A 67,765-nucleotide genomic window follows, 5' to 3' on the forward strand; every position below is an offset into this window, starting at 1 on the left:
TGCAAACACGATTCATCAAATCCATGAACACGGCGGGCGCGTTAGTCAGACCAAAATGCATGACTACGAACTCGTAGTGTCCATAGCGTGTTCGAAATGCGGTTTTTGGGATATCCTCTTCGAGGACACGAAGTTGATGATAGCCAGATCGAAGATCGATCTTGGAGAAATAACTTGCACCTTGGAGTTGATCAAAGAGGCCGTCAATGCGAGGTAGTGGATATCGATTTTTGATAGTAAGCTTGTTGAGCTCTCGATAATCGATACACATTCGAAATGAACCATCTTTCTTTTTAACGAATAGAACAGGAGCACCCCAAGGAGAGGTACTGGGTCGAATGAAACCCTTGTCAAGAAGCTCCTGGAGTTGGCTGGAAAGCTCTTGCATCTCAGATGGTGCAAGGCGATAGGGAGCTCGTGCAACAGGAGTTGCACCAGGCACAAGGTCGATACGAAAGTCAACTGACCGAGGAGGAGGAGGACCACGTAAATCCTCAGGAAAAACTTCTGGGAAATCACACAGCACTGGAACATCGCTTACGCATTTTCCCTTGCCCTTTTCTTCCACTACGTGGGCTAAAAAGGCAAAGTACTTTTTACGTAAGTATCTGTTCGCTTGGGTGCATGACATTAGCTTTAGACCTTTGGAAGGTTGATCCCCATAAACATGTAGGGTATCGCCTGATGGAAGAGGCAAACGAACGTATTTTTCGAAGCAGGCAATTTCAGCATGGTTCTTTCGAAGCCAATCCATACCTACTATGATATCGAAACTACCCAACTCCATGGGTATGAGGTCAATTGAGAAGGCATGATCATTCAAAGTGAGAGTACAATTACGAAGAACAGAATCGACACGAATAGACTTGCCATTGGCAATTTCGACTGGGAATGACTTAGGTAGTTTTGAGCGTGCGCATTTTAACAATGGTTCAAATTCTACAGATACAAAACATTTATCTGCACCAGTATCAAATAAAATAGAAGCATACAAATTATTAATGAGGAACGTACCGTTCACGACCTCGTTGTCGTTGCGCGCTTGCTGAGCATTGATAACAAAAGCACGGCCTTGTGGTGCCTTCTGCTGTAGATCTTGCCTCAATTGAGGACACTGAGGTCGTAGGTGAGTTGGATCCCCACATTTGAAACATGCCCTGACCACATTTGCTGGTTTTGGATTTTGGGCTGTCACAGGGTTGTTGCGACAGTATGCTGCCAAATGTCCATAACGATTGCAGGAGGTACAATGTCTACAGGGGCTCGTAGTTGGGTGATGAAAGTGGCAAGTGGTGCACTTAGGGTTTGTTCCTATGTATTGCTTCTTTTCTGGGTTTGCTGGGTTAGGTTTTGGATTTTTCAACTGGTGTAACAGCGTTGCACACTGAGGATTGGTGAGCACGCTTCTTTCCCCTATTGTTGTGGGTGATTTGATGAGCGGGTTTGGAGGAGGATGTAGGTTTAGATGCTGCTGCGATTTGTTTATCACGAACTCGATTATTATTCAAACTTGCCGCGAGGCGATACACCTCCTCAATATTATCCAACCTAGCCGCCTCGATGGTATCACGCATCGTAGGAGGCAACCCATTAATATATTTCCGAATGGTGCGTTCTGTGGTCAACACCAAATGAGGCACGATAAAACACAACTGCTTGAACCGGGTAGTGTATGCAAGGTTTTCATCCCCAACTTGTTTGAGGGTCCAGAACTCTTCTTCTAACTTCTGCTGCTCATAAGGAGGGCAGAATTCCTCCATCATAAGCTGTCTGAGCTCTTCCCAAGACAACGCGTAAGCTAGCTCATTGGATCGAATGTTTCTCTCGTTAGTCCACCAGTCTAGTGCCCTGGCTTGGAAAACACCAGTGGTACTTCGCACCTTGAGTTCCTCTGGACATTCACTATTTATGAACGTGACTTCCATGCTGTCAAACCATTCCAACATAGCTGTCACTCCATCCTTCCCAGTGAAAGTTTTGGGGTTACAGACAGTGAAGTGTTTGTAGTTGAATGAGACTGGTTTAGGCTGAACTACGCGAGAATCACCAGAATGATTTGGAGTGCTGGAGGCTTGAATCTCAGACACTATCTTTGGCACGATTCTGGCAATCTGATTTGCCATGAACGTCAACATTTTCTTTTTGGAGTTAGCCTTGGATTTTCTGGGAGAGTGAGAGAACTGACGAGATGACGACATCTAGAAATTCAAAACAAGAAATGGATGAGACTTTAATCATAATGTTTTTGTTTAGGAAAATTGATTTCATGTATGCATCACATAGCACATTGTTTTTTTTTCACATGAATTGTCAAATAGTTTCACATAGAATAACATAGCATTGCACATAGAATAACATGATGTTACACATAGAATATCATGTATGATGAAAGCAAGATAAATTTAGTTTGTTCACGATGGAGTAATTATTAATTGTTTTAGATTGCGATAATAACGTGATTCGTGTTCCCAAACTTGAAATGAAGATAACGCTCAAATGTAAATCACATAATAATTGAGATAACATAAAAAGAGATTTATCATAAAAATATGGATTGTCACGGAACGTAACATAAGACTATTCCAAAGTGAATCGAAATCCTTTTCGAATTAAGGAGACGTGCTTTGGCCTAATAGACAAATACTCTCATCGAGGAGCGATTAACGATATTTGTCCTTCCAGTCACTACACGTCCTTAATCGATTGGGAAATTCGAAACTTTGGCGAGATCGAAAATCAAGGAATGGGACTAGTTAACAAGATGCGAGTTTCACCTCTAACTTGATAACATCGTACCCTGATGTGGTTGGTACTCATCCAAAGATAAGGGTCCACTAGAATATGAAATGGAAACTCCCATCAAGGTTTGGATGTCACTCCTAACTTGAGGGTAGGTTTCGTGCAAAAATCAAATTTAAGCTGAATGAAAATCATCACCAAATATGGGAATCACCCCTATTTTGATGACTCATTTCGATTGTGTTACATGAGTGTCTTCACAGCTTCCATGTGTGTATTGTGTTAGCCTTAGGAAAGGCTTGTATATTAGAAGTCCAAAAGAATAGAGGGAAGCAAGGAAGAGAGAAGGGAATATTGTCTTAAACAGCAAATAAATGAGAAAGCTCCTAAACTATAGACTAGGTAAAAGCATTCCTACTTTTCCTAATTCCCTATAGTTATGGCTCTGATACCAATCTATCACACCCCAACCGATGGCGGAAACATCGGGATGAGACGAACAAATTGCTCAAAACATCATAACACTACATGTGACAATATAATTAAATTTCATTTATTAAAATTGCAAAGTTTCATACATTGTCATAAAAGGAAATAACAAACATTAAACATAGTTTCTTTCAAAAGTGGGTTTCTAGGCCATCCTATTCATTTCTTCAAATCTTGACTTCCTCATCCTGCAGTATGCATTTAAAATAAAGTCAACAAAACATGTTGGCGAGTATACAAGTTTGATAATAGTATAATATGTTTGAAATAGTTTAACATGCTCAAATCCACGTGACTACATGAGTTCATATTAACAGTTATACTCGTAACGATGAAATCTATGTGTTCAAACCAAAGTTTAACGCAATTAACATAGCCTAACCCTAGAAGGGTGGTAACATGAGTAACATAGAATAAACCTAACAATACCCATAATATTATGGGAGGGGCGTTTCTCAACCTACAGCGCTGCCATTGTTAGGGGAGGCTTGCAAAGTTAATGAACACACAGTCATAAATGTTTAACAGTAGCATAACATGATTAACATGAGTCAAATAGATTCACATGAAATGTGGATTGATAGTGCAAAAATGTTTAACATAGTGTGTTTGATATAGAAATGCATACAGCACCCAAAATGTGATAAAATAGAAAATGGGTCATGTATACTCACCTTAGGTTGCGTTGCGTTTTTCTTGGAAAGGATTAAGAATCAAGGGATTGCCCAAGAGAATGTGCACAAGAGATTTACCCTATTAATTTTGAGGATTTGTTAATTATTGGGAATTTAGAGATTATTTAAATAACAAGGCATTTATAGGATAATACTAACATTTCTAAAATAATAATCATATGTCTCATTTTTATAGTTTGTATTTAACGAAATACATGTCAATTTATTTATAAATAAGTGAGTAAAAATAAATACTGATTTTTATATACTATTAAAATAATATTTCTGATTTTACCAAAGTATTATAAATATTATTACTAAAATTCTGGATTATATAAATAATAATTCCTGATTATTAAGTACTTAAAAATAATAATTCTGATATATATAAAGTAATAATTCTGATAATTATTAATATTAATAATATAGATTAATAATTCTGATTTAAAATAATAAATCTGATTATTATATATAAAATAATAATTCTAATCTAAATAAAATAGTAAATCGGTTTATTATATAATAATTCTGATTTACATATATATAAAATGATAATTCTGATTTAAATAAACTAATAAGTCTGATTATTATAAAATAATAATTCTGATTTTTATAAAATATTAAAATCTGATTTAAATAAAATAATAAATCTGATTATATAAAATAATAAATCTGAAAAAATAAAGAATAATAATTCGGATTTAAATAATAATTTAAATAATAATTCTGTTAATTAATTCTGATTTTATATAAAAATTCTGAAAATCTAAAAATAATCTGATTATTTTGTTGTAAAATTCTGATTATTAAAAAGAAATAGGAAATAAATTTCTGTTATAAAAATCTGATTTAAAAATATTTATAAATCTGATTAATAATATTAATAATATTTCTGATTAATAAGTATATAATTCTGATTTATTATAAAATAACAATTCTGATTACATAAAGTAACATTATCAAATAAATTTCTGATTTCACATATATTATAGTTAATATTACTGATTATAAATAGTAATAATATTATGATTAAATCTGATTATATGTAATAATAATAATAATAATAATAATAATAATAATAATAATGAGAATATCAATAACAGAAAAATAATAGGGTAATAACAGTAACAATGCATGGCCGGGAGTAAAAGAAAAGGTAACCGGAGAGAAAGGATTACCGGAGTGAAAGGAAAGGCGGCGGTGTTCTCCGGCGGTCGGTGTCTCCGGCAGCTGCACAGACAGCAACTTCGTCTTCTCCGGCTCCGGTGGTGGCTCCGGTGGTGGTGTATTTCTTCCGGCGAAGACGTGAACGGAGACGCGAGTCGGTTACGGTTTGCTTCGGGGATCGGGGGTGAAGGGACCAAAGGTGTTGAGGTTTGGTCGGGTTTTAAAGGGATGCAGGGTGACCAGTTACGAACATGGAAGGTCTCGGTTTTTCGGTAAGCAACTCAAAGGTCGGAGAAGACGATCAGTTTGGCGGTTTTATTTAAATTCAGCGAAGTTAAATTGCGTATAAAACCCATTTAAATCCAAGCATAACCGGATGTGGCATGCCCGGCCGAGTGGTTAGTCGTTTGATTGTTAAGCGCATGGTCCCGAGTTCGATCCTTGTTCCGCGCGGTTCAACCCCCTTTTTTTACTAACAGTTAGTCTGACTAACTGGGTTAGTCACTAACTGAGTTTTCTAACTCAGTTAGTGCTGTCCTTTGATAAAATTAACCCAGTTAGCTGATTTAACTGGGTTTTCACTAACTGAGTTAGTTTAACTAACCAAAACTAACAAAATCCTTAAAAATTCAGTTTAAAACATTTATGTATTTAATTTTAATTGTTAGTTTACTTATTTAAAATATTAATAAAATAATATAAAAATTATTTTAACCCAATTTTGATATTTTCACCGAATTAACGTATAAATTCCCGATTTTTGTACGGTTTAGGGTAATCTCTTAGCAGTGATGAATTTGAAAGCTGAGATTAAGATGTATTTTCACTGTTTTTACGTGTTTAACATAGTTTAACATGTTTTTAATTGTTTTGACAATACATAGTATCCAAGCACAAATATGAATAAAATAATGCACTTTCATTATGATTTCAAGCCTCGAGTACAATTTGGGAATAAAACCAAATACCACAAAGGTACAACTTACAAAAATAGAAAGTACAAGTAGACTTGCCAAAAATGGAAAGATTGAAAATACGAGGTGTCACACTATAACGGTCCTAAGGTAGCGAAATTCCTTGTCGAGTAATCTCACACCGGGTAAATCCTTAACCCTCCCCCCTCTTACTAAGACTACAAAATGTTCTTGTGAATTATGGCCAATATCGGGTATATAAGCAGTGATTTCAAATCCAGAGGATTGAATTACTGTTCTGAAACATCAAAGGAACTAAAACAAATGTATGAAATTAAACAAGGTGTTGTAAATTCATATATTGAAGATGTTGCTAAGCTAAAACGACAGATTGCTGATTTAGAACAGGATAACAACAAATTAAAAAGTTACCATGCGTCGTCATATGTGCTTGAACGAATTTTCAACATAAAACCGGATGGGAAAGATTCTGAGCAAAACAAGAAAGGTATTGGCTCAGAGTTTCATCAAGTTCCACCACCGGAAAAGAGCTGTTTTTTATGATGAAGAAAAGGTCGAAAAAGTTTTCAACTTGGTTAATCAATTGCCAGACAACATTGACATAACCTATTCCAAATATGATGATTCTAGTGATGCCAAATATACTGATTCCTGTGTTTCTCTAATCTGATTATTTAAATCTATCTGCAGATTTAATTTAAGAGAACGTACTCTTTTTGGCTTTTCATGATATTTCGACTTAAAGCATCAGCTACTACATTAGCCTTTCCTACATGATACTGGATATTGCAATCATAATCACTAAGAATTTCCATCCAGCGTCTTTATCTCATATTTAACTCCTTTTGGCCAAAACATATCTTAAACTCTTATGATCAGTGAAAATGGTGAACTTACTACCGTAAAGGTAATGTCTCCAAATCTTAAGGGCAAAAATTATGGCTCCTAATTCCAAATCATGGGTTGTATAATTTTCTTCATGATTCTTAAGTTGTCTAGAGGCATAGGCTATAACCTTTTGACGTTGCATTAACCCACATCCATAACCTAATTTAGAAGCGTCACAATAAACTACAAAGTCTTCAGTTCCTTCTAGTAACGCTAGTATGGGTGCATTGGTTAATATTTGCTTAAGAATTCTAAAGGTTTCTTCCTGTTTTGGTCCCCATTCAAACTTAACAGATTTACAGGTTAGTTTAGTTAAGGGAATGGCTATTCTAGAAAAATCTCTAATAAACCGTCTATAAAAACCAGCCAGTCCTAGAAAGCTTCTAACCTCCGTTGGCGACTCAGGGGTTTTCCATTTAGTGATTGCCTCGATCTTTATGGGATCCACATGAATTCCTTCATGATTAACTAAATGTCCAAGAAATTGCACTTCTTCTAACCAAAACTCACATTTCGAAAATTTAGCATAAAGCTTTTCTTTTCTCAATAAGGTAGGGAGTGCATGCAGATGCGTTGCATGTTCCTCTTTACTCTTAGAGTGAATGAGAATATCATTTATAAAGACAATTATGAATTTATCCAAATCTGGTTTACATATTCGGTTCATCATGTCTATAAATGCGGCTGGGGAATTGGTTAAACCAAATGGCATGACAGTAAATTTATAATGGCCATACCTTGTCCTAAAAACAGTCTTAGGAATGTCCTCTTCCTGTACCTTTAATTAATGATATCCTGAGCGTAAATCGATTTTAGAAAAGAATCGAGCTCCTTGCAGTTGATCAAACAGATCATCGATTCTCGATAATGGGTACCGATTTTTAATTGTAACCTTATTCAATTCTCGGTAATCAATGCACATACGCATTGACCCGTCCTTCTTTTTGACAAACAAGATTAGTGCTCCCCATGGCGATGAACTTGGCTGTATGAATCCCTTCTCCAGAAGTTCGTCCAGTTGTTTCTTTAATTCTTGCATTTCTGCTGGTGCCAAACGGTAGGGTGCCTTGGCAATTGGTGTTGTTCCTGGCAGTAGGTGAATTCTGAATTCGACTTCCCTATCTGGCGGTAGTCCTGGTAATTCTTCTGGAAAAACATCCGAGAATAGAGATACTACGGGAATATCTTTCAATTCCTTTCCTTTAGGGTTAATGATTATAGAAATTATATACACTAGTGATCCTTTTCTTGCACGACTTGTTGTTTTCATCACAAAGATGAATTTCGTGGATCTAGATGGCTTATCTCCTCTAATTGTGATCTTTTCACCTTTTGGTGAATTTACTTGTATTAACCTTTGATCACATAAAATACTGGCTTGATTGGCTATTAACCAATCCATTCCTAATACAATATCAAATCCTGCCAGATTCATTAGGTAAAGATTTGCAATAAATTTATGGTTTAAAATTTCTATTCTTGCTCCCTGCAAGATTTTAGTGATCTTAATGGATTCTCCATTTGTTGTCTCTACTAAACATTCTTGTTGAAGTTTAGTTAATGGTTGATTGAGAAGTTTGCAAAATGAAGTATTAATAAAACTTTGGTTCGCACCAGAGTTAAATAATACTTTAAACAAAAACATCATTAACTAAAAACATACCGGTAATCAGGTCCGGAATCATCTTTGCTTCTTCGGCTGTCAGAACAAATGCTCTAGCATTCTTAGTAGTCTTGTTGTTCATGGCTGGAGCTAGTTTCGGACAGTTTAGCTTGATATGTCCCTTTTCCCCACAGTTGAAGCATACTCCATTACGGGTTTCTTTCTGCAATCTTCTTCCTTGTGTCTCGGTATCTTGCAGAAATTGCAGTAGGTGGAGCATCTTCCTGAATGCTTCTTCTTACAGGCTTTACAGTAAGGTGTAGAAGTAGAACCTATATTTTTCCCACGGTTGGAATTACCGTAACGAAATTCCTGGGTAAGCCTTTGAGCCATGTTCTTCCTTTGGTTTTCTTCTTGTGTACGTACCAGTTCGTCAGTCAAGGTATTTGCTAGTTCTACAGCTTCTTCTATAGTTTGTGGTCTAGCTGCCTTGACTACGTGTCTAATTTCATTGATTAATCCCCAGATGTAATGGGAGATTAATACTGGTTCTGGTGATGCTAGGGTTGGCACTATTCTAGCACACTCAAAGAATACGGTAGTGTAACCCTTGCTGTCTACTCCAGTCATTCTAAGGTTTAAGAATTTATTAGCCATCTGTTCCTTTTCATTGGGAGGACAGAATTTCCTTTCAACCATATTCTTAAACTCATTCCATTCCATATTATAGACTCTATCACTTCCCTTAGACTGGAGAACAGTGTTCCACCATTCTAGAGCTGCATTCTTGAATAGGTTGGAAGCAAACATGATTTTATCTTCCTCTGCGCACTTGCTTATTTTTAAGACTACTTCAGTCTTTTCTATCCAGCGTAGAGCTGCAATGGCTCCTTCATTGCCAGAGAATTCTATTGGTTTACAAGACCATAATTCTTTGTAAGAACAACCATAAGACATGGTTCTTTTTCTTTTTGGAATTGGCAATTGAAGTAACGGTCCATTGTTCACGCTGTGACCGGGTTCAGTAGGTGGTCGTTTACTTCCACTATTACTTTTATTATTTTCCGCTTCCTTAACCGTTTTGATAATATATGGCATAGCGTATATAATCCCTTGTGCCACTATGTGTTGGATGACACTATTATCTACTTGGTTTCCGTTATTTTCGTTATTCGGGTTTTCTTGATTCACTTCGTTGTCCATCTGGATTATAAATATATACCACGTATTAATATTGTAAAACAATATTTAATGCAAACAATCTCACAAACACAAATAGATTGGTCAAAATCGTCGTGCATTGCGACATTTACTCTATTTTATATATATACATCTATTACAATCTGTAACTGAAATTTAAAGTACAATACTAGTATGCATCAGTAGCTATTATCTATTTTAGTGGATATATATATACATACATATATATATATATATTCAACTTACAAACATATATATATTATTATTACTATTACTGATAGGGGTTCATCCAATATTGCATGTTACGCTCGTCATACTTCCAAACGAGCCTCTCCCCTTTTGCCTGATTGTTTCACTTTCATCTAACAACTCCTCACCAAAGGTACGGAGTTCCTTCACATTCTCGATGCTCATGGGTGTTGCTGGTGCTGGTATCGGGTCAAGAAACTGGGGCATCGGTTCTTCGTGTGGGTATGGGTTCTCTAGGATCTCTCGAATATACTGGTCATTATCCCAATAAGGATCTAGAGGGTCAAGGTTGGGATAGGGTGCTACTTGGTTTTGCATGGGTTCCTCTATTGGGTAAAGTTCTTGATAATCCCTGTGGTCATCATTCCATGGGTCGTAGGCTAGAGGGTTTAGTGCTGGGACTCTAGGGATTTCATTTATGACAACCCGAACTTCCAATGTTAGTCTTGTAATTCTGATTCCTCGTTAGTTCTCTTTCACATTTTTGCTACGATTGATTTCTATACGTAAACGTGTCGGGTTATACTCGAATGTGTTTTCTGGCCATTTTCTTGTGCCAATATCATTATGATCGGGCCGCCACCATCATCAAATAATCTCGGCCCACATTGTTCCATTTATTCTCGGCCCAAGTAAAGTCTAGGTTAGGCCCAACTTCAATCTTGGAGTTTATACCCACACAACTTGAGTAATTCCTTTACTTATCTCAAAACCACTAATATATCAACAAATCCTAAATTATTATTATCTCTAAAACACAAATACCTCAAATCAGACGGCAAGCTCTTCTCCTTCATCCAGAAGCTCTCACATCGCTATTGTATTGAGTTTGGTTAGTATCACTTGTTTTGTTTGTGTGTAATATACATGATTATTGAGAATTCGTTTATTTGGTTATGTATGAATTAGAGTTGAATACATTATGTGATCGTTGGTATGGGTATACGTACATACATGGGGATGGGTTGTTTACATATATGTTATTGATTGATGTGAACTGAGAGACTTGGGTCGCATGATGATTAATGACGAATAAGTTCGTGAACGTCAACATTGAATTGATGTGTTTGAATGTGATGTGTTATATGCTTGAGCACTTGATAATAATAAAATCAATTATGATATATCAGTGGGTTTAGTGGTCCTATACATTTGAAGGAAAGTGGACTGGCAAGTTGATAATCTTGAATTAAAAATGGCGGCCATGTGCTCTAATATTGATCTAATCAAAAACCACATAGGTATTCTATTAATATTGTCAGTGACATGATGTTTTGTTGGTTGAAGTAAACTAGGGTAATGAGGAACAATAGAAACATATCACAGTTGGGCTTTATATTCGGATTGAGCCGCACAACATGTGAGTATGTTGAACAGTTGGGACACACATAAAACTTGATAACAATCAGGCCGTCACATAATTATACATGGGCTCGGGATTGAGGGTAGCCGCTTAACTGTTGGGCTGGGTATAAAAGGATGGTATTTGGGTCTTTTAAATGCATGTGAGAAACTAATTAAATGTGTGTAGGGATTGTGAAGTAGGTACTTGAAGTCTGTGTCACGCATGTGCCTCTTGAAGTGTGTGTGGGTTAATGATGTGTAATGATGTATTCTGAAACCCTTGTATGTCGGCCGCCCTTCAAAAGTCAAGTTCTAAACCAAGCCCACATGTCCACCACTCGTATTGGCGGCCCAATCAAAAGTCCAATATGTGTGCGTGTGTTTGCTGATGTTATCGACCCACTTTTGGGTTTTAAGGCGGCGGCTGATCCGTGTTGCACCCCGACGAAACATATGTATTTCGTCACCACTTGGCCTTGACGAAATAGTGGTGTTTCATCACCTGTGAAAGTCCATCGAGATGACACGTGGTTAGAATAGTGGATTGTGGTGGTGTGTATGTTTATAAGTATAGGCAATGTACTGTTATTGCATGTGAAGGTGATGGTCGGCCCATGTGACAACGTAATGAGCGGCCCAATCATGTATCTTTAGAGTTTATCAAGGTTGCATGTAAGGATCTACTACACACATTAACCCTTGTCGGCCATTTCTTACATACTTCTTGTGCATTTAGTTGTGAAGTTAAGTTTGCTGTGGAATGATTATTGCCTGTCTATTAACGATGTTAATTTTGATCGAGGAAACATGACTTGCTTGTGATGAATACCTCACCTAACTATTAAGCACTATCATGAAACATGTATGTGACTAGTGAACCTATCTATTATGTGTGTTATGAATGATTGTTATCTATTGTGCGATAATCCTTGCTATGATTACACCCTATGAACATGCGTGAACAACGTGAACGTAAACTGATTCCGTGTACATGAACATCATAGGCATTGACTGATTATGTGTGAAAAAGTAACTAATCCTACCGAGCAAACCAAGGTGAGTTCACTACTTTTGAGCATGCGTCCGGTTGGCACAGTCTGTGGGTATCCCACGGAGAGATAAGTCGTTTGGGTAAAAACTGGAATATTGGATAATAATCTCACCCTATCATTCTTAAGTCCCATCTTTTGTTACCGGGGAGGTAAAGGGGTATTAGTTGGTAGCGCTACTTTGGTTTGGCACCCTCACACCGTACCGGGGAGGACGGTTGTGAACTAATGACCCAGTCGGACCCAGTGCTTTGATAGGAGCACTAGGGAACGGGCAAAACATACATCAGGAGCCGTCTTGTTCAGTATCGAGATATTATTAATATTTCTTTTGCAATTGTTAACGAACTGGAATAAACACTTGGTAACAAACGTTTTCAAAAACTGTGAACTCGCCAGTTTTGTCTAATACACTTGTTGCATGCTCGCAGGTTGTTAGGTTTCATGGATTTGGGTACTTGCTGTCTAGAGGAGCAGGAGATGTCATGGGTCGATTGGAGAGATTGATGTGATTGAATTCTTGATACTATACCTTGGTTTTAAACAGTTTAACTTTAGTTTGTTAATTGCTTCCGCTGAACGTTTTGGTTTTCGTATAAACTTGTTGATGGCATTTACAAATGATTGAGAACTTTATTTTGAAATTCGTGTGGGTTCAATGTAATTAGTGACTCATTGTCAGTACGTCACACGCCTATCAGGGACACTCCCTAGGTGGTACTTTGGGGGTGTGACAGTTTGGTATCAGAGCCTCTGTTTATAGTGAACTTGGTTTAAAAAACATTTTTATAAAACCAGACTATAACCGAACAGTACCGAAATCGACCATGACACTCAGCTCCAGACTGCAAGGTTCGTTTCTTATTTACTATTGCATAGTATATCTAGTGTACACTTATGTATAACATTACACGTGAATGCACACTTGGCACAATAGTATGTGCTCTTATGTTACCAACCCCTGTTATGTGATCTGTTAGTGTGACACTACCCATTGTTTATTGTGATTCTTAACCCTGTAATACCTTTCGTTTGCTGCTTGGATGAGGGGAAACTTTTTGCGCGAGTTAAGAGGCACTGAGATAAGCATGCAACTTGCCTTATTATTATGGGTACACACATAATAATAATGTGGGGTGCATGTGAGTCCCAGTGAGGCTTAACGAATGTGAGAGGGGTTCCGCTCTGTTATTTGATCAGTGTGAAACGTAACAAATTTATAGGAATCATAACAGTGATTGTCACCTACTCGAATGTGACCTCTTCACCTCTTTCTGAATCCTTTCGAACCTCGATGCTATCGAGTAGTACCTGAACACTCATCTGAACGCCTAGCGAACTGTGTAGAATGTTAGGTGCTTGTACGAACGTCCCTGAGTTGGATGTTGCAACACCAATGATTAGTCTATACCTCTCACACTTCTTTCTATTTTCTGAAACTCACTGTACTAAACGTCTTATACCCCGAAGTGCGATCACTTCTGCAACACTCTGGAAATATATCGTGTAGTACTCAGTCAACATGCAAGAACGATGGACAAGGGGACGAGCGTAGTGCCTTACCAACCTCAGTACTAGAACGACCCTGATTACCGGTAGCGAACAACAGCAAATTGACTTCAACTGAATCCTTAAACCCTGGACAACGACTTATGAGAGTCAACTCTCACGAATCAATCGGGACATAAACGATGACAGTCGGCCATGGTGTTGAATGTGTAACTGCCAGCACAATGAGTAGCGTTTTTGGACGTGGCATAGAATGTGAAAAGGTGGACCCTGTCGGTGCAAGGCCGCAGGACTCCGTTTCGAGCATCGACATTAGAAGAAACAGTCACGATGACATCAAGGTACTCGCAAATCATGACTTTCAGTATGGAAATGATGGTGGCTTCAACAAGGATTGGCCGATGTTAAGTCAAGACGCCAACAACCCATGGAACAATGGCAGTTTTGGGAATTCTAGTAGCAGTAGCAACATAATTGGAAGTGGTACTCGTGGAAGGGCATTTAGGACTGGCTTAGGCGATGCCAGGCATAACAGCAACATGGCAACTTGTATGAGTAGCTAATTGCTTCGTCCTTGTGCTGCTTAACCCTGATGCTTCTTGAAACAGAATCGGCTATGTTATTGGCTGATGGCAAGTCAATTGAAACTTCATATGTTCGTTGGGATGCAAACTCGATCGTGTGGGAAAAGTGTTCGACGTCGACCTTCTTACTACTATCCTTAATGGTCTTGATGCAGTAGTCAGTATGGGTTGGTCATCTAGATATCGCGCAAGTATACACTGTAAGGAGAAAGTTGTTGTCTGTCATAAAGTATCGGAGTGGTGCAGAGGTTAGCATCAATTCAGCAATAAAGGCCAGAAGTGCGCATGGAAGAATTACTTCGCTACGTTGGCAACCATTACTAGTGTTGGGCTGAGGAAAGTGGATCGAGGATCCACCAATTGTTTGTGGTATTTGAGGAACTTTTAGGCTTACTTCCACAACTATTAGACAGATTCCCAGTTTGACCTCATGTCAGAGGTAGCCTTGATTCTTCGTACTTCTTACCGTCTTACACCAGGAGGGTTGCGAGAATTGTCAAATCAATTATAGGGACTGTTGGACAGGAGTTTTGCCGGAATTAATTTACGCTTTGGGGAGCCCCAATTATATCCACGAAGATAAGTATTTTCTTACGTGTACTGATTATCGAGAACTTAATAAGGTGACAGTTAAGAACCGTTTGCCTCGACCATGTATTGACAAGTTGTTGACCAATTGTGAGGGACAAGCTTCTTTTCAAGAACTGACTAACGAACGAACTATCATCAGAGGGAAGTCTAAGGGGAGAATGCTCTTGGAAAGGAATATCAAACGCAATGCGGCCATTTCGACTTTGTACACCATGATCATCGAGTTAATCAACGCACCAACAGCTTCATGGACCACAAGAATCAACCGTGTTTGTTGATGACATTTTGATTCATTTCCAGGAGAACGGAGCATCATGGACGACATTTGTATCTTATTTTAGAAGTCTTGTTAACTGGGACTTCTGGAATCGAGAAGTGCATTTTTGGGCATGTAATCAGCAAAGTGGGAATACACGTGGATCTCGCTAAGATCCATTCTGTTAAAAACTGATCGACACCAAAGATCCCTCCGAGGATGCAGCAATTTCTTGAACTCACTAGACACTATTGTAGATTCATCACAGGATTTTAGAAGATCGCGCAACTTAAATCTCTTTAACACAGCAGGGTGTTGTGTTCGTGAAAGACAAAACTGGAGGATGTCTTTTCAGCTTTCGAATCCCAACACTGCAATGCCCTAAGCATCGTCTCTACCCTAGGGTTCGGGTGATCTAGTGGTATACCGTGAGGCTTCGAATCAGAATCCCAGTTACGTGACAATGCAATATGAAACAGTGATGGCTCACGTAGTGGGTTTACAAGAAGAATTGTGCGAGTCATAACCTGCGGTGGAAACTATGGACTTTGGATTTATGTTGGAGGCATCACTTGGACGGTACCGAATGCACTACTTAGACCGATCACCAGGGCCTCCCGTGTATATTGGTTTAGGAGGAGCTAAGCACGTAATGTTATCGCTGGATGGAGCTTTTGGATGATTATGACGGTGAAAACTAGACGAGCACGAGCTCTGCAGCTCACTATCGATTCTAACCTACCTGATCGGACCCGCCTTGCTCAAACTGAAGAACTGAAGGAAGAGGATTTTCAAGTTAAACCGATGCGGGGCATGGAGAGGCAACCCTTGGCGGGTCGGATGATATTCGCCACCTCATGGAACAAATGTGGATCTCATTATACGGTAACTTTAGGGAACTTGTGCTGAGCAAAGCACACCAGCTTCGATATTCTAGTCGTCTGGATTTTGATAGGAGATATTAGGATCTATAAATCTCGTACTGGTGATCGGGCGTGAAGGCCGCCGGGCAATGTATGTGAATGATGATTGACTAGTGGGAAAGTCAAGGTGAAGTCCCAACAACCAGAAACACCCATATGGAAATGAGAACAGACAGCCACGGATCTTGTCGCTAGTTTACTAACAACTCTAAACGAAAACAATATCACCTGGGTCATCGTTGATTGTCTCACGTAACCAGTACACTCTCTTGCAATCAAGGAAACTGACGAGTCTTCTTAGTTTGTGGACATTCCTCTGAGACAGACGGCTTTCAGGCACGAGGTGCCAACTCCTGTTACCCCTGATTTTGATCTATACCTGATTTATGACAGGCATTACACAACACTCTTGGCTCACGTCTAGACATGAGCGTTACTTATCATCATAGGACGAACGGTTAGAGTAAACGAACCATCCTGATACTCGAAGACATGCTGCGAGCATATGTGTGATTGACTTAATGAAATTGGAAAGACACACGCTTTTGGTTGAATTCTACTTCAACAATTACCATTCTAGTATTTAGACAACTGCTTGAGGCATTGCATGGACGATAATGTCAATCTCCTGGTTGAACAAAGGTGGATGGCGACCTAATCACAGGTCCAGGACTTGTACTCGGAACTCTTAGGAAGATTGTTTAGATCGGAAATCGTTTGGGGGCAACGCGTGACCATCAGAAAGTTGATGAGATTAGGAAGCACTGGGAGTTCGTTGTAGGCGATCGTGTCATGTTGAAAGTCTCACCCTGGGAGGGTGTGGCACACTTGAGAAGCGTGGCAAGCTTAATTTACGTTACGCGGAGTTATTCAGAATTCTAGAAAGAATTGGTTACGCAGCCTACAAACTCGAGTTACCCGACGAATTGGGTAATGTACATGATATCATTTATGTCTCGAATCTAAGGCAGTGTTTGTCCGATGAAACGCTTGTGATACCCTTATCAGAGTCTGAGGTTAACGAAAAGTTGCAGTTGTTAAGGAATCTACTGAAACCATGGACTAGAACATGAAGATTCGTTAGCGTAGTCGAATTTCAATCGTGAGAGTTCGTTGGAACTCAAGATGTGGACCGGACTTCACGTAGGAACGCGATGATCGGAGTAAGCTCTATAGTATCCTCAGTTGTATCATTGGTGAATTTCGGGACGAAATTGCCTTTCAAGTTGGGGATGATGTGGCACCTGAGGAAAATCTGCAACAATCTTGATTTACCACTTCACTTCTCTGTGCTTACTTGTCAAATTTTAGGACTAAATTTCTTTTAAGTTGAGGATGATGTGACAACCCGAACTTCCAAGGTTAGTCTTGTAATTCTGATTCCTCGTTAGTTCTCTTTCACATTTTTGCTACGATTGATTTCTATACGTAAACGTGTCGGGTTATACTCGAATATGTTTTCGGGCCATTTTCTTGTGCCAATATCATTATGATCGGGCCGCCACCATCATCAAATAATCTCGGCCCACATTGTTCCATTTATTCTCGGCCCAAGTAAAGTCTAGGTTGGGCCCGACTTCAATCTTGGAGTTTATACCCACACAACTTGAGTAATTCCTTTACTTATCTCATAACCACTAATATATCAACAAACCCTAAATTATTATTATCTCTAAAACACAAATACCTCAAATCAGATGGCAAGCTCTTCTCCTTCATCCAGAAGCTCTCACATCGCTATTGTATTGAGTTTGGTTAGTATCACTTGTTTTGTTTGTGTGTAATATACATGATTATTGAGAATTCGTTTATTTGGTTATGTATGAATTAGAGTTGAATACATTATGTGATCGTTGGTATGGGTATACGTACATACATGGGGATGGGTTATTTGCATATATGTTATTGATTGATGTGAACTGAGAGACTTGGGTCGCATGATGATTAATGACGAATAAGTTCGTGAACGTCAACATTGAATTGATGTGTTTGAATGTGATGTGTTATATGCTCTAGTACTTGATAATAATAAAATCGATTATGATATGTCAGTGGGTTTAGTGGTCCAATACATTTGAAGGAAAGTGGACTGGCAAGTTGATAATCTTGAATTAAAAATGGCGGCTATGTGCTCTAATATTGATCTAATCAAAAACCACATAGGTATTCTATTAATATTGTCATTGACATGAAGTTTTGTTGGTTGAAGTAAACTAGGGTAATGAGGAACAATAGAAACATATCACAGTTGGGCTTTATATTCGGATTGGGCCGCACAACATGTGAGTATGTTGAACAGTTGGGACACACACAAAAGTTGATATCAATCAGGCCGTCGCACAATTATACATGGGCTCGGGATTGAGGGTAGCCGCTTAACTGTTGGGCTGGGTATAAAAGGATGGTATTTGGGTCTTTTAAATGCATGTGAGAAACTAATTAAATGTGTGTATGGATTGTGAAGTAGGTACTTGAAGTCTGTGTCACGCATGTGCCTTTTGAAGTATGTGTAGGTTAATGATGTGTAATGATGTATTCTGAAACCCTTGTATGTCGGCCGCCCTTCAAAAGTCAAGTTCTAAACCAAGCCCATATGTCCACCACTTGTATTGGCGGCCCAATCAAAAGTCCAACATGTGTGCACGTGTTTGCTGATGTTATCGGCCCACTTTTGGGTTTTAAGGCGGCGGCTGATCCGTGTTGCACCCCGACGAAACATATGTATTTCGTCACCACTTGGCCTCGACGAAATAGTGGTGTTTCGTCACCTGTGAAAGTCCGTCGAGATGACACGTGGTTAGAACGGAGGATTGTGGTGGTGTGTATGTTTATAAGTATAGGCAATGTACTGTTATTGCATGTGAAGGTGATGTCGGCCCATGTGACAACGTAATGAGCGGCCCAATCATGTATCTTTAGAGTTTATCAAGGTTGCATGTAAGGATCTACTACACACATTAACCCTTGTCAGCCATTGCTTACATACTTCTTGTGCATTTAGTTGTGAAGTCAAGTTTGCTGTGGAATGATTATTGCCTGTCTATTAACGATGTTAATTTTGATCGAGGAAACATAACTTGCTTGTGATGAATACCTCACCTAACTATTAAGCACTATCATGAAACATGTATGTGACTAGTGAACCTATCTGTTATGTGTGTTATGAATGATTGTTATCTATTGTGCGATAATCCTTGCTTCGATTACACCCTATGAACATGCGTGAACAACGTGAACGTAAACTGATTCCGTGTATATGAACATCATAGGCATTGACTGATTATGTGTGAAAAAAGTAACTAATCCTACCGTGCAAACCAAGGTGAGTTCACTACTTTTGAGCATGCGTCCCGGTGGTTGGGACAGTCTGTGGGTATCCCGGGCAGGGATAAGTCGTTTGGGTAAAAACTGGAATATTGGATAATAATCTCACCCTATCATTCTTAAGTCCCATCTTTTGTTACCGGGGAGGTAACGGGGTATTAGTTGGTAGCGCTACTTAGGTTTGGCACCCTCACACCGTACCGGGGAGGACGGTTGTGAACTAATGACCCAGTCGGGCACAGTGCTTTGATAGGAGCACTGGGGAATGGGAAAACATACATCAAGAGCTGTCTTGTTCAGTATCGAGATATTATCAATATTTCTTTTACAATTGTTAACGAACTGGAATAAACACTTGGTAACAAACGTTTTCATCAACTGTGAACTCGCCAGCTTTGTCTTATACACTTGTTGCATGCTCACAGGTCGTTATGTTTCATGGATTTGGGTACTTGATGTCTGGAGGAGCAGGAGATGTCATGGGTCGATTGGAGAGATTGATGTGATTGAATTCTTGATACTATACCTTGGTTTTAAACAGTTTAACTTTAGTTTGTTAATTGCTTTCGCTGAACATTTTGGTTTTCGTACAAACTTGTTGATGGCATTTTACTAATGATTGAGAACTTTATTTTGAAATTCGTGTGGGTTCTATGTAATTAATGGCTCATTGTCAGTACGTCACACGCCTATCAGGGACACTCCCTAGGTGGTACTTTGGGGGTGTGACATCATTTGTGTCAAAAGCAGGTATTGGAATCTGGTCTACTGGGTTTGGTTCAATTTCCATGGGTTGAGTGGGAAACAACAGCAGTGGCTATGGTTCAAGGATTTGTTCTAAATTTGGTTAGAGGCAGTGGTAGCTAACATGTGAAAATTAGCTAATCTCCTATTGAGTATATCCTGAGTTTGGGCATTAATTTCTCTATTTGCTGTTGCTAAGGTCCGCTGTTACTGTAATTTCCTCATTCTTTTCCTTCGCTCGTGCGCTCCCCGACTGAACCACCCGCTCTTTTTGGTAGGGAATGGTTCTTCGGACTGTGCCTTGAATATTAAGATCCCCTCTTCTGTGTCAGCTGAGTACCCCGAGGGGGTAGGCTAGGAAGAAGTTCCTTCATCCTTAGGCGAACTAGATAGTAGACGATAAGCGTCCAACGGTCCTTGATCACTCATACTGTAAACTAACAAATTGTCAAATAACACAAAACAATAATGTATGCACGTAATCCCGTAGACAATTTCCTAACATAAAAGATAAAATTTTGGTGTCAACAGAACACTTCTGTGGCTGAATCAGTGGCTGTAGCTATGATACCACCTTCTGTCACAACCCCCGACCCCTGCCGTGGCCTACTCAGAGATGGTGGTATCGGTGTTTATCATTATTTGGCAGCGGAAATTTCATCAGGAACGTAGTTAGGAAATATTTTATCAGAGTAAAACACCACATTTTATAATAATAAATATATTGGGATGAAGCCCAAGTTTCCATTACAAACGTGTTTTTAGGGGTAAACCCTAATTTAATGAAATAAAACATCTTCTTTATTTAGGTAACTTTTATAACCACTTTTCCAAGCATTCAGTGCTGTCCAGCTGGCTTCTATTTGGCTTTCACATTTTGTTACCTGAAACGCGTTTAAAAACATTTTTTCAGTGGGAAATACTGGTGAGTGAATCCCAATTTAGTCAAAATAGGTTTTATCAGTTTACAGCATTGAGGACAATCCAGCAATTACATTTGTTTATACCTCTACTTTAATTACCACCTATGGTACTGTCAACCTGATTTGTGGTCATGTTACTACTCACAGTGTAGTAACAAATTTTGTATACAAATCCCAACATACCGACGATAATTGTAGAATATAAGTACTCAATCACTGTTAAATATAAATTAAAACAATTGAGGTTTTGTAAAAATAGTTTGTTAAATGGTTTACAAAAAGGAGTTTACTCACATTGCTATTTTATGTATTTTTCCTGTGTCTTCCTGTTTATAATCTATTAATTAAACAATGCACACGCGTTAGTATAATAACCCAATTTACATTAGTTATACCCTCCCCGAGACAGAACTCCAACGACTACGTCGGGCAGAGCCTCGACAACCGTTACGGAGCACTAGATCAATCGGGCAACGTATCTAATACGTAACCAGGGGTTAAAATACTTACAACGAGGCAGAGCTTCGCTATTTTAGTGGGTATTATGCCCGAAATTATAATTTCTATGTAGAAAATTGAGAGAGAGATCGATAGAAATGAACGAGTTGGACTGAAGGCCTAAACGCCAAATATATAGGGCCTGATCGGCCATTTGTCGTGCCCCGCATAAGCCGAAGACAAAGTCATCGCGGCCCGCGAGCTAGGGGTGTAGGGCCTAGGCTTGCCTGGTTATAGCCTTGACACGAGCCTGCCACGTGGCGGCTTAGGGGCTCGCCTGGTGGTCCAGCTGTCGCGGCCCGCGACGAAGCTAGCCAAAGGCTTCGCGTCCCGCGAGCGAGTATAGAATTTTGTTTTTATTTAATTTTTATGAAATTAAAGGTATTTAGGGCCATTTTACGTATACGGGGTGTATTTTAAGACGTATGGGGGTGTTCTAAATATTTTAGGAGGGTTGTTATAGTTAAGCAACATGAAAGGGTTAGAATAATGATTTACCTGTAGGAATCAAAGTGTTGCTGAATCAAAGTGGTGCTGAATTTTGATAACTGACGATGTGCTCTGCAATTGATTATCGAAGGTGGGTGAATACATGGTGGGGGTTGTGGGAGATATACCCGCCAGTTTTTTTATTAAGGGTAAATGTGGAATTTTGCCACGAACATGATGCATATTTGTTTTCTTTCTCCCTAACTCTCTCCATTTTGGAAGGAGGCGGATAATCATCAAAATATTCCCATCCCTTTCTTTCTTCCTCTCTTTCTTTCTCCCCAAAAAAATATCTCTAGAACACCAAAACTCTCTTCTTTCCTTTCATATCTCTTATAAGAAACTAGTTATTAAAGTCATTAATACATACCCAATTAAAAAGTGCCGAAATATTAAAAATCAAAAGTAATACATTAAATACTTATGTTCACCAAGTGATGTAAGAGATTAGCCAAGCATGGCCTTTGACTGACAAGAACTCTTACTATCAATCTTGGATCCCAAGACTACTACACACTCTAAAGATGAAAGATGGATAATGGTGATGGGTGTTGGTGTTGTAGTGGTGGTGGACTGGTGGCAAAGTGAGAGAAAAATGGTTTGCCAAGGGATGCTTTTGAAGTGAACCAAGCACCCCTATTTATAGTCAGAACAGTACCCCGGCCACGACCTCGTGTCCATTGGGCACGACCCGTGACCAACTCCTTCCTTTCCTTCATTAATTGCAGATGTCAGTAGAGGGCCCCACACGATCACGTGGCTTCTAGACACGGCCTCGTGGTCAACTCTTCGCTGTACTATCAAAATTCTACAAATCTAAGAGTTGACCACGCCCCATGGTGAGTTGGGCACGGCCCCGTGGTGGGCGTAGAAGCTTCTGCATGTCGTTATGTGTGAGCTCTGACCACGGCCTCGTGGTCAGCTTCTGTTTTCTTGTTTTTGTCTTGGGAGATGCTGCCGAGGGGTCGGACACGTCACACTATTTCTTTTTCTTGTGTTTATGTTGGTTTTTGGCTGCTTATTTGTTTCTTTTGTTCTTTTAAGCTTATTTGGTCCTGTAAATTCAAAAGTAAGAAAGAAACACGTTTTTTCCAACATTAGTACTAAAAAAGGGTTGGTTTTATGCCTCTATTGATGTAATTTATATGTTACATTTTGTAAACATCAAATACCCCCACACTTGAATCTTTGCTTGTCCTCAAGCAAAACTTTTTAAATGTGGCTTACACACCCAAATGGAATAGGTAGAGAAGAAGTTTTGTGGCTTATCTTGAGTGTCGGGAATCCAAGATCTTTATTTAGTTTTGTTTTTATTTTATTTACAATCCTACTCGTCATGATTTATTTAGAACGACTTGATAAGAAAAATTATTTATTTGGGCATAACATGGCTCTTTAAAATTCTATTTATTTATATACTAGTTAACATATCTCACTGGAGATCACTCAATACTCGGCCGAAGATGTATTTTTGTGATAACACTCGATTCCGACATGGGACTTACTTCTACCATATTCTTACCAATCGATCAAACCTCCTCCTTTTTAACTATAAACCTTTGTAAATATCAAGAGGACTTTAGAAAGAGTTTGGCTTGGGCTAAGTGTAGGTGGTTTTTGGGTTAGTAGTTAGCGAAATGGCGAAAAGCGTAAAAAGCTTCGGTTGGTTGTCGTAAAACTTTTTTGTTTTTGTGACATTTATTCAAACTAAGCATATTCAAACAAGATTTTTGAAGAACTTGTTTGGTTATTGCAAGATTCTATTTTTTTTTTTTTGTCAAAAGATAACCGAGCTTTTTAGGTGGTAATGGGTGTTTGTTTTACGGGTTTGAAAGAAAAAAGGTTTTGGTGGGTAATGGGTGTTTGTTTTATGGGTTTTTGAAACAAAAAGTTTTAGGCTCAAAGGGGTTAACTAGGAGAATTTTAGGTGGTGAAGTAAAAAGAAGGAAAACAATGGTTTTGAAACAGTTAATCCTAATGCCTCCATCATTTACTTACTTGGGTTCAAGTTGGTAAGGACCGGGAATGTATCGTCTTGGCAAGTTCTAGAGTCGTAAGAACCAAGCGGCTATTCACACAAGAAACGAAAATGAGCATTTAGTTTAAAGGTGTATGCATGTATGCTCAATAAAGGCTCAAAACTCACTTATTGTGGCAACGGGTTTATAGTGTGAACAAGTATATATAAACAAATCTTAAAAGATTTGTCATGCCTTTTTATAATTTTCTTATTTGGTTCTTTTTATCACGACGCTATCGGTTGTAAATTTGTAAAAACATAACCTTTTTTAGAAGCTAAATCAATATATAAACATTCAAGAACTTTGACACCAATATTTGTATGTATCAAGAAGCAAATTTAGGTCTAAAAGGGCAAACAAACGAGAAGCAAAAAAGAAGCTAAATCGAGAAGCAAAAATTAGGTCTAAGAAGCTAAATCAAGAAGCAAAAAAGAAGTATATGGTCGGAAGAGAAGACGGAGGTCGTCAGATGGCGAGGAGAAGAGGGAGGTCGCCGGAAAATTGGTCGGAGGAGGAGGAGCGGCGGCGTCTGGGAGGGGCGATGTGGGAGGGGCTGATGTTTTAAACGCATATGGGTGAGGAGTATATTAGTGTTTTTGTGAAGATGTTTCATAGCTTATTTTTTTAAGATAAAAAAGTTGATTTCAGATCTATTAAAAAAACAAACAGGTTTTAAGGACAACATCTGCACGCCCACAGACATCAGCTCTCTTAAAGATAGATGTTTAAAAAAAACAAAACAAAACAACACGTAAGTCATCTCATTACCCTTCATACATTTCTTGTTCCACTTGCACACCCTCAAATATTTACCAAACGATGTGTATACTTGTAAACTTTTCTTGCGTTGATTATAGAAGAAAAGACACCACACAAATGTTATATGATAAAAAATGGTAACAGTTATCTAATTTCACTAGCATTGGTTAAAATTTATCATCAACTTGTACCTATAGTTAATTGTCGTGTTAAACTCTTCATATCTGTCCTCTCGTAGTCAAGTTTTTAATCAACTTTTTTGTTATCATTAAATTGATCAGAGAGTGTGTATACTTCCACTAATTAATTTAGTTATCACACGTTGTTATATCAACAAAACATATTATATATTTATATTTTCTTTTTAAAGATGAGGTTGCTTAAGTAGGGATGATTTGGTATTTGGAACCAGCACCGGTACCGATTTTCCGTACCAAAATATTTTCAACTGATTCGATACCCATCTTTTGACGTTTTCGTTACAGGTACTTTCGATTCGGTACCGGTTTAATATGGTACCAGTAAAATACCGACTTTTATCTTTAAATACTGGTACAGTATCAAACATTTTAGGTACCGGTACCCTTTTTGACGATTAAATCAGTATTTGTACTTTCGGTACCGGTACCATGCTCATCCCTAGTCTAACGTGTGTCCTAACCAGTGTTCGAAAACTCGTGGCTCGCAGCTCGCTCAAAAAAAGTTCGAAAAAAGCTCGGCTCAAAATTGGCTCGGTTGTAAACGAGCCGAGCTCGAGCTTGGCCTGGCTCGGCTCGTGAGTTCGTGAGCCGGCTCGATAAGGTTTACATCCTTCATTTTTTTTGTCTCACATCGCTCAGAAGACAAAAACGAAGGGAGTATCTCCCTTATAAAAGAAGGTAAAGAAAATGTAGAATGTAAGCTAACTATTTATACTTGCATATTTAGCTATTTGGTTAAATTAAATTGCAATTATGGCTCTTAGTCTACGAAAAGATTCATTTTTAGGACTTTTTAAGTAGTAAAATTTGTGTACAATAAAATTTTGATTTAAAGTGTGTGACAATAAACCTACAATAATTAGATACTATCTTTTGAAAGTTACTTTCCATGCAACTTCCGTTAACACATTTGACCACTTCATTTCTGTTAATATCTCCACTCTATATATACCCTCACATAGTATAAACCATCTCATCCACACAAAAACCACAAAATCCATTTGGTCCAACATGCCTCTTAAGGAGGAACTAAGATCACCTTTGCAGCCACCAACATATGGAAATTTAGTCACGATCCTCAGCATCGACGGTGGTGGGGTACGAGGAATCATTCCGAGCGTGATCCTTGACTTTCTCGAGCACGAACTACAGGTACAACTTACGAGTATGGTTAGATACAAAGTTTTTTTTTTGTTTCATTCTTCAAGTATCTATTTAAAGAGCCACTTTTGCAACATGACAGCAACTAGATGGCGAGGACGCAAGACTTGCAGACTATTTTGATGTAATTGCTGGGACAAGCACAGGTGGTCTTGTGACGGCTATGTTAACTGCTCCGAATGAAGATGGCCGTCCACTTTTTGCGGCTAAGGATGTTAAAAGTTTTTATCTTGAACATTGTCCTAAAATCTTTCCACATGATGGGTATGCATGATTTGTCAATTTTTGACAGCTTAATTTGTGTCTATTTACTAACCTCTTAAATCTCAAACTTTTGCACAATATGTAGCAATCCATTGGCTCCTGCCACAAAAGTGATCAAAGCTTTATCAGGACCACAATATGATGGTGAACACCTACACATGATTATTCAAGAAAAACTACAAGAAAAACGACTCCACGAAGCATTAACAAATATTGTGATTCCGACATTTGACATCAAACGTCTGCAGTCAACGATCTTCTCAAGTTACCAGGTATCTATTGCAGCTAAACCTGTCAAATTGTGGTAGTTTGGACCCTACAAATTTTGCAATTTAAATTTACGAATCACAAACAAACAAAAACAAACGTACCCAATTATATTTCACCAGTATAGTAGATAGGGTCTCGGGTGGTTGAGAATTTCTAATTCCAGTAGATAGAGGGGATGCTTTGGATCTCGACGCAGCGTACTTTCTTTTTTTGTTATTAAAAGAAAACAATACAGATAAACATAAAGGAAAGTTACTAAATAGTTATTTCTTGATAAACATATGATTGTTGTAGGTACTAATATTTGTGTTTGTTTGATAAGTTAAAGAAGCACCCAAGTTTTGATGCCAAGCTATCAGATATATGCATTGGAACATCGGCAGCACCAACTTATCTTCCTTCTCATTCGTTCCAAACCGAAGATTCTGATGGAAACTTACTTAAAGAATTTAATCTTATCGATGGTGGAGTGGCCGCCAACAATCCGGTAAGCCTTGTATTCTAATATCGTGATATAGCATATAACTTCAAAATAATCTTGATCGCCACTTATGGAAGTTTTACTTCTTGAATGTATCACACATCTTAGCGAAACTAAATGGATACATGACTGTAGATGATTATTACGTGAAACTTATGTAATGCACTTTTTAAAATGTAAAATGTACCAAGTTATTGAATTACTAATCTACATGGTTTATATTGAACCAACTGTATATATCTTTTGTAGACTTTGGTTGCAATAAGTGAAGTTACTAAAGAAATAACCATCGGAAGCCCCAACTTTTTCCCAATAAAACCAATGGACTATGGCCGGTTTCTGGTTCTATCATTGGGGACAGGATCTCCAGAATTTCAAGAGAAGTACGACGCTGCAAAGTCGTCTAGTTGGGGCGTTTTGGGCTGGTTGGCTGGTGGTGGCTCGACTCCGTTGGTGGATGTTTTTAGTCACGCTAGCAGTGACATGGTTGACTACCATATATCTACTGTCTTCCAGGCCCTTCATTCACAGGAAAATTATCTTCGAATTCAGGTATTTGTAGATTTTGTTTCTAAAGATTTATTCAAAGTAGTTCAAACTACACTAATTATAAGAGCCTAAATCACGACAAATTCTACAAAAACCGACTGTTTCTGTTTCTGAAACATTCTATCTACAATTACGTTAAAGGGTTGTAGCCTTTTTTTTCAAACTTGTTCAAACTATGCTAATTATGGCGACTCCTCGGGTAATATAGGATCTGCTTTCTACCATATGTTATTTACTTAACATTGAACAGTCTGGTATGCCTCCTTTTTATTATTTTCTTTAAGTTGAACCCAAGTCACCATAACTTCCAATTATTCAAAAGTTATGTATGTTTAAAGTTGAACCCATATCGTCTCCCTTTGTTCCTCTATAACTGTTACATGTAACGATGTAACACTACTAACTCTTGAATTATGTCGTATCAAAATTGATTCGAACCAAACAACACTATTATTAATATAACATACTAACCTTATACTTGCAGGATGACACTTTGAGTGGTGACTTAGCATCCATGGATTTGGCTACCGAAGAAAACTTCCAGAATCTAGTGAACGTGGGCGAGAAGTTGTTAAAAAAACCAGTGACCCGGGTGAATTTAGGGACGGGCATATGCGAACCTTATCATCACACTACCAATGAGATGGCTCTAAAAAAGTATATTTCCTTTTTGTTCAGATTATTATCAGCATACTTTAAAAAAAAATAGAAGCATTAATGTATTTAATTCCTATAGGTTTGCAGCTATACTCCACAAGGAGAAAATTGTCCGAAAACTCAGATCGCCAGATACTAATAGACGACATTTTAATCAAGGAAAGCCAATCAATGATCCAACTACACTTCCACAAACAATGCCAATACTCTCCAAGACGATTGATCTCTCTTTGCCAGATTTACAAGAGCTGAACCCAAACTAAGATATCAAAATCCATAGTGTTTGGCTAAATAAAATAAGTAGGATAGCCTTTAGCTACTAGATTGATTGAATAGGTTTGTACTTTAGACGTTAGACATTTGCAGTTTGGTTACGTATTTGTTATATTCATATTTATGATGTTTTAATATTTTGATTATAAAATATAATATATGTTTCTAAAATAACTATATTATTAAAAAAACCTATAAATAAACCTAAGATTGGTTTTCAGTTGATATCTTATGATTTTTAGTTATACTCATATTTACGTATTTGTGTTACATGGATACTAAATAAGTTCTTTCACTACTAGAAAATTGGGTTTTTGCGATCGCATTTATGGTCGCAAAAAAGTCGCAATTGACCTGTTGTGACCATTTTGCGACCGAACATGCAATCGGAAAAACACTCGTCGCAATTGCCCTATTGCGACTAATTTGCAACCGCTACTAAATTTTTGCGACTAGTTTTTGCGAGCAAAAAAGCAGCCGCAAATTTTGCGACTGCTTCTGGCTTTGTAGTTTTGTTGCGACTGTTTTGCAACCGGTTACGTTTTACAATCTTGCGACCGTTTAGCAGTCGCAAATTTTACGACCGTTTAGCAGTCGCAAATTTTGCGACCGTTTAGCAGTCACAAATTTTGCATCTGTTTAGCAGTCGCAAAATTTAGTTATTTATTTTTTTTGCTTTTTTAGTTAATTTTTATTTGAAACCTGCTAGTTCTTATTTTTAAAATTTAAGCATTTATCAAATTTTTAAAATTATATAAAACACTTAATTAAAAGATCCCAAGTTATCCTAACATTATACATATGCAATATAAAGTGTCTCGATCTAACTCGATGATTAAACATTTTAAGACCTAACTTTTAAAATTGGTTCAATGTTTGCCATAAGCATGGTCTCTTTCTTCGCCTTATCATGCATGGTCTCTTTCTTCGCCTTTCCTATAAAAATCAATGCATGAAGTAAAGGTTCAAATATATTTTAGTAGATGTTCGGATGTAGTAATCAACAATAATAAACAAATATATAAAAATATTAGAGCTCGGTAATTCACATGACCCATATCCTTTTTTCACACCTTCCATTCAATTTAATATATAACAAAAGAAAATCTTCAAATTTATGACACAGTGCAAAACCAAACTATACCATTAAAAACTTATAAGATGACTGATTGAAATATCAAAATTGAAATCCTACCATTCAAAGACAGGCAAAGAAATGCAAACACAGTCAAAGAATTAAGTCCCCCTGGCGTTTGACACGTTCGGCTCCTTGGCGCCGGAGGCAGTTCGGTTCTTGTCTAGAGTTCAGCGTGTGGTCCATAGCAACTTTTCGACCCCTCAGGGGCGAGGCTTTGTTTTTAGTAGATTAGGGTTTTCTATTCAAAAAGGGATGGCGGCGTAGTTTGTTGCTCGTCTACCTGCTATCCTTATGTAATTTGCCCTGATGATTCGAATGAAATTGATTTATAACAAAAAAAAAATGTATAAAGTAAAAAAAATGAAAACACAATATAGATTTGAAAAAAAATGTAGCTAAAAACTACTATATGTAAGGGTCCAATATGATGTTTTACTTACTGTGAATCCAACCCTAGTTGATGGAGACAAAATTTTAGGTTTAGTTTTTGTTGAGTCCATGTATCTACAAAGCAAAATACGTATTAGTCGATGAGAAAAAAAATGGAAGAAAACGCAAATTACTGAAAAGTAAAAAAGAAAGGGTGAAAGAGAGAATACATTTACTTGGGGTTTACAGACTCCTTTAATAGCATGGGAGCTCATCAATGTAAGGGCCAAGTTCAAGAAGAACTGCAAAGGACGATGATCAATGCAAACAATACTATAAATAGATATCCTAAATCGATACTCATAAACAAAGTAAAAAAGTTGCAATTTTAAAACCTTGGGAACATAAAAGTAAGCCATTTTAGGGTATTATACTTGCTTTATGTTTCCTGGTTATGGAAAATAGCCAGTTTCACAACTGACATCGCAGTAAGGATGAACTCGGTACCAACCGATACCAAAAATACCGGTACCGAAAATCTAAAAAAAATAGGTACTGGTACCGAAAACATGATTATATATTATGCTTTATTAGTATAGAAAACCAAGAAACAAGAGGCTTTACATAGCATTCTTTCAGAAGGCCACTTGAATAAATAAGAGGGTGAACATCACCATGACTATGAGATTTTGTCTAGCAAGAGACAACAGATGTAATTGTTGGAAAATGGCAAAAACAATTATAGATGTAATTGTTGGAAAATGAAAAAAAAAACAATATTAGAATAAGTATACAATTTTATACACCAAAATTTCACCTGTATTCTGTATTCGGCATTTATTGTTTGGCTCTAAAGCAAGCCTTGCATCATTATCAGCCAACCAAGCAACTTTTTCCTGAAACATGATCAAGGTGAGCTTTCAAGACGAAACCCGTTTCAAAAGTTTTACTTGCAGAGGCTTCATTCCAAATAATTGTTTGATTCTAGAAGTTGTAACGGTGATTTTAAATAAACAAAACTTACAATCTTGTTGAATTTTTTGATGACAGCCAATGGTATTGTTCCTAGTGCGATAACATCCCTGGATCCTTCACTCTTAAAACAGATCTAGCAAAACAAACAGATCCAAAACAATATGCCAACCAAACTAGAGAAATATGAACGAAACGAACTGAACAATGACTAATTACAAAATAGCAGACTCACTTGTCCACCAAAATTTTACCAACTCCATTCCCAGTCAAGAAGCATATCGTTAACTACCTGTGCAACTTTTTTGTTAAAGTATCCATTATCACCTCCTAATACAAATGCATAACCAATTATACTCTAATCACAAAACCTAGCACCTGCATCAATTCACTAATTTAAGCCATAATAACTCTAACCTGAATCAAGCTTTATCTTGTTTACGATCAAATTAAACATTACATACAAGTATTTCAACATGTCGATGCACAAAACCTAGCATATTTAAGAAAAATACGATCAAATTAAACATTATAGACAAGTATATCATCGTGTCAGTTCGCAAAACCTATAATATCTAACACAAACACGATCAAATTACACATTATACACTAAATAATGATTAGAAACAAAAATTGAAATATATGATATTAAAATATCGCAGAGGCATGAGAAGATTAGAATCTCACCGTACAACTATGGCGGATCCTATATTATTACAGAGTCACCAGAGCTGATGTAATCGAACAGTTAGGTGACGTCATGGACGCAATCGTACGGTTAGGGGATGTGTGACGGTGATGGATATAGAAACGAACGAACGGAGATGCCATCATGTAACGTAGCGTGTGACAGTGATTCTTCTCGAAGATGTGGATCTCGCCGGAGAAGGAATGCAGAGGACGATGAAATTGATTGTTGAAAGTTGCTCCGGATGAGCGACGAACCACTGGATTAGTGTTTTTCCGGCGACATGAACGGAATTTTGTGAATTGATGGTCGAATTAGCGCTTTATAACCGAATTTGTGAAATTTTGGGGATCTAGGGTTTTCAGTTCATTTTGGATAAAATAGTGATGTACGTGGTTTTACAGCGCGTGGTGTTGCTTTCCTTGTTTAAAAATAATGATATAACTTTAAAATTGTTTTGTTTGCAACTAATTTAAAAGATAGCTAGTTTATCTTTTGTTGTTTTTCTTTTATTTGCGATGGCTTTAGACGGTCGGAATTTTTGTTTTTTATATAATATATTTCTCGTATTTGCGAGTGTTTTAAACCGACATAACTTAAGTTTTTTTTTTTATTTTCTCGTATTTGCGTCCGATTTAGATGGTCGCAACTTTTGCTTTTTGATATATTTCTTGTAATTGCGACCGTTTTCCGACCACTATTCAACTTATTTGCGACTGAAAAATGCGGTCACAAAATTTACGACCGTTTTGCAACCGATTATGGGTTGGCCTCTAATTTTGCGGCCATTTTGATTCCGGTCGCAAATTGGTTGCTAATTTTGCGACCACCTTTTGTTGGTCGCAAATTTTGGTCACAATTGCCCACTTTTCTAGTAGTAATTTTATCTAGTTTATGTAAATATGAAACAAATTCATTTATTTTATTCAATTACATGATAACGTGTACAAAAATTTAAATTCATACAGAGAAAAGGAAGAAGAAGAAGAAAAAAAAAAAAGATTACACCCGAAAATAATCATTAGCGATTGCTAGGGTCACCTTCTAGACTCTTTCTTTTAACAATGAAAACCAAAAAGTTAAGAAATAAAGGGGAGGTTACCGAACTTTTTTAGAAAATCTCTTATCAAAAGGGTTGTGGTGTCAAAGTGTCTAAGTGGTGTCCCTCCCTACGATTACTATGTTGATATCAGAAGAATACAAAATGAAAGAGAACAAAGAATGGTCGAAGGCCAAAGCGTTTTGATGCTCTTATTAGGGTGTAAGGGGCACTCCCCTAAGAGGGGAGTCCCCTCTCTTACGCATAACCAATACTCGTGTGCCACGTCAACTCCCCTCTTAAACTCCCCTAACACCCTAAATTGATGGCGGCACTCCCCTCTTAGGTGACTTGGTTTTTTATTAAAAAAAAAAAGGAAATTTCTCATTGGTCCAACCCTTCCCTCTCTCCTCCCTCTCTTCGGTGAATCCCCACCGATTTCTTCCCTCTCTCTACCTCACTGCCTTGATGACGGCACACCGAAGGGGTCACCGAAGAATGCCCCTAGTACCCTTACTTGCAGCAAAGAAAGAAAAAGTACATAAAATGATAAAGAACTAAACATTAAATAGGCATAGACTCCAAAGGCTATCAGCCTAAAATACTCCAGATGTACCAGCTCCTGACCTACCATCTCTCTAATAAAGTGGTATTTGAGTTCGATATGCTTTGAACTGTTATACTAAAGGATATGGAGAGCTCCATCCCCATGAGGATGGGTCGCCACATAGGCGTCACATCACCATCCCATGAAGGATGGACCTGCCTCACTTTTGAGAGAGGGTGAAGGATGGGGCTACCCCACATATTTTTTTATTGTTTAATTTATTTATTTGTTTAACTTTTATTATTTAATATTTAATTTTTATTGTTTAACTTTTTTATTTGTTTAACTTTATAAAAACATTTTAAAATTTAAATATAAATAACACATAAAAGAAGATAATAAAATCCATTACATAACATAAATAAAAACTATATAACCTAAAAAAATACATTACCTAAAATTTATAAAAAAAGACAACATTTAAAAATTTTAAAAAATTAAACTACTCGTCTTCGTCTTCGTCTTCGGCTCCGTCACCGCCCCGACGTTTACGTTGTTCCATATATGTTCTACCAAATCTTGTTGAAGGTTTGCATGCGTGTAGTCGTTGGTTAGCGCGAACGAGTTTAAATCCTGTTACGTCGGATCTACCGGGACAATATTCCCATAAGATGCATTCTCCTCATACTCACAAATCGCCCGACCTTCGTCTTCTATAATCATGTTATGGAGCAAAAGGCAAGCGTACATACAAAGGCGCAACCCCTTCGGTGTGAAAGCACGTGCCGGTTGTTGAATGATGGCCCATTTTTTTGTAAAACACCAAAACAACGTTCGATGTCTTTTCTTGCAGCTTCTTGACGCTTGGCGATTTTTTTCCTTTTTTCGTCCTCGGGAAATGAAATAGTCTTGACAATTGTAGACCAAGACGGATATATTCCGTCAGCAAGATAATACACGCGTCTATACTCAACCCCTGAAACTGTAAAACGGGTGTCCAGACCGGTTCCATTAACGACATCGCTAAAGATCGCCGATTGGTATAACACGTTGAGGTCATTGAGTGAACCAGGGAGCCCAAAGAAAGAATGCCAGATCCACAAATCTTGTGACGCCATGGCCTCAAGTATTAAGGTTGGATGGCCGTGATCACCTAGCGTGTATTGGCCTCACCACGCAGTCGGGCAGTTATGTCACTCCCAATGCATACAATCAATGCTACCAAGCATTCCCGGAAACCCGTGCCTTGCTTCATGAGCTTGGTACAACTGTTGAACATCATACGCGTTTGGTTTCTGCAAATATTGTTTGCTATACAATTTCACCACATTATGGCAAAACCGATACAAACATTCCCGCGCAGTTCTTGCCGACATCTGTAAGTACTCGTCCAAAGCGTCGGACACTGTCCCGTACGCCAGTTGGCAAATGGCCGCAGTACACTTTTGTAACGTGGTGAACCCTTCATAATTCCGAGCATCGGGTCGTTGCGTGAAAAACGGGTCTAGCCCCCCCAAATCATCAGCAATCCATGTGAATAACCGGCGACTCATTCGGAACCTTCGTTTGAAAATGTCAGCGTTGTAAAGGGGTGCATCCGAAAAATAATCGTTCACCAATTTCTCGTGCGCTCCTGTCGTAAAAAATATATAAATACGAGGAAATATATAAATATATAAAATTTATTAATGACAAACCTTCGCGGTCTCTGTTAATCCGTATTCGTCTGGTAATAACGTTTTCAGACGAGCCATCTTCTTCTTCCTCTTCCTCTTCCTCCTCGAAAAGAATCTGCGTCGCCTTTACCACAGCTTTTGCAAAAAACATCTCCTCTTCGTCAGAAGAAGACGAAGACGAAGACCACCAAGAATTAGATGACATTGGTATAAAAATGGATGAGAATGGGAGAAGAATGGGTGAAATATTGAGGTAATGGTATAAAAAATGGAAGAAGAATGGGTATATATATAAAGTGAAAAAGGTTTTTTTTTTTTTAATAATTATAGCCGTTACAACGGCTATATGTTTGAAAAATGGCCCGTCGAATTCGTCTGTGGGGAGCCGGATTAGCCGGGACGGGAAGGGGGGCGGTGTGGGGGACCCGCGCCACGCCTCGCCGGGCCTAAGCCGGCCCCCATACCGCATAGTCTTATGCATTACTGGATTTTTTGATAAACTGATGGCTGATTTGCTGTCACAATAAATGACAGTTGACTTCCTTTGTTTGACTCCTAGATCTTTAAGATGGCTTGACATGTGGCTGCAGTCGGTGAGATGTACTCAGCTTCAGGCTGGATAGTGCATCAGTGTTCTGTTTTTTTTTAGCTCCAAGCTACAACACCTCCATTACCGAGCATAAATACATTTTAATGAGACGATCTTACTCCCTCGTGCCACATGGGGGAGGGAGAGGTGTCTTTTGCGCCCCATAGAAGGAAGTCAAGTGGGGGCGCTTCTTGATGTGGTCTCGCGCCACGCGGAGTAAGCTCAAGACTCCCCTGCGACGCGCGAGGGAGAGCCGAATCGGGAAAAATCTACCGTTGACCTAATAAAGGTTTGTCGACTACGACTCTACGGGATTGAGATTAGACTTTTTTTTATGAATCCAGAGAAGAAGAGAGGCGATTTTCGATTTTCTTGCATCTTCTTTCATCAAGTTCTTTATGTCGAATCATTCTAAATTAAGATCTGACGCTGTATGACAAACATGTGAGGCTAAACCCTTTGTGACTTCCACCGGATGAACGGTTGTTAGGTTTTTGGATGAATACTTTGTATTTCTGATTGTTATAACTGATATATCTTGATCACTTGTGTTTGGATTTGATAAACATTATTAATATTTGGAATGCCTGTCTGTTATCAAACGTATTGGTAGTTTCTTGCATAGTTAGTGGGTTGGTAATTAGGTGGGTAGTTGGTATATTTGAATGGATCATTAGGTCGTATGGTTATTGTTAAAAAATGTCCTTAATCATTATTTAAATTCATAAATTATATTTATGAGGCCATGTCTATATGGTGTTTAAGTCATTGAAATACAGCTTTGTATTAAACTTACAATCGGGATCTCGAGTAGGGGTTACTTCCTTTTAATCTGATAAAACTTTCTTAATTACATTATCAACTTCTTACAACCAATCAAACCACTAAATTTAACTCAGTAGATAATTAACTAGTTAAACAGTTAAATATTGACCACAAATTCTCCGTGGATATGACATTACTTACCTATGCTATTAGAGGTATTTAAGTACAAAATAATTGTTTTTTATAATCCCATGACAACTATTTCACTCATCAATCAGACTTCATACAAAAGATGTTATATGGATAAAAATCGTTTGTTGAGTACACTAATGGTTGTTTGATATTTTTGACATATGTAAAATATTTTATTGTACCTAAGAAGAGGATGGAGAGATACTTGGTTCAGAACTACGATACTTAATTGCGATCGGAATATTAATGTATCTTGCAAACAAGACGACATTTGATATTGTGTTCTTGATAGATGTGTTGACAATATAAAAGTTCTAATCTAAAATGTTGCACTCCTTTTCATTTCACTGAGTTTTTCCCATTGAGCTTTCTTAGTAAGGGTTTTAATGAGATAACGTAACTAATCTGGTAGAATCAGTTTTATCTAATAGGTCCCGAAGTACCGATTTAATATCATTCTGTAACATGTTAATTATGTATAATGCGTAGTGCACTCCTTTTCCCTTAGTTGTGGTTTTGTCTCACTGTGTGTTCCTAGCATGGTTTTTAGCGAGGCATAATTTTAAAGCACATTAAATGATAAGTTGATATTTCTACATGACCCGAGACACTAATTGTCCATCAACAATAATACGAAGTCCCATTATGCAGGAATTTATCAAATCCCCACAACATTCAGTCTCAATCCACATATGATTGTACTTAAGAAGATCGAAGATTTCAACATATTCAAGAAGAATGTAGGCTAGAGAAACCCAAATTATACCGTATGATGACAATGCAGACTTCACCATTCAAATTATAGAAGACTACGCTAAATATCAAGTTAAGCAGTTGTCATAGAATATTGGATTTCACATGCCTAGAGATTTATTTATGTAATATACATGTACTTTTATTCCTTAACTAAGTTTTTTCGTACTGGGTTTTCTTAGTAGGGTTTTAATGATGCAGTATAACTGATCCTGCAATATCATTTAATATCGGTCTTGAAGAATCGAGCCAACATTCTCCATTCATATAATGTTTATAGTATATATTGAGCGGTAATATGTATGAGGGAAGTGTTATAAATAATAATAATCAGTGCAGACATAATTACCCCATTACCCCTACTTATGATTGGGAGTTTCCGTTACAGATAGTGTTGTGCATATATAACATACTAGGTTTTTACCCGGGATTGCTTCCCGGGCTCGGGAAACTTAGTTATATTAATTACTATTTGTTATTAATACGACCACATTACATCAACCATCTCATTCGATTCAACAACAATGTCTTCAAATCAGCGGATTAGATCATGAACCCATATTAGAGGTAAAACAAAAGCACAACAGGACCACATGAATAATATCATTTCTACTTTTACTTCAATACACTTACATGATAGGGTGATTTGGGATTTTGCAAAAATGTTTGTTTTTGTACTTCTTTACAAAATAAGATGTTGACCAAAATTCAAACAGATGTTGACCAAAAGTCAATCAGATGTTGACCAATAGTCAAACAGATGTTGACCTTAAACAGATGTTTGGTTTAAGGACAAACATCTGTTTATGGCAAAACATCTGTTTAAGGTTAAACATCTGTTTAAGTCCAAATATCTGATATAGAAGGCGAAACATCTGTTTAAGGCAAAACATCTGTTTAAGGTCAAACATCTGTTTATGGCCAAACATCTGTTTAAGGTCAAACAACTGTTTAAGTCCAAACCTCTGATATAAAAGGCCAAACATCTGTTAAAGGCCACACATCTGTTTAAGCCTGAACAGATGTTTAACTTAATAAGATCTACTGTCTTCTCACACTGTTTTCCTCTTCAAAACACTGTTAAACCTAACATGGGTTTCCATTAACTATTGACCAAAAGGCAAAAAGATATTCAAAACACTGTTTGTTACTGTACTTCTTTACAAAATTACATAGAATTCAAGAAAATGAAACAATGACTTAAAGAACTATAATTTAACACATAATCTAATCGGCCAAAGCAATCTATTATCTGACAATTCTGTGATTTTTACAACATGAAACACAACATCATCATGCCAAATACAGTCATATATATCCATCCATTATTCTGAATTCATAAACCCATCTACTAGAAAACATGGCTTTTGTCATGTAATTTTTGGTTACAAAATGGTAGCAATTTCCTTATTGTCACCAGTTTGTCACCGAAAATACGGTGACAAAAACACCCGTGTCAATTGCCCTAATGCCACCAAATTGCCACCATCTTTATATTTTGCTACCTTATTTTATCACCACAAAATTGGTCAAAATTATTTGTCACCGCTTTATGTTTGCTACGATTTAGCCACCAATATTGCCACCATTTAGCAACCAATATTGCCACCATTTAGCCACCAATATTGCTACCATTTAGCCACCAATATTGCTACCATTTAGCCACCATTATTGTTACCATTTAGCCACCATTTAGCCATCGGTTTTTCCACATTTTGATGCCATTTAGCCACCAATATTGCCACCATTTAGCCACCAATATTGATACCATTTAGCCACCATTTAGCCATTATTTTGATACCATTTAGCCACCATTTAGCACCGATATTGCCACCCTTTAGCCATCATTTTTCACACAATTTGCAAGTTATGATACCATTTAGCCACTAATATTGCCACCATTTAGCCACCATTTTTTACACAATTGCAACCATTTGCTACCATATATTTGCTACCATACAAATTACTGCAATATTTGGTTTTTAATTCAGATTTCTTTTCTCCCTGCTATTTTCATCAAAATTACATATCAATAAAACTACAAATAATATAAAAAAAGTCTAATAAAATCCCAAAATTATATAAAACATCTTGTTTTCAAAAGCATATAAAAAATACCAACTAAAATATAAACTAACTAAAATTATCCTAATACTCAAAACCAAGTGTTCTAAACATTCAAAACCAAGTGTTTATAGCCTATTTTCGAACCGTAGCTGTTAACATAGCTTCAATTTGTGACGTCCTATCAAGCAACGCATCTTTATCCGCCTTATCTTTTTCTTTGTCAGCCAACAACCCCGCAATAATTCCGTTGAACCTTTCTTTTTCTTCGTCTTTTTCCTTAACGAGCTCCTTGATAACTAAGTTCAACTTTTCAATCTACAAAATAACCAATGAGTAGAATCAAGAAATCAGAATTACCGAAAACTAATAATGGGTCAAGTTGGTTGCAAAGAAAACAAAATACAACTGTGAGCTACGATTCAAGTGCTAGAAGCTAAATAGCATGTTCCAGTTTGTTTACATATTAAGAAGGAAATTATACCTATTTTTAAAAACATTTTTTTGTATGAAACAACCCGTAAAGAAGGTGTAATCAAATCATTATGAAATTCCTTAACATACTAATTTAAGAGCATCAAACCTAACAATAAAAAAACAACCATCTCAAACCAAACAAACATAATAACAGTGGGAAACGATACAAATGCATAAAATTTATTAGTCTAAAGGATTAAAAATACCTCAGGGTCTTCTCTGCGATGTACACACGGGTCACTATCATTGCCTAACCCGTACCCTTTTCCTTTATGATTGCCCTCAGCTCGTGACCACAAGTCTTTGTCAAATTTTGGATGTTTATTACGTTCTTTCCCATACTTCTCCTCAAGAAAACCTTCATATTTAACCTAATATTAACCTAATGGGATAAACACATAATTATATTTTACAAATTTCATTGTAATAAACTTCGTGTTTTTAATTTCGAAATACTTTGTTTAGATTTACTAATCAATTGACTTACCCAAGTCTCCTCTGCCCTAGCATCAACCCATACAAGATTTTCTTCTTGAGCGTCCCCTTCCGAATCAACGTCCAAAATTAGTGAGTTGCTACAACTTAGATCTTTATCCAATGGTCGACTTCCTTTCCTGCAGTGTGATTGCTTATACGCTTCACGAATCGTCAATTCACGCCCAAGTTTCCTTTCCTGTAGAATTTGGAAGTTAATAAAAATGATAATATTGACATGATATATATATATATATAATAAAAGAGGGAAATTAACAATTTTTACCGCTTTTCTTTTCATGGTCACATAGGATTGAGATCCTAGCGTATGTTTGCCGCCGGTGGCCCTACTTCTAATCTCTTTGTTTCTTAAAGACTTTGCTTTCCACTTAGGTGTGTTCCAGTGGTCAAGCATTTGTTTCCATATCTCAGATCTTATCCATGTTGGTTTAAAGTCAATAAGATCGGTCATATCGTCTCCAACATTTTTACCTTGTTGTTTCGCCATAGCTTTAGCCTCCTTCCGTACGTTACGCAACAAAGTGGGGAATTTACCAGCAATGCAGTTCTCCCAGCACCTATAAATTGGTGCATGGTTTCTCTCCTCCCACTGATAATACATTTATGAAGAAAAAAAAATTAAATAAACATACATAATATTCCAACAAGTTAAATAAAAATTGTCTAAGTACACACACCTGGAATCGCTCAAACAATCGTGTCCTGTGCTCATTAGGAACATCTCTCCAGCTGTCCCATGGACCGGACCACAAACTTATTAAATTTGATGAAATAGTCCGGGTAGCAGTCCCTTGATTACTAAATCTACAAAATGAAAGCAATGAATACAAAACCATGTTAGTAACATATTTTATGTACATAAAGAAACAATACATGTGTACTTACTCTCCTTCTACAACCCAAATCCAATCGCGATTGATAGGTTCAGGTACTTGGGCTTGGCAAGCGCTTCCCCGCCTCGCGGGAGCAACATGAAAAGCAGACTCATCATCACCAGCGCTACTCTCAATAGGAGAATTCATCAAGTGAAAATCATACTCAACATCAACATCACCAACACCTCGATCACTGGAATGAACACCACCTTGCCCAACTCCTCGATCACCCGCTTGACCACTACTTTGATTGTTACCTATACCACCACCTCGCCCAACTCCTCGATCACCCGCTTGACCACTACTTTGATTGTTACCTATACCACCACCTCGCCCAACTACACGATCACCCGCTTGACCACTACTTTGACTGTTACCTATACCACCACCTCGCCCAACTCCTCGATCACCCGCTTGACCACTACTTTGACTGCTACCTATACCACTACGTCGCCCAACTACTCGATCACCCACTTGACCACCACCTCGCATATAAACTCGACCACCACAACGCCAAACCTCTTGAGTAGTAGCAAGATGGCTACCTTGACTACTACCTCGTTCAATACCTCGTCCACCAGCTTGACCAACATCTTGCCCAACACCTCGACCACCAGCTGGAACACTACCTCGACCCATAGTACGTGCCATGATATCTGCAACAAAAGCAACAATAAATATTTAGAAACCACGCCATTACTAATCGCTGCTCCCTATAATTAAAATTCATAAAAAGACGTATGTAGACACACAAATCATTCATTATTAACTATAACAAAGGATTTTCTATATTACTACAAAATTAAATAAAGATCAATTAGAATGCATCTAAAAAAATAACTAAATCCTAATTATATAAACATAAGTCAAATAAGGGTGATTATCAGGACAATAATGTGTGTTTAGAGAGAGAAAGAAGAAGAAAAAGCAGTAAAGCAAAATGGGTCGTCTCTCTCTCTCCATGTGACTTTGGACCAGGTTATCTTATTCATATACTAGGGTTTATGTTCACAAATTTGCTAATTTATTGTTTCGGAAGTTCATTTCTCTGTTCGTTAACTGTATTTGTTGAATTCATACCACAGATCTGATGAAATGAGGTAATTTTGATGATTTCTAGGGTTACATTCAGCTTCAGTAGCTGGTGAATCGATAATTTGTGTTTAATTTCGTGTTTGAAGGTGAATTTGAGGTTAATTTAGTGTGAATTTGAGGTAATTTAGCCGGTTAGGTTAGTTAGATAAAGTGGAAGAGGTAAAGTGAAGGATCTGGTTTGTGAAATAATGGCAACGGCCACTGATGCAGCGGCTACTAGATTTAAGTCAATCAAGTCATTGCCTGTGGATTATAGGTTTATGGGTTCGTCGGGTGAGAAGTATGCGAACAGTTTGGTTTCAGTTAGTGTACCGGAGAATGGTAATATGGATCGGGTTGTTGATGATGATTCGCCATACGGTAAAGGGTCGAGCTTTTTGTTAAATGATAGACCTTCTGTAGTTGATGTTAATGATGATGATGTTAATCCGTTGGTTTCTTCTCAAGGATCTGTTTTAGGTTCGTGGGGGAATAAGAAATGGGGTTATACTGCTTCTTATGTTGCTAAAAAGGTAAATCTAGTATTCAAGTTACACTTTTCTTGTTGCTTAAATGTACAATGAGTTCAGAAATATGGTTCGATCAGTTGGAATTTCTTGATATACATTGCAAAATGATCTTTTTCGTTAATGCATTCTGTGACTCACTAAGTTTTCATGTTGCTTTTGAAGACTCGAGTGATATGAATAGCATGTTTTTTTATGGTTGATGAACCTAAACAGCATATAATGATAAGAAATGGTCACATGTAATCAAATCTAATGTAAAAACAACCAATGAGATTGAAGTTTATCATCTGTATCACAGCCTGTTACATACAGGAGCTGCATGAGGATGACATTGTATAAAACTCCATAAATATCATGTACTCTGTTTTAACTAAGTTATATATTGTTTCAAATCCTAGATGGCAATCCTGCAAATAAGTCAGTTTTCCTATTGAAAAAGAGATATAAACTAAATAATTTGAATTAAATAGATATTAGTACGTCCAGTTAACTTGAGAATGATCTCGTAACTACATTTGTAGCAGCCAACTCAATTTTGGGTTGTAATCGAGCCAAGCCAGGCTTGGCTCGAGCTCGAGCTCAAACTTAAATGAGCCAGCTCGTATCGGCTTGATATTTTAGGGGTGTAAACGAGCCGAGCCGAGCCCGAGCTCGACCAGGCTCGAGCTCGATTAACTTATGAGAGCTCGGGCTCGAGCTCAGCTTGATTCGAGTTTTGCTTTCAAAGCTCGAGCTCGGCTCGTTTGTATTTTCTCAAGGTCGAGCTCGGCTTGGGCTCGGCTCGTTTATTATCTATTAATTAGTATATTAAATAAAAATAATATACTTTTTAGGCTCGTTTATTATCTATAAATTAGTATATTAAATAAAAATAATAAAAATAATACAAATGATACAACTTTGATGATAACCATGTTTCAGCGAATAGTGAAGATGATGTGAAGTTAAATGCTGCTTATGTGTTATTCTACAGGAGGGCGGAAACTGACGGTGCTTCAGCAAGCAGTGGAGCTCATTCTTCGTCAGCTCAAAACTTTTCCTTTTCCAAGTGACATCGTAAGCGTATTTCACAACAGTTTCTAGTTTGAGATGAGACCAGATTGTGTTCTCGAGAATTCACCCAAAAATTAAGATGGTTTTATAGGTTTGATAGAGAGTCTAAAATATTTTAAGTAACTGGATGTTTTAATAACTGATTATGCTTGGCTGCTTGTTAGGATTTTTTTCTGACTTCCTGTAGGTTTTATTGTCTTTTTTATAGTTGTGTGGGTGAGAAATATTTTTTTGCTATGAGTGAGATTATACTTTTTTTTGAATGGCAAATTTGGATCACACTAGGGTATTAAAGGTGAGCTCTATATTTATGAATTTGGTGATACTATTTAACGGTCAGCTTTGTAGAACATGTCACTTTTGCTAAACGTTTCAGTTTCGATAAGCGGGTCAATTTTGCTAAACGTTTTAGTTTCGATAATCGGGTCAGTTTCACACAACGAGAAAGATTTTTGAAACACTTTTAGTTCGGTTTCATTTTTCTACGGTCCGGTTTTGGTTTTCAATTATCAAAAAACCGTTGCTAACGGTTTGGCTTACGGTTTGACTTAAAAACCGTCCAAATCAGGCTGCGAACACCCCTAGGTTTTAGTATGAATGGGTTCTATAGCATTAACTTTTGTTAAATATCCGTTCTAATATGCCTAAGTTAGCTTTTTAACAAACAATTTTGACTAATTTCATTAAATTTAAATTCTTTTCATTTACTTTTTCATAGTTAACTTTCATAGCTTTTATCATTCATAAATTTTGTAGACTAAACTAGTTACATTGGATTATGAATCTAAGAAGTTGCTTCAACAGGTTCGTGATCGGGAGGACAATTCTTAAAAGTTGAAGATAAAGAAAGTTTTCTAGCATTGATAACCGCACAAAGAACATGAGAACAAAATTAAATTGATGAAAGAATCAGAACAAACCTGTCGTCCGTTGGTCACCGGTGGCAGTGGTTTATCAGAACTTTAGTTGAGAGATGATGGTGGAGAAGTAATGGTGAGGCAGAGATATACGGCTGAGCATATAGAAATTTGTCTTCCAAATAAGGTGGAAAGAATAAACCGTAAATCTAATTAATGTTTTGAGCGGCAATTGTTTTTTTGGCCGCCTAATTTTTTGCTTTGCTATATCTTTTAACTTTTATTCAATATTGTGACCGCAAATGCCGTGGCAAATTGAGCGATCGGATATATGTTATTTCCTACCATTTTGTGACCTTAACATTATCATTTATTATTTTTATTTTAATTTATGATTTTTCACGTTTTTGCTACCGTATCGTAGTTAATCCGCTTAGTTAAATTTGGGCTTAAAATTTCATGCTCTAAAATTTCATTTTGTTACCGCTAACACGGTAGCAATTAAAAAAATACGCATATTTGGGATAATCTAAGGAAGTTATTTTTATTTTTCCACGAATTTGTCACCAAAAATAGATGGTGGCAAAATTTTCCACCGCTTTGCTACCAAACGATGGTGAGTACGCTTAATTTACATATTGGTGGGAAATAGGTGGCTAAATTTGTCACCGATTTTTTTTGGTAGCAAATTTTGGTGACAACTGCCAAGTTTTCTAGTAGTGTAAATGCAGAAGAATGTCACATTTGCAATTAATAAACCAAGTTTCTACTAATTGCAGTTACTATTAGCAAAAAGAAACATCATATCATCTATATATATAAAACATAAAGTGCTAATAACAGTGTTTTATCATGTTAGTCATACATAGCAACAAACCATCAAGTTAATAATTTAAAAAAAAAAACATACGACATCACCATCAAAAAATTCATAGTTATAGTATCTGATATCAGAACATACTTAAATGTCTTTGTTAAACTGACGTAACTTGATTTAATACGATCTTCTATTGCGAAGACACGTATGTGAAGTGCAACATATCACCAAACCTCAAGTTATTGTTAGTCTTAAACTTTCGCCAACCGTCCAACGCATAACGTGGGTTCAATTCATTTAACTCCGACTTAACATCATAAACCTCCACAACTCCAACCATGTTTTGAATTTTCAAAGGATGAAGATCAAGAGAAAGACCTGCTCGTCTGGCAACTTCAGCAGGAAGAAGCTACATGTATTGTGTGGAAAAAATAATAGTAAGACAAATAAACATAAATCATTAGTTTGTTATAAAAAATGGTATACCAGCCTATAGTCTCCTTTGCGATCAAAATGAAGGAACTCAGGGTCGAGAAGATGTCCAGAATGTTTGTTTGCAGTCTTTGCAATCTTATTTCTACGGTTAAGCTTTTTCTGAACGTTGGCGGCTCTCTTCCCCTTGATGAAAAAGTAAACATATACATGTGAATTAAAGGAATGTTGAATATATGTACAAAAAAAAAGTTTATATAACATATACTATTTAACTGGCAAGTATAGATACCTTAACTTTATGAGCAGATGAAGAACATCCAATATGATCACTTGTGTCGACGGGTAAGGCAGCATTTCCCTTAGTCCTATTCTTGACCATCTCCTTTCTCCCAGAAGTAACTTTACCTTTCTTCTTAACCTGTTGTCATAGAGTAACTTTAATAACAATAGTAGTATAACAATCTTTAAGATGGTAAACTTACATCTTGGGTTTTGTTCAATCGTGAAGACATGCGTCTCTTCGACGTGCATTCGGCATTGGTTGGTAACTTCTTCTAAATAATACATTATTGGATAAATATAACATCAGTAAACAGCATTACTAATAGTTGTAAAAACATTAAATTCTTATATGTGTTAAATTAAAAATAAATAATTTAATAATTTAGTAAGTACCTGAGTAACGGTTCCAGCTTCACCTACAGACACAACTTCTTCATCCTCATAGATGTCCTGGTCAACATTAATGAAATAATTAATATAATGCTAAAAAATTAAAACTTTTACTGCTAATGCTAAATACTTACGTACCTTGAATGCATTCTCAACATAATCAGCCTTCGATATCTCAAGTACACTATCATCGTCAGATCCAGGTTTCTTCAAAAAGCAAATCTCAGTCTCATCTCTATAAACTACTACCTCAAAAACAACATCATCAATTCTACTAAACACAAGCAAATCATCCTCCAGTATCCCAACATCGTTGCACATTTCGGGCCATCCTCTAGCAAATACAAATTTGGTATCAACCTTAGACGCCTCAACATTCCAATAGGAACCCTTATAACATATTTGAAATTTGCTACTTGGTGGGCTGTTTACGTAAAATTGTTTAATGACGCAGTCTTCGATTACCTGCATAAAATTAAAAATAATGAATACTATACATGAAGTATGTAACTTATGAGAATAAGTGTTGACACGTTAAAGATGCAAAAGAATTCAAGTTAAGATCAATACTCATACCGTAAAACCAAATCTTGCATATTGTTTAGCGATTAAACGTGAAATAAGATTCACCACACATGCCATCAACAAAACATGAAAGTTCAAGCCCAAAATCACCTAACGTTTTGAAAACCAACAAAGTATCCCTCGGCAGATTGAGATCTTTAACAACATTGTCCCAACCGTCAGTTATTATTGGCGTTGAATTTTCTGTTCTAACCCTCACACCCCATTTTTTACCAGACTCATGATAGATTCGCAACCTATTTTTTTGCCAACAATCTCCCCACTTTTGATTAGAAAAGGCTATAGGTACATCCTGTATATAATTTTTAAGTAGTGTAAGAAAATATAAACCATAAGAACTGTTAAATATATATCTCAATAAAAATAAATTATATATGTAAAAACATGTCATACCAGTTTCAAAGATTCTGGGTTATCAAGAAACTTGACAAATGTAGTATACATCATAAAACCTGAATCAGTAAAGATGTTAAAAGATTGTAATTAAGAAGTTGGCTTCGAAAATAAACATTAAGTTTTTGTATTAACAGAGTATGTAGTGAAATTAATCATAGAAACAGAGTATGAGTTAAAAATTTTCTACAAATAATAACTATTTTAACATGTTCTCAACAAATGATTCAAACACCTAAGTAAACCCTTCTTGAATGTATAGCAATAAACGTTTAAAATCGTATTAGTAGCAAGATAGGCTTTGAATTAAGATCGGTTAAACAATGTAAAGTTCATTACAATATGAATGTACATACCAGTTGCTGAAGAAAAAACAATAAAACCTCAGGTGATTGAAGTGTAGACAACGGAGAATAAGAAAGTTAAAACCCTAGAAAATGGCTGGGAAGAAGAGATTATTCAAAGAAGAGATGATAGATGTTTGATGTGTAATGATGATGAAGAAATAATGACGGTTGTGTTTTTGTCTTCCCATATTTTCGATTGATGAAAAATATTTACAGATACACCCCTTATTGAATTTGTTATTTACATTTACATTGAGATACAAGAGTAAAGTGGATGATTAGTTGAAATGATTTGGTATTCAAATTAACAAAGAAAAATAATTTTTCTTATAGCAAAGCCATTAACATATCATATTTTTTCAATGCTTTAAATCATGTATTAATCATAATTAGCTTTTAACATAAGTAAGTTTCATGAGCTCGGGAAGCAATGCCGGGTGAAAATCTAGTTTTATCTATTATAAGTAGCTTTTAACATAAGTAGTTTGAATTTGGTCAAACAGCGTTTTAACATTGCTTAAACAGTGTTTTATCTATTATAATTAGCTTTTAACATAAGTAGTTTGACTTTGGTCAAACAGACTTTGGTCAAACAGCGTTTTAACATTGCTCAAATAGTGTTTTATTTATTATAATTAGCTTTTAACATAAGTAGTTTGACTTTGGTCAAACAGACTTTGGTCAAAACAGCGTTTTAGCATTGCTCAAACAGTGTTTTAACTTTGGTAAAACAGACTTTCGAACCACTAAGAATTATATTTTTGCAAACAGTTGTTTGACATTGGTCAAACTGTGGTTTGACTTTGGTCAAACAATGGTTTGACTTTGGTGAAACAATTTTTTGGCTGGTGTAGGTTTGAAATTGATCAGTTCGTAGCCTCTTATGCAGTCCAAATCCGGTATAATTTTCCTCCATATTGATAGTGAACACGGGGATCTTCAGAATTGTCTGCGTTGTAAATTACTTATGAATAAATGTATCACACATTGTTCTGAGATGCAAAACACAATAGAGTTTATAAAGTTTAAACCAAATAAAAATTAAACAAAATAGTAATTTGAAAATATATATACAACTATACTTAGAACAGTGGAAGTTAAAACTCAGAAAAAACAATGATTACAAGCTAGTAAAAACTTCTTTGTAAACAACATTAGAAGTCTTATTTGTTGGTTTTCCATCAGCGTCGAATATTAGTATTTTAACGCCTTCTCTGCTCTTGACCCTTGATAATGCAACGCACAACAGACCCATGAGTGAAGACATGATCTTTCAAATAAAGACCAACCTTTGATAACGATTGTCCTTGACTCATATTAATTGTCATGGCAATACAAACTGATAAAGGAAATTGTCTTCGTTGAAATTGAAAAGGTATTTTTTTTGTCAGACGGGATCATATTAATCCTTGGAATAAAAACTCTCGTGCCAATGTTACCACCAGATATTACCTCAGCTTCTATAACTCGTTTACCAAGAAAAGTAATTTGAAGCCTTGTATCGTTACATAACCCTTTCTGTTGATCAATGTTTCGAAGAAGCATCACAGGAACACAAACTTTAAGAACTAATCTGTGATTAGGCAAGCCAGAAATCTTAAGAGCATTCAAATTTTCTGTTGATTATAAGCTTTCTTGAAAAGAATCATGAATTTGTTCAGTTTGACATATACTATCAGAACTCGGATACTCTTTCGCATCACTAGGAAATAACGAAAGCAATCGATCATTAATTTCATGAACTACCTCATTTTTGGGTGATAGAATTGCTCGCTCAGAAAAAAATCCAGGAATCCTAAATTGTTCAATAATTGAAGGATATACAAAGTCAATTAAACTTTGTATCGGGTCACAAATATCGGTGATTAGTAAATCATGTGGTATCTCTATAATGGTGTCACCATCATTATCATCTCCAACGTTTCCTTCACCAATATCAATAAGCCATTTTGCAAATTCTCTGATAGACTCCATATTTGAACTTTCAGCTCCAATAGTTACACGCATGTTTTTAGTCAGCCTTAACAGTCTGCATTTTGACCATATGTATGAAGAGCTTAAAGATGCACTAACAATTTCTTGTCTAGTATCATTAGGAATAACAGGTAGGATTTGTTTAAAGTCACCACCAAATACAATAACTTTACCTCCAAAAGGAATATCCGAACGAATACTCCTACCTTCCGAAAATACGTCGGTCATCGTCCTATCTAAAGCTTCAAAGGCATGTTTGTGTACCATCGGTGCTTCGTCCCATATGATTAATTGGGTTTCCTTTAATAATCTGGCAATATCACTATTTGGCTTAATATTCCACATTGAATCTTCTGTTAGATTAATGGGGATATGGAACCGAGAATGAGCTGTCCTTCCACGGGAAAGTAATAACGAAGCAATACCACTTGAAGTCACATTTAAAACTATTCCATTTCTACATCGAACAGCTGAAGCCAAAGTCTTCCATAAAAAGGTTTTTCCAGTTCCACCGTAACCATAGACAAAAAAAGACCTCCTTTACGCCCTACAACTGCTTCCATTATTTCGTCAAAAACCGCTCGTTGTTCATCTGTAAGAGATTGATGCAACCTGTTAAACTCAGCTTGTACTTCATCTAGGTCATGTGACAGCTCTTCATTGATCAGACGATTAGAAGCATCACGTAAGGAATCGTCATCAGGGTACGACATAGTGACAAACCTTCGTAATGATGAACCATTGGAAATTAAATAGTTTTCAATTTTCGACATAGTGACAAACATTCAAGTAAGGTTCTTAATCTGATATTCAGGAAGCACTAACCTAACAAATCAAAAAATTAACATTATTAATTAAAAAATCAAAATGTAGTTTGTGAAATAAAAAAGATAGATCAGAACCTGAAATATTTGTTTCTTTTTGACGTCTATAAACAATATCATCAGCTAAGTATTTCCACGTGTTCTCCCAAACAAATTCTGGCCGTGAAAGAGTATTTGACAAAAGCAGGGTAGCAAATAATGCTTGAAGATACCTAGCATGTCCTTCAAAACTTGCTTCTTTAATGGCCTCAACTTATTCATTGTCATCATCTAAGAGTCCCATCGCATAGCAAGCATCTCTAAAAGTCGGGAATAATTGACCGTTAACTGTACGTATCCTCAAAAAATAAGGTTCGCCCAATGCAGGAGATACAGAATGAATCCGACCTACACACTAGTACGACTTACGTACCTGCCAACATCTATCTTTAAGTATCCAAACAAATTTGGAAGGAAACTCAACATAAGTCAGCTTTCTAGCATCTTCATTTGTCTCGTTCAACTTCATCCATTGCACAAATATTGAAGAAGCAATAGAAGGCTTGCTTAAAACATTATCAATATCGTCATCCGCACCATACACAACATTCTGTTGGCCCGGCAAATGAAAGGGAAGCCTCATAACAGCAGGATACCTATAATGAACCTGATTAGAGAATATTCTCCAGGATGCCTCACAAACTGAAATATATCTACAATCATAATACTCCTTGATCTCGTCTTTTGGCTTTTCCTTGATGGTTGAATTTGTATCACCAGAAACTACCGCAGTAGCCATATCAGGACCTTTGTTATTGTACTTGAACAAATATTTCACTAAACCGGCTTGATTACACAATTCAACATTAATGTGTGCTTGATATCTTTTTAAAAGCCTTTTGTTATAAGGAACAACATTTCTGTTGTCTAATCTAACACCAGATTTTATAACTGTATGACCTGGATCTCTTCTTCTGTATACAGGAAAACCACTTGAATCAATAGTTGCATGTGGTGTGAATTTCTTTGGAAAGTTTTTTGAACATATTTTATCAACCATGCAAGGACAATTCAAATTAGCATTCCCACACGGACCATGAATCATATAATCAGTCACAAGAGATTAAAGTTCAGGATCTTCTTTTTTATCGGGAATCTCAGCAGAAATAAATGGATCTATGTGATCTATGGTTGGAAGTTTGTGATCGACCTTCATGAATAAGCATATATGTGCATGAGGAAGACCACGCTTTTGAAATTCTACTGTATAAACAACTAAATAAAAAGGAAAAATAAATAGATTTAGTAGTTGATAACCTTGATTACAAAATATATATCAGAGGATAAGATGTGAAGACGAAATAACATACCAGCGTTAATCTCACCGAAATACTTAGAATCCTTCAAATCTTTGAGTAAGGAATCAAGCTTCATTTTAAACAATCGACACAATATGTCAGGCCTGTCTTCGGCTTTGATGGTTGAATCTTTTAGAAATCTTTTTACTTCAGGCCACTTAGGATTACACGTTATAGTTATGAAGAAATTAGGGTACCCATACCACTTGCATAAGGCCATTGTATCGAGATAATTTTGTTGCATGAATCTTGCACCACCAGTGAATGAAGAAGTAAGTATAACAGGCTTTCCAGTATCTGTTAAAACTTCCTTACCTTTAGATTTATACTTTAGAAGATTCTCAAATGTTTCAGAGCGAAGGTTCGCTTGTTCCCTACGGATGTACTTTAGTCTTTCGCTCTCAATCATTGTGTACGCATCAACCAAAAACTGTTGTAACAACCTTCGCCCATTTAAAATTAAGGAAAATCCATAAGTTCTATCTTGGATCCTATATGAAAAAAATTCTCTCATTGTGCATTTTGGTTTTATTTTCTTATGTGTGGACATAAAATCTCTATGAGGAATATCAACTCTATAACCATCATCACCATATGGGAAAAGTAACAGATATTCAGAGCAAGATACGATGGGTGTAATTCGTTAATACGCTGCAGCATTCCCGACCGAGTCTCGATAACAATATCACGATGGTCTATAGCTTTATCTATGTCTCCGACAACCAAAGCAGCAACTTCAGATGTGGTGGGTAAGTTATATGTCCTGCCGTCTTTTTCTCTTCTATAAATAAGTCGCAGACTAAGGTTGGCCTCTGGAGATTTGTGAAAATGGTCTCTGACCATCCTACATGTCTTAACCAACATATTTTGTGAATCTAATAAAGCCCTCAAATACTCTATCATTTCAACATCAAGTTCTTTATCAGTAGGCCATGAAGGTTTTGGTTCCTTTGCTGTTAAAAGAAAAAAAAAACAACAAAACATTTGTCACACCTTGCTAGTTGCGGAAGCGTGTTGCGAGTGACGTAAGAAAGGTAATCATTGCATCCAATCATGTATCACCGGCTCAAGACTTGTTTCCTGAAATACATGTAGTTTTAAAAAGTCAACAAAAGCTGAGCGAGTTCACGCAGTTTTTGTTATCATATGTAATCGTAGTATTCATGAAAATGAAATCTTGTAATCATAGTATTCATGAAAATGAGATCTTGTAATCGTAGTATTCATGAAAATGAAATCTTGTAATCGTAGTATTCATGAAAATGAAATCCTGTAATCGTAGTATTTATGAATATGAAATCTTGGTATCGTAGTATTCATGAAAATGAAATCTTGTAATCGTAGTATTCATGAAAATGAAATCCTGTAATCGTAGTATTCATGAATATGAAATCTTGGTATCGTAGTATTCATGAAAATGAAATCTTGTAATCGTAGTATTCATGAAAATGAAATCTTGTAATCCTGGTATGTTCTGATTCATTCATGGAGTCTGTTAAGGATCTATCAGTGGGTAGCGAGCCCCTGACATAATGTACCATAAGTAAATAACCAAACCGAGAACACTTTGTTATCATTTGGGATCACAAAAGCACTCCACGGTTAACAACTAGGAGTGGGGCGTGCCTCAAGCCCAATAGATCTACACCTTTTTGCACCTTGGTCACTATGTGATTACTGGTTACTAATGTTATCATCCTACTTATGCACATTGATCATGTTATCTTCTACTCCATAACTAACATACCAATAGTTTTAGCATGTATTTCCCCTCGATGTTTTTGAAAACAAAACATTGAAATCAGTGAAAGGAGGGACATGAACTCACAAATTTGCGTTCCGTGTATTATGAAATCGAAGTGAGCGTCCGTACATGTCAATAACCTACATGTGTACTAATCTCGTTAGACACTAGGTCTTTCGGACCTCGTACAAGTTGTTCATCATGAATTCTTTATTATGTTCTCGTTTGTCGTCTTTGGAACAATTTTGTATTTTAGAGCGTTGATGGTTTACTCGCTCGATTGTTATGTATATACATATATTCTATACGTATTGAATTATATGTGAACGGCTTTGAATCTATGTCATTGGGCTTAACCCACGTTTTATTGTTTTTGGGCCTAGCCCTAGTTTTATGTCGTTTGGCCTCGCCCTAGTTTTCTTGTTATTGGGCCTAGCCCTAGTTTTTTTATGTCATTGGGCCTAGGCCCATGTATGTTAGTAATTTGGCCCTAACCCAAATAATTTATTTTTGGGCTTTAGCCCAAGCATTTTAGTAATTTGGGCCTAGCCCAAATCTAATTTTGGTGAGTCCATTAAATATACTCTTGCATTTTTACTAAAAAATCACCAAGCATGTAACTTAATAAGTTCGTTTTTCACATGAAAAATACTTGGTAATTTTTATAGTTTTCGACTTCCGGATTCTTGTTTTTGACCACTTAGTTATGTGTTCGTTTTAGTGTCTAAAAATATGTTATTTTTAGACTCGACGTTGTAGTAACTTGTTCACGATTTACTAGCATCTCTTGTTCTCGATACACCCAATTTGTCGTCATCAAGTGTTATGTATTTCCATTTTGGCCATTTTATTTAATTGTCCGATTTAATAGCATTTCTTGGACCATGTAGGAACATGTATTTGTATTTATTTTGATCACCCTATAGGTATCTAATACATACACATATAGCACATAGTACATGCACTTGACAAGTTTCCAAAAATATATAATTTTTACCAAAAATTATATATACATATATGGTTACATCTTAACCATTTATTTTTGTAAAAGAATAAGTTTAAGTCCATAAAACTTATTGAATATTTAAGACTTAAATATTCTCATTAGGGTTTCCAAAAATGACGTTTATGACCACTAATCGCGTTTAACATTGTTAATCACCCTTTAATCCCCTCTTTAATCGCGATTAGATTTTTAGAAAAATTCGCCATAGTTTTCCCTAATACTATGACGTTTCCCACGTTATAAAAATGCGTTTACATCAATAATCAATTTTCCAAAATCACCACCTATTGCAAATTAAGTTTTTAATAACCAACTTTGCATGTATACATTAACTCATAACACTTTCATTTTCCCCCATGAACATATATATATTTTACCATGCTTCTAAAAAATAAATGACACTTTATGTATTTTTACAAGGTCATTAAACCAACACATTTCCTCATGCTTTTTAACTAGTTCATCCACGCACATAAACTTGCTTATGTGACTTTTAAAAATATTTATATCACAAATCATGTCCTTATAAACTTGTAAAAGTTATATTTATTAAAAATTACTTTCAAGTTTATGGTTTAAGTTCATGGATTATTATGAAGGTGATGATCTTGCTTAGATCTAAACATCTAAATGTTTAGATCATTATTTTTGACCATGATCTTACAAGATCATAATATTTAATACTCTACTTTAACATAATCACAAGATAATATAAACTAGTCTACACAAATCAACATATTTATGCTAACTAGCTAACACTAATCTAATAAATCAACATATAATTTAATTATATTTAGTGTTTGTTATGTTTGAGATTAGGGTTTTTGATTATGCTTTTCATAATTTTTAAGATGATCAACTTGTACATCTAGTAAATACTAGTAATAGGAAACTTAAATAAGATGGTTTAAGAGCTTACAAATTTGCAAAAGCCCAATGAGAATATTAAGAAAAGATTTAAGCTCCAACCAAGCTTCTAGTGATGCTCCATGCTTAAACCATGTGTGAGTGAAATTCTAAAGGCTAGATTATGTGAAAATGAGGTGTTTAATGAAGTTTTGAAAGTGGGTTTTGTGTGTTCTTGGCTGCCGTGAATGGAGGTGCACAAAAGGGAGGTCTTTGCTTTCTAATTTAGTAATAGGAATGATAGATATGATGTGATATAAGGTGTAATCTTGAAGTACTCTTTTTTCAACAATAAATCTCCAAGCCATTCTTCAAATCTATAAAATTTAACATGAATATGGTGGGTGGGACCCACCTAGATTTTGGCCATAATGAGGGGGGGGGGGTAAAATGTTAATATTTTATAAAAAATGGTTAAACTTGTTAAAAATAAGATATTTTTGTCATTATTTAATGTAGGGTGATTAGGGGTTTAATTACACCATTAGAGGGGTAATTAGAGTTTCGGAACCAAATTTATTATTAACTAGCTCACTAAACTAGTAAAAATCATGTTTTGGTACCTTGGATGCCTTTTGTTCGGTTGTTGGTTCATTTACGGCGCTTTTGTGTCGTACCGACAAATATTTTCCGCAAGTTGTTATTCCGCATCCGAATGATGTATGAAGTTATTTTGAGTTCCAATTTAGGCTTAACTAGCTCGCTAGGTTCTTCGTTTGGTTGTTACGATGACGGAAATGCCGCTTACTAGCTCGTCGGTTCAATAACGGACTAGTTTAGTGCATAGCGATATAATATCGGAAGCTTATGATTTTGGTCATCCCATTGATACCCTTAAAATGTTTTAGTGTGTTTTTCATCAAGTGACATAATTCCGAAGTCCCGGAAATGCTAAATTATGGTTTCAGACGAGTTAAAATGTCATATTTTTGGCCAAAACGGACATTTTTGCAATTAGGGCGTTATACCGGAAGGTCTTGTATCTTTGAAAGATTTGCTTTCGTATTATTGTTTTCTTATTATAATGGACTCAGTTATGTTATCCGTTTGTCGTTTTTCAGTGTTTCGTTCTGTTTTCACGGTTTTGCCGGCATGAATAGTATCATCGTGAATAGTGCACGCAACACTTTTTACCAACACTTTTAGGACATTGTTTGACTGGTTTCAAAATATGACGAAAACCAGTATATGTTTTAGCTTTGTTTTCTTGTCCTAACACTGATATCCAGTATACGACACAGTCACGTAATTAAATTATGCTAAATGCATGAGATTATGTAGATAAAATAGTGATTAGTTTGTACGGAATTGTTGATTAATCGCCATTTGTCACATTCTCCCCCTGTTAAAAAGAATTTCGTCCCGAAATTCACGTTGAGTTATCCTTTAAAGGACTCTTCTCAAACAGGTGGGGGTACTTTGTCCTGATCTGATCTTCACATCCCTAGGTATACTCGGGTTCATGACGTGAATTCTAGCGGATCTTGACTAGTTCGATACGACTTCTCCTTGTCTTATGGACTTTCCGGTCCATAACCTCAACAGGTTCTTCGGTAACTGGAGTGTGTCGTCTACATGAATTTCATCCACTGGGATGATAACTGTCTCAATAGTCGGACTTTTCTTGAGATTCGACACATGAAATGTGTCGTGTGCATTACTGAGTTCTTCTGGCAGTTTCAACTTGTACGCGACGGTACCGATCTTTTCTAGAATCTCGAATGGCCCAATGTATCTCGGGTTTAGTTTTCCGCGTTTCCCGAATCTAGCTACGTCTTTCCAAGGCGAGACTTTCAGTAAGATTTTGTCTCCACCCTCGAAGGATAATGGTTTACGTCTTCTGTCCCCGTAGCTCTTTTGTCTATCATGAGCCACTTTGATACGGTCTCGTATCTTTGCTATCTTGTCAGTAGTCTCTTGGACTAGTTCAGGGCCAATGAGTTGTTTGTCTCCGACTTCGGCCCAACACAACGGTGACCGGCACTTCCGTCCGTATAGTGCTTCGTATGGGGCGGCTTTGATGCTTGTGTGATAACTGTTATTATAGGAAAACTCTACCAGAGTTAAATGAGTATCCCAGTCTCCGCCTAAATCCATCACACAGGCGCGAAGCATGTCTTCCAACGTTTGGGTGGTTCGCTCGCTTTGTCCATCGGTTTGCGGATGAAATGTTGTGCTTAGATCCAAACGAGATCCAAGCAATTCCTGAAATGATTCCCATATTCTTGACACAAAGCGACCATCCCGATATGAAATTATTGAAATAGGCACTCCATGACGTGCCACAATCTCGTTGAGGTAAGTTTCAGCCAACTTCTCGGTACTGTCTTTTTCACGAATCAATAAGAAGTGAGCCGACTTGGTTGATCAATCAACAATGACCCATATCATGTCATAACCTCGAGAGGTCTGTGGTAGTTTTGTGATGAAATCCATTGATATATGTTCACATTTCCAAATGGGGATCTCGGGTTGCTGTAATAGGCTAGACGGCTTTTGGTATTCAGCCTTGACCTTTGCACAAGTTAGTCATTTCCCAACATAGGTCACAATATCTCCCTTGAGATTAGGCCATCAATAGTATTCTTTTAGATCTTGATACATTTCACCGGATCCTGGATGTATTGAATATCTTGACTTGTGCCCTTCGTCAACACCAAGTCTCGTAGACGGCCAAAGTAGGGAATCTAGATCCTTCCCATGAAATTATAGGTGTCATCCACATTCGTTTCCATTTGTTTCTCTAATCCTCGCAAGGATTCTGCTTGAATGTTTTCCGGCTTTAGAGCTTCCTGTTGTACATCATGCACTCGAGTAGTGAAGTTTGTTTGAATCTTCAACTCTAAAGCTCGTACTCGTAATGTTTTAACTCTTTCTTTCTGTCTCAAAGCATCCGCCACAACGTTTGCTTTTCTCGGATGGTACTTGATTTCAGAGTCATAGTCGTTCAACAATTCTACCCATCGTCGTTGGCGTATGTTTAATTCCTTTTGGTCGAATATATGTTGAAGACTTTTATGATCTGTGAATATGGTATACTTAGTACCATAGAGATAGTGACGCCAAATCTTTAAAGCGAATACCACTGCGCCCAACTCTAGGTCGTGAGTGGTATAATTCTTTTCATGAACTTTCAACTGTCGTGACGCGTACGTGATGACTTTTTCACGTTGCATTAATACACAACCCAAGCCTTGGTGCGATGCATCACAATACACCACAAAGTCATCGATGTCGTCAGGGATTGATAAGATTGGCGCTTGGCATAATTTATCTTTGAGTGTTTGGAATGCCAAATCTTGTTTTTCACCCCAATCGAACTTCTTATCCTTTTGAGTGAGTGAGGTTAGCGGCTGAGAAATTTTAGAAAAATTCTCAATGAATCTTCCATAGTATCCCGCTAAACCCAGAATTTGTCTTGATTCCGTTGGGGTCTTTGGAGTGTTCCAGTTCTTTATGGCCTCTATCTTAGCTGGATCAACATGTATTCCGTTCTCGTTCACCACATGACCGAGAAATTGTACTTCACGAATCCAAAATTTGCATTTTGAGAACTTGGCGTACAATTTTTTTTTCTTAAGCAACTCCAGAATAGTTCTCAAGTGTTGTTTGTGTTCCGCCTCTATTCGTGAGTATATTAAAACGTCATCAATGAATACGATCACGAACTTGTTGAGGTATGGTTTACATACCCGATTCATCAAGTCCATGAATACGGCGGGAGCGTTTGTTAAGCCGAAAGGCATAACAAGGAACTCGTAATGCCCATAACGAGTCCTAAACGTTGTTTTAGGAATGCTTTCCTCTTGTATCCTCAGCTGATGGTATCCGGTTCTTAGATCGATCTTGGAATAGAAGCTGGAACCTTGTAACTGATCGAACAAGTCGTCGATCCTTGGTAAAGGATACCGGTTCTTGATAGTTAGCTTGTTTAGTTCTCTGTAATCGATGCACATTCGAAAGGTTCCGTCCTTCTTCTTGAGAAATGGCACCGGAGCTCCACAAGGTTAGAAACTCGGTCTAATGAATCCTTTGTCAAGCAGCTCCTAAAGCTGAGTAGATAATTCCGGCATCCCCAAGGGCATCAGTCAATACGGAGCTGTCGCCACTGGTGCAGCTCCTGGCACTAGATCGATATGGAGTTCCACTTGTCGTTGTGGAGGCAGTCCCGTCAAGTCTTCTGGAAAGACTCCAGGTTATCCTCTTACCACAGGTATGTCCTCCACCTTGTGCTCCTCGGCCTTCTTGTCAGCCACACAGGCAAGAAGGGCGATGCATCCTTTTTCTCAGACTCTTCCGAGCTTTCATGCAATTAATAATTCATAGTAGCGTGTCTTGATTCTCCCCGTGCACTAAAAGATGTTCTCTCGTCGGACAGGGGGGGTGCGAATGATCTTTTCATGACATATGATTTTCGCTCGATTATCGGATAACTAGTCTATGTCAAAAACTACGCCGTAACAACCCAATTGGACGGGTAAGATGGTCAATGTTAAATTTATGTGCTCAAAGTTCGAGTGTGCATCCTTTAATGCCTTCTCCCGACTCAACTAATTTACCGTTGGCCAATACTATGGAATGAGGGGAACGTCTAGCTTACTTGACTCTTGGCCAAGTATATTTCGAAGTCTAGGGGGGATGAAACTAATATTGACACTGGTATTAACCAAAATGGATGCAACGGGTCGGTTGGTAGGAACCGTATCGACGACCCTTAATGACCTTACATGACTCCGCTAATTCCCCCTTTAGCTAACTTGCTAGAGTAAAACATGTCTAACCTACATGACTCTAACTCGTATATAGATATGCTTAGTATCCATAGACACTGAGCTAAGCCGACGTTGGTATTCAAGGGATTGATACATGCTGGTTGTAGAGTAGAAGGTACCCATGGCAACAATGGGATTTTGGGGAGTATTCATAGTTCTACCCATACACTTACTTATTCGCTTGCATGATTCATCACTAAACACCCATACTTGTAGTGATCTCTTTGCCAAAGTTAAAACCTACTCGTTCATTCTTGAATATAACTAACTCATTAGTTTCCGTCTTGTGCCCAGTCTCACCACACTGTTACTCTTGGCACTTTTGCAAGTGCCTTCATGGTGAGAGTTTCACTTTTCTCACTCATAATTTTTGAAAAGTTATTAGTATACATTTTGATGTCAACTTCGTATCTCATGGCTAAACCCCAAATGTAACGCCCAGTAAATTTGAATTCGGGTGTTATCTAGTATGCAACAATCTTTTAGAGATCATAGAGGCGTCGGGGTAACCAACTACGTTCGCTCTAATCATAATCGAGTTCTAGAGTTTGGTTCCCATCCTTGGAATTTTACCACTAGCGAACAATATTATTCTCGCGTTAGATCCTTGAGTTCTTCCACAATAACCTCTTTGTTGCATTACTCCCTATAGTTTGCACTTGGAGATTCCACCAAGTTATCGTCTCCCTCAACAGATGACTATTCGTTTACCAAATCGTTTGCTTAGAGTACATTTATTAGCACGGTTAACTGACTTCATTGTCTTTATTTAGCGGACATAACTTACCGTACCTCTCGTATCGATGAGGTCTCGTGGCTTGTAATCCGGAGATGCCTTAGAATTAAAATCTGGTGTGATTGCATCTCCAAGTGTGGCATTGCTACTCGTTCTCATCCCATCGGAATTTGAACCACTTGAGTTGCCGGTACCATCAGTACCATCACTAGTGTCAACTCATCAACCTCATATTATGCAATAAAACTCTAGTTTGACTTTAATAGCAGGGCGTTGATTAACTGCCCCTTTTGGGCGTAGATTTTCTTTATGTCGCCATGTTATTTTGATACATAGTATCAAAGGATCTAGACTTGTATTTGGACAGATATAGCCTACCATACGTCCAAGAATTAAGAATGTAATTGGTCATGGAACCCTCAAGACCGCATTGTTCATGCATGTTTGAACAATGATAACATGAATAAACGCAACCCAAAATATGCAGTACCTCCTGCATGTATTGACCATATGCCTTAGTGGGAAAAGAGGTAATTCGGTGAGGAGGAGAAACCAAACGGTCGTCTCCATCCTTACAGAATGTATTTCCTACCTTGTGGACCTCGACCGTCCCACGTAGGAAAATCCTTCGCCGCACTAACCCATGTGACGAATACACCGATATCCCTTGAGCTCCACGAGCTTCTACAAATTTGTTATAATTCCCATAGAAGTCGAATAGTGCAATGAAGGGGTTGTAGCATGGCTCATGCCATATCATCCTTTGGAATAAGACAAATGTCAAACGACAGGGTTTAATGTAATCATTTCCAATAACTAAGATAGGGTAAGGTGTCATTGACACCAAAGAACCAGCCTATGTACAATAATTCTGAGAATGTTGAGGGAAATTCTCAATGAGTGGCTAGCAAGTTCCGTGTGCCTTCGATGACTAGTCTCGTACGACTCGTGTTATAGATCGAATGTTATGTGCGAACAATACGTGTAGTCTTCCTATATCATAGAGTGTTATAGTAACCATCCTAGTTAGTGTTCTACTAGATAGAAACTCGAACGACTTAAGAATTTTGAATGGATTAGTGATCACTAGCTTGACTCGCAGAGCCCACCAGGATTTCCATACACTACAAGTTGTTATTACGTGGGCCCCCGTAATAATAAATTGTCTTGCATGGTCACCCTAGCATTCTCTCGTTCAAAGCAGACCATCAGTTAGAAAGAGGACACTATTGTCTATATAGCTTCAACATAGGAGGGACCGTCGTGATGGTCCACGTGCTAACGCCTGTTGTCATTATTCGTGAAAGGGCACAACGTTAGACGAAATAGAAGTAGAGAGAATTCGCAACAATAGAAACTGGAGGGGCACCTTTAAGATGAGTACTTCATCTTCCTTGTCTGGACGAGAGTGTCATCAATCACGATTCGTATGAGCCTCAGGGGCCTCGTTCCATTAATAGAGTTGTTGTCCAAGGCCGCCACCTCCGCCTGGTCGTCACTACCGAATCCAGACTTATACCTATCCGAGGGAAAACAAACATCTTCCACGGGATCAATACTTTAGGGTCTCACTCAGGAACCACGTCCGCCATAAGCTTCGTAATAGGCGCGAGGTCGTTATTCTCATCGCGTGAGCCACCAAGTGTAATAATAAAATTCATAGTCGACAGTATTTTCATTCATGGCAAAATGTTCCGTACAACACATATATATATAGATATATATAATCACTAAATCTCATGATGTTTTTGTTCTCATGTTTCACATGTACTTCCTAATGTTTTCAAGTCTATTCCTCATAGACCAACCGTGTATTGATCCTTCTTTGTTACTTACGATTGAGCTCGCGTGATAGATCCTCATGTTATAGTGACACAATGAAAACCTTTTGTCATTTTGTCATACTTTTTGAAATCATCTTTGTAATGTTATCAACTTTGTTTTCATGTGAGAGCCCTTGGTGATTGTAGACCAAACTTTATAAAAGTTTGTCCCCGGTTCACTACAATCGGAGCTCTGATACCAATCTGTCACACCCTGCTAGTTGCGGAAGCGTGTTGCGTGTGACGTAAGAAAGGTAATCATTGCATCCAATCATGTATCACCGGCTCAAGACTTGTTTCCTGAAATACATGTAGTTTTAAAAAGTCAACAAAAGTTGAGCGAGTTCATGCAGTTTTTGTTATCATATGTAATCCTAGTATTCATGAAAATGAAATCTTGTAATCATAGTATTCATGAAAATGAGATCTTGTAATCGTAGTATTCATGAAAAGGAAATCTTGTAATCGTAGTATTCATGAAAATGAAATCCTGTAATCGTAGTATTCAAGAATATGAAATCTTGGTATCGTAGTATTGATGAAAATGAAATCTTGTAATCGTAGTATTCATGAAAATGAAATCCTGTAATCGTAGTAGTATTCATGAATATGAAATCTTGGTATCGTAGTATTCATGAAAATGAAATCTTGTAATCGTAGTATTCATGAAAATGAAATCCTGTAATCGTAGTATTCATGAATATGAAATCTTGGTATCGTAGTATTGATGAAAATGAAATCTTGTAATCGTAGTATTCATGAAAATGAAATCCTGTAATCGTAGTATTCATGAATATGAAATCTTGGTATCGTAGTATTCATGAAAATGAAATCTTGTAATCGTAGTATTCATGAAAATGAAATCCTGTTATCGTAGTATTCATGAATATGAAATCTTGGTATCGTAGTATTCATGAAAATGAAATCTTGTAATCGTAGTATTCATGAAAATGAAATCTTGTAATCATGGTATGTTCTGATTCATTCATGGAGTCTGTTAAGGATCTATCAGTGGGTAGCGAGCCCCTGACGTAATGTACCATAAGTAAATAACCAAACCGAGAACACTTTGTTATCATTTGGGATCCCAAAAGCACTCCACGGTTAACAACTAGGAGTGGGGCATGCCTCAAGCCCAATAGATCTACACCTTTTGCACCTTGGTCACTATGTGATTAATGGTTACTAATGTTATCATCCTACTTATGCACATTGATCATGTTATCCTCTACTCCATAACTAACATACCAATAGTTTTAGCATGTATTTCCCCTCGATGTTTTTGAAAACAAAACATTGAAATCAGTGAAAGGAGGGACATGAACTCACAAATTTTCGTTCCGTGTATTATGAAATCAAAGTGAGCGTCCGTACGTGTCAATAACCTACATGTGTAATAATCTCGTTAGACACTAGGTCTTTCGGACCTCGTACAAGTTGTTCATCTTGAATTCTTTATTATGTTCTCGTTTGTCGTCTTTGGAACAATTTTGTATTTTAGAGCGTTGATGGTTTACTCGCTCGATTGTTATGTATATACATATATTCTATACGTATTGAATTATATGTGAACGGCTTTGAATCTATGTCATTCGGCTTAACCCACGTTTTATTGTTTTTGGGTCTAGCCCTAGTTTTATGTCGTTGGGCCTCGCCCTAGTTTTCTTGTTATTGGGCCTAGCCCTAGTTTTTTATGTCATTGGGCCTAGGCCCATGTATGTTAGTAATTTGGCCCTAACCCAAATAATTTATCTTTGGGCTCTAGCCCATGCATTTTAGTAATTTGGGCCTAGCCCAAATCTAATTTTGGTGAGTCCATTAAATATACTCTTGCATTTTTACTAAAAAATCACCAAGCATGTAACTTAATAAGTTCGTTTTTCACATGAAAAAATACTTGGTAATTTTTATAGTTTTCGACTTCCGGATTCTTGTTTTTGACCACTTAGTTATGTGTTCGTTTTAGTGTCTAAAAATATGTTGTTTTTAGACTCGACGTTGTAGTAACTTGTTCACGATTTACCAGCATCTCTTGTTCTCGATACACCCAATTTGTCGTCATCAAGTGTTATGTATTTCCATTTTGGCCATTTTATTTAATTGTCCGATTTAATAGCATTTCTTGGACCATATAGGAACATGTATTTGTATTTATTTTGATCACCCTATAGCTATCTAATACATACACATATAGCACATAGTACATGCACTTGACAAGTTTCCAAAAATATATAATTTTTACCAAAAATTATATATACATATATGGTTACATCTTAACCATTTATTTTTGTAAAAGAATAAGTTTAAGTCCATAAAACTTATTGAATATTTAAGACTTAAATATTCTCATTAGGGTTTCCAAAAATGACGTTTATGACCACTAATCGCGTTTAACATTGTTAATCACCCTTTAATCCCCTCTCTAATCGCGATTAGATTTTTAGAAAAATTCGCCATAGTTTCCCCTAATACTATGACGTTTCCCACGTTATAAAAATGCGTTTACATCAATAACCAATTTTCCAAAATCACCACCTATTGCAAATTAAGTTTTTAATAACCAACTTTGCATGTATACATTAACTCATAACACTTTCATTTTCCCCCATGAACTTATATATATTTTACCATGCTTCTAAAAAAATAAATGACACTTTATGTATTTTTACAAGGTCATTAAACCAACACATTTCCTCATGCTTTTTAACTAGTTCATCCACGCACATAAACTTGCTTATGTGACTTTTAAAAATATTTATATCACAAATCATGTCCTTATAAACTTGTAAAAGTTATATTTATTAAAAATTACTTTCAAGTTTATGGTTTAAGTTCATGTATAATTATGAAGGTGATGATCTTGCTTAGATCTAAACATCTAAATGTTTAGATCATTATTTTTGACCATGATCTTACAAGATCATAATATTTAATACTCTACTTTAACATAATCACAAGATAATATAAACTAGTCTACACTAATCAACATATTTATGCTAACTAGCTAACACTAATCTAATAAATCAACATATAATATAATTATATTTAGTGTTTGTTATGTTTGAGATTAGGGTTTTTGATTATGCTTTTCATAGTTTTTAAGATGATCAACTTGTACATCTAGTAAATACTAGTAATAAGAAGCTTAAATAAGATGGTTTAAGAGCTTACAAATTTGCAAAAGCCCAATGAGAATATTAAGAAAAGATTTAAGCTCCAACCAAGCTCCTAGTGATGCTCCATGCTTAAACCATGTGTGAGTGAAATTCTAAAGGCTAGATTATGTGAAAATGAGGTGTTTAATGAAGTTTTGAAAGTGGGTTTTGTGTGTTCTTGGCTGCCGTGAATGGAGGTGCACAAAAGGGAGGTCTTTGCTTTCTAATTTAGTAATAGGAATGATAGATATGATGTGATATAAGGTGTAATCTTGAAGTACTCTTTTTTTCAACAATAAATCTCCAAGCCATTCTTCAAATCTATAAAATTTAACATGAATATGGTGGGTGGGACCCACCTAGATTTTGGCCATAATGAGGGGGGGGGGGGGTAAAATGTAAATATTTTATAAAAAATGGTTAAACTTGTTAAAAATAAGATATTTTGGTCATTATTTAAAGTAGGGTGATTAGGGGTTTAATTACACCATTAGAGGGGTAATTAGAGTTTCGGAACCAAAATTATTATTAACTAGCTCACTAAACTAGTAAAAATCATGTTTTGGTACCTTGGATGCCTTTTGTTCGGTTGTTGGTTCATTTACGGCGCTTTTGTGTCGTACCGACAAATATTTTCCGCAAGTTGTTATTCCGCATCCGAATGATGTATGAAGTTATTTTGAGTTCCAATTTAGGCTTAACTAGCTCGCTAGGTTCTTCGTTTGGTTGTTACGATGACGGAAATGCCGCTTACTAGCTCATCGGTTCACTAACGGACTAGTTTAGTGCATAGCGATATAATATCGGAAGCTTATGATTTTGGTCATCCCATTGATACCCTTAAAATGTTTTAGTGTGTTTTTCATCAAGTGACATAATTCCGAAGTCCCGGAAATGCTAAATTATGGTTTCGGACGAGTTAAAATGTCATATTTTTGGCCAAAACGGACATTTTTGCAATTAGGGCGTTATACCGGAAGGTCTTGTATCTTTGCAAGATATGCTTTCGTATTATTGTTTTCTTATTATAATGGACTCAGTTATGTTATCCGTTTGTCGTTTTTCAGTGTTACGTTCTGTTTTCACGGTTTTGCTGGCATGAATAGTGTCACCGTGAATAGTGCACGCAACACTTTTTACCAACACTTTTAGGACATTGTTTGACTGGTTTCGAAATATGACGAAAACCAGTATATGTTTTAGCTTTGTTTTCTTGTCCTAACACTGATATCCAGTATACGACACAGTCACGTAATTAAATTATGCTAAATGC

The 67,765-nt window shown here is 36.9% G+C and overlaps 5 protein-coding genes and 1 long non-coding RNA gene across 12 annotated transcripts; 2 read left to right on the plus strand and 4 right to left on the minus strand.

The window, feature by feature from the left end:
* Positions 1 to 26,145: 26,145 nt before the first annotated feature.
* On the plus strand, positions 26,146 to 28,961 carry LOC110934561 (patatin-like protein 2). The gene is made up of 7 exons (XM_022177522.2): positions 26,146 to 26,310; positions 26,402 to 26,583; positions 26,669 to 26,855; positions 27,176 to 27,340; positions 27,584 to 27,886; positions 28,368 to 28,540; positions 28,620 to 28,961. Exons 1-7 carry the CDS (start codon positions 26,170 to 26,172, stop codon positions 28,801 to 28,803), a joined length of 1,335 nt encoding a protein of 444 aa, XP_022033214.1. The 5' UTR covers positions 26,146 to 26,169; the 3' UTR covers positions 28,804 to 28,961.
* A 5,798-nt stretch (positions 28,962 to 34,759) lies between these two features.
* On the minus strand, positions 34,760 to 35,447 carry LOC110933228. The gene is made up of 2 exons (XM_022176460.1): positions 35,264 to 35,447; positions 34,760 to 35,199 (listed from the first exon to the last, which is right to left on the minus strand). The coding sequence occupies exons 1-2, from the start codon at positions 35,445 to 35,447 to the stop codon at positions 34,760 to 34,762; spliced, it is 624 nt and encodes a 207-aa protein (XP_022032152.1).
* Positions 35,448 to 39,586: 4,139 nt separating this feature from the next.
* Positions 39,587 to 45,119, minus strand: LOC110936192. 2 transcript variants are annotated; one of them, XM_022178534.2, is made up of 7 exons: positions 45,030 to 45,119; positions 41,463 to 42,108; positions 41,255 to 41,381; positions 40,843 to 41,166; positions 40,570 to 40,755; positions 40,289 to 40,453; positions 39,587 to 39,923 (listed from the first exon to the last, which is right to left on the minus strand). In XM_022178534.2, exons 2-7 carry the CDS (start codon positions 42,101 to 42,103, stop codon positions 39,741 to 39,743), a joined length of 1,626 nt encoding a protein of 541 aa, XP_022034226.1. In that variant the 5' UTR covers positions 42,104 to 42,108; positions 45,030 to 45,119; the 3' UTR covers positions 39,587 to 39,740. The 2 variants fall into 2 exon arrangements, with proteins under 2 accessions (XP_022034226.1, XP_022034225.1); XM_022178533.2 differs by having other exon boundaries at positions 40,843 to 41,178.
* Positions 42,327 to 45,368, plus strand: LOC110936194. 6 transcript variants are annotated; one of them, XR_002589809.2, is made up of 5 exons: positions 42,327 to 42,430; positions 42,538 to 42,907; positions 42,995 to 43,059; positions 44,030 to 44,112; positions 44,914 to 45,368. XR_002589809.2 is itself a non-coding variant. In XM_022178537.2 (4 exons), exons 1-3 carry the CDS (start codon positions 42,736 to 42,738, stop codon positions 44,042 to 44,044), a joined length of 252 nt encoding a protein of 83 aa, XP_022034229.1. In that variant the 5' UTR covers positions 42,343 to 42,735; the 3' UTR covers positions 44,045 to 44,112; positions 44,914 to 45,368. The 6 variants fall into 6 exon arrangements, 4 of the variants coding, with proteins under 4 accessions (XP_022034228.1, XP_022034229.1, XP_022034227.1 ...); XR_002589807.2 differs by having other exon boundaries at positions 42,538 to 43,059; XM_022178537.2 differs by having other exon boundaries at positions 42,343 to 42,907.
* Positions 45,369 to 46,336: 968 nt separating this feature from the next.
* LOC110934564 lies at positions 46,337 to 46,907 on the minus strand. Its single transcript, XR_002588441.2, has 4 exons — positions 46,894 to 46,907; positions 46,701 to 46,772; positions 46,508 to 46,636; positions 46,337 to 46,401 (listed from the first exon to the last, which is right to left on the minus strand). It is a non-coding gene; the product is annotated as an uncharacterized LOC110934564 (long non-coding RNA).
* A 4,092-nt stretch (positions 46,908 to 50,999) lies between these two features.
* Positions 51,000 to 52,097, minus strand: LOC110933229. The gene is made up of 2 exons (XM_022176461.1): positions 51,426 to 52,097; positions 51,000 to 51,014 (listed from the first exon to the last, which is right to left on the minus strand). Exons 1-2 carry the CDS (start codon positions 52,095 to 52,097, stop codon positions 51,000 to 51,002), a joined length of 687 nt encoding a protein of 228 aa, XP_022032153.1.
* Between the last annotated feature and the right edge of the window lie 15,668 nt (positions 52,098 to 67,765).

The sequence above is a fragment of the Helianthus annuus genome, chromosome 4 (genome assembly GCF_002127325.2).
Source record: "Helianthus annuus cultivar XRQ/B chromosome 4, HanXRQr2.0-SUNRISE, whole genome shotgun sequence".
In the NCBI taxonomy this organism is placed as follows: domain Eukaryota; kingdom Viridiplantae; phylum Streptophyta; class Magnoliopsida; order Asterales; family Asteraceae; genus Helianthus; species Helianthus annuus.

Bases quoted from the DNA above. Each gene is read 5' to 3' on its own strand.
- LOC110933229 (XM_022176461.1), bottom strand. From the start codon at position 52,097: ATGATTCATGGTCCGTGTGGGAATGCTAATTTGAATTGTCCTTGCATG.
- LOC110933228 (XM_022176460.1), bottom strand. From the start codon at position 35,447: ATGTCATCTAATTCTTGGTGGTCTTCGTCTTCGTCTTCTTCTGACGAA. The intron at 35,200-35,263 runs GTTTGTCATTAA...TTTTTACGACAG, and splicing joins GATTAACAGAGACCGCGAAG to GAGCGCACGAGAAATTGGTG.
- LOC110934561 (XM_022177522.2), top strand. From the start codon at position 26,170: ATGCCTCTTAAGGAGGAACTAAGATCACCTTTGCAGCCACCAACATAT. The intron at 27,341-27,583 runs GTAAGCCTTGTA...TATCTTTTGTAG, and splicing joins GAGTGGCCGCCAACAATCCG to ACTTTGGTTGCAATAAGTGA. The intron at 27,887-28,367 runs GTATTTGTAGAT...TTATACTTGCAG, and splicing joins AAAATTATCTTCGAATTCAG to GATGACACTTTGAGTGGTGA.
- LOC110936192 (XM_022178533.2), bottom strand. From the start codon at position 42,103: ATGGCACGTACTATGGGTCGAGGTAGTGTTCCAGCTGGTGGTCGAGGT. The intron at 41,382-41,462 runs GTAAGTACACAT...TTCATTTTGTAG, and splicing joins ATTTGGGTTGTAGAAGGAGA to ATTTAGTAATCAAGGGACTG. The intron at 40,756-40,842 runs GTAAAAATTGTT...CAAATTCTACAG, and splicing joins TGACCATGAAAAGAAAAGCG to GAAAGGAAACTTGGGCGTGA.
- LOC110936194 (XM_022178535.2), top strand. From the start codon at position 42,736: ATGGCAACGGCCACTGATGCAGCGGCTACTAGATTTAAGTCAATCAAG. The intron at 43,060-43,977 runs GTAAATCTAGTA...ACCATGTTTCAG, and splicing joins CTTCTTATGTTGCTAAAAAG to CGAATAGTGAAGATGATGTG.